This window comes from Sphaerodactylus townsendi, linkage group LG07, assembly GCF_021028975.2.
Source record: "Sphaerodactylus townsendi isolate TG3544 linkage group LG07, MPM_Stown_v2.3, whole genome shotgun sequence".
NCBI classification, from domain to species: Eukaryota; Metazoa; Chordata; class Lepidosauria; order Squamata; family Sphaerodactylidae; genus Sphaerodactylus; species Sphaerodactylus townsendi.
The window spans coordinates 42,788,900-42,860,988 of record NC_059431.1 but is presented as its reverse complement, the minus strand read 5'-3'; the positions used below and the strand labels follow the sequence as shown (position 1 = coordinate 42,860,988).

The 72,089-nt window shown below is 40.9% G+C and overlaps 1 protein-coding gene and 2 long non-coding RNA genes across 6 annotated transcripts in view; 1 reads left to right on the top strand and 2 right to left on the bottom strand.

Moving 5' to 3' along the window:
* The window catches only part of LOC125437291, a 14,815-nt gene extending 10,911 nt beyond the window's left edge, over positions 1 to 3,904 (bottom strand). For both annotated transcript variants that reach the window (XR_007245164.1, XR_007245163.1), the window contains exon 1: positions 3,754 to 3,904. This is a non-coding gene — a long non-coding RNA (uncharacterized LOC125437291). The remainder of the gene's footprint in view (positions 1 to 3,753) is intronic.
* Positions 3,905 to 21,497: 17,593 nt separating this feature from the next.
* LOC125437140 lies at positions 21,498 to 35,638 on the bottom strand. Its single transcript, XR_007245141.1, has 2 exons — positions 35,376 to 35,638; positions 21,498 to 21,908 (listed from the first exon to the last, which is right to left on the bottom strand). It is a non-coding gene; the product is annotated as an uncharacterized LOC125437140 (long non-coding RNA).
* A 301-nt stretch (positions 35,639 to 35,939) lies between these two features.
* Positions 35,940 to 67,666, top strand: TMEM161B (transmembrane protein 161B). 3 transcript variants are annotated; one of them, XM_048503419.1, is made up of 12 exons: positions 35,940 to 36,134; positions 47,969 to 48,072; positions 49,935 to 50,021; positions 52,246 to 52,343; positions 53,474 to 53,630; positions 56,909 to 57,063; positions 57,536 to 57,596; positions 60,753 to 60,893; positions 62,143 to 62,256; positions 64,398 to 64,572; positions 65,400 to 65,496; positions 66,412 to 67,666. In XM_048503419.1, exons 1-12 carry the CDS (start codon positions 36,132 to 36,134, stop codon positions 66,687 to 66,689), a joined length of 1,470 nt encoding a protein of 489 aa, XP_048359376.1. In that variant the 5' UTR covers positions 35,940 to 36,131; the 3' UTR covers positions 66,690 to 67,666. The 3 variants fall into 3 exon arrangements, with proteins under 3 accessions (XP_048359376.1, XP_048359377.1, XP_048359378.1); XM_048503420.1 differs by having other exon boundaries at positions 35,941 to 36,134; positions 56,912 to 57,063; XM_048503421.1 differs by lacking the exons at positions 35,940 to 36,134; positions 47,969 to 48,072; positions 49,935 to 50,021; positions 52,246 to 52,343 and having other exon boundaries at positions 53,506 to 53,630; positions 56,908 to 57,063.
* The last annotated feature ends 4,423 nt before the right edge of the window (positions 67,667 to 72,089 follow it).

The following is a 72,089-nucleotide window of genomic DNA, read 5'->3' as shown; positions in this document are numbered from 1 at the left end:
AATGGAGGCCTTTGTGGCTTCCCAGTTAGCGGTGCGCCCGCCTCCCGCCAGAGCTTGGCCCAGCACGGCATCGCAGGCTCGCTTGGGCCTTTGGACCAGAGCATGAAAGATACCGGATTGGACCTTGCCTAGACTCCATCCTTTCCCCCTTTGGCGTAAATGCGCAGTGCCGGTAGCTGGCCCAGAAAGGTACCAGCCACGACAGGCGGTCCCAAGCCAGTAGCAACAGCTTGAACCCTGCAAAGAGTAAAAACGAGCCCTTCAACCTCCTCACCCCAAACCCAAACAAAGCCCAGGCGAAGATTTACGGGAGTCTGGAGCTACCTTTTTTTAAAGACCTGAGAACCCACCGGGATCTGATTTAGGGTCACTTTGCACCAGAGGGCAGGAGTGTAGCTAATCTTCCTCATGCCCGAAGTGCGGGGGGGAAGGGGTGGGTAGGAAGTTGCGCGGGATGGGATTTGGGCCATTTTATTTCCACCATTTAGAATTAAAACATGAGAACATCAGAAAGGGAGGGAGGGCGGGTGGGAAGGGCAGCTTGGTGAGAAACGTCCCACAAAAGACGAAGAATGAGTTAATTATCTCTCGAAACCAGGAAATTAATCCGTGCGAAGGGGGGGGGGATCTCGCCTCACTCAAGGGACGGGGACGGAGGAGAGTTTGACACGGAAATTAGCAAATTAGGGTGTGGCTGAATGAAAATCCAGGGCATTCCGCGTGCGGGAAACCCGTGTTTACAACACAGCAGCCACAAAATAAACAGAAGCGTCTCTTTCGAGACGAGCATCATATGATGAAGATCTGAATTGTTCGTCCCAGTTTATGTATTTGTGTGTGTGTGTATTTACAATCTACAAAGAAAAGCACTTTAACTCTGAGGTGCTAAGTGAACTTGTAAGAAGGTTATGTATGCCTGGTTATGTATTTGTGATCAGACATGGGGTTATATAGCTAAAGCCACTTATTCAATATTGTCACCAAAAGCTTCTTCGAATTGCTCATCTTCTTACTTTCACCGGATAGTTAAAATCCTTTAAAACGCGTTTTCCATCCACACTGAGGAGGGAGCTACAGAATAAGTGGATTCCCCATTTTCTCCTTCCCAACTAGTATCTCTGTTCGGTAAAGTTATGTTTTAAACGTAAAAGATCCGTTTTTTTCTAAGTCCTCGAACAGCACACTGGAAGAGAAGTGACAGGAAGAACTAAACCAAATATTTAATATCCCCCCCACCCCAAAGTATCCGCTTTAGCCTGCTCTTTTAAAAGGGAAGTGTCTTTCTTCGTTGTTTTACAAGGTCTGATTCCCAAGAAGCATCTGATACTGTCGGTGTCCCAATGGATAGCTGAGCATCGATTACTGTTGTGGTTTTAGTTCATTCATGCACTATACCGGCAAAACTAAGATTTGGCATTTTGCATCCTGATTAGGAAATATGAAAAAAGTACTCTGGCATCTATATACCGTAACCACAGGCTGGCTGGCATGAAATTACCTCTCTCTTTTTTCTCTTAAGTATAGTTTCAAGTGTTTCCACTTAATTTTTTCCAGCAATGGAACACAAGCAGTTTAACTGTAAAGGTAAAGGGAACGAGGTCAGAGCTGTCATCCTAAATATGCTATCAGGTATCACAGAAGTCAGTGAAAGGTATATCTGAATAAGCACATATGGACATAAAATTCCCTAGTATGATCTATATTAAAAGAGTATGGTCTGCTCCTTGTTTAACAGAAGCAAGGAGCGGATTAATAATGCTTAACGACCTCAGGACTTTGGAAGAATAAAGTATTTGCCCTCTTTGGCCACTCTTGTCTTATAGGTGGACATCTGACGTCTGTAGAACACTCAAAATGGCTTGTCAGATTTTGGGATGTTCTCATTACAGATTTACTTATAAATCTCAGTCCAAATCAGGAAAGCTCCATGCTGTCTCTCAAAATTAAAGCAACTGCAGAATTTTGCAGAGCTACCAGGATTTCCTAATGTAGTAAAGGGCAGATTTGCTATGAGGACAAAATGCCTGATATGGACTAATGTCTTCCGGGCGAATTAATGTGTGTGTGTGTGTGGGGGGGGGGGGATCATAAGGAAAAGAGAGAATGTAAGAAGAGAGTGAAGAAAAAATGACACCCTCAAGATGGCTGCCTTTTCAGCCTCTGCTTCTGATTGCATCCTAATTTCTCCATACAAAAAAACTAATTTAAAGACATTGTTCAGAAATGCATTAAGAAATCAAAACGGGGGGGGGGGGAGAGTTGCCTGCCCTAAAAGGTCTGGAGTTATAAATAACATGTATTGACATTGACTATATATTTTCCACAAGTGTACGTGAAAAGATGCAATACTGTAGACATCCCTCATTATGTGAGTCTCTCTCCACGCCTCTGTATGGGGTTGATACGGCAAACAATCAAATGTAGGAGTGTAAGAGATCCGAGCTGTGCAATAGAAGCCCGAATAAAGGAATATATCCGGTGAGATTACATCACCTCTCTCTTTCTAAAAAGGGTAGAAGCTTTAATAGTATCGCTTCCCCCCCCCCATAAATTTGCATAGCTGATCTGAGAAAGTCATCTCACCCTCCTTTAAGCCTACAATTAAGATGCATCTGTAAATATATTTTTGTGAGTGTTGAGGAGAAGGTAGTCCTGAAATACCATTCCTGGAGGAAGAGAAAAACTAAATTCATATTAATACACCCAAACGAGTGAACTTGCTTTTCTAAAAAGGTAGGTAGGAACTGTAAACAGTGTTTTTTTTTTTAAAAAAAACCCTCAATAAAAGAGGGAGGTGAAAAGGTTACTTGGGGGGCTGACACTACGGACGAAAACAAAGCCGACAGTTCAGTCCTAATAGAAAATATAATAAAACCTCCTTTATCTAAAAGCCATCAGGGACAAGCACCCCATACAAGCTAACAAGCAGGAACTGATAAGATAACATTTATATGAGGTCAGAAGTCAAATGCCATTCAAAGCCGTTTAACCTCTTGGGTCATCAATAGCAATGGTTAAAACACAGAGATAGTTATTTATCGGATTTTGTAGCTATCTGATCATTGTCAGGGGCTTAACGGGATGATTCGGCTAATGGGGATTTATACAAGAAGGACTTTGTTGTCGTTAAGGCAACATGCAAACCCCGTGCCTGTCATTTGTGTAAATAAAAAATAAGTGCCGTTCTGTCCGCCGTAAATCTTCACACCTAGGCAAGGCAAGACCAACACCTTGAATAGACCTACATGCCTCATACAGGTCGCTTCAGGAGTTGAAGGATTTTGGAAGAAACAGAGAATCACAGGACGTCTATAGAAGCCCCTCCCCCACTCCCCAATAAAATTAAATCGAATCCTCCTATAAAATGAATTGGCAGCCTTTAAACTAATTCTTGACATCTTTCTAAAATTCGTTTTCATGCTTGTCTGACTCAAGAATATTTAACATTGCTTGTTCCCAATCTTATGGAAAGTCTTTAAATCACACAGCAGGTTTACGTTTGAATGCCTTTATCTAGAGTAGACAAATCACTATTTAAACTAAGATTCTGAAAGTTCCTTTTTTAAAGAAAAAAATGAAGCCAGATTTATCTAGGGAAAGAATCTGGTCGCAAGGCCTTCCTAAGGCCTCGTTCTCCTCTAACCAGGGTTTTCACAAGACACCAGCCAAGAATACTGTGGATTGCAAACGCTTTTAAATATTTATCAGAAGTATTTTATCATCAGATTCAAATGACACCTGAAGTGCACTCACCTTTTATTGACAATCTCTGTTCTGAAAGTCCATTTGCTTCCCGAAAGCCCCCCAAGCAGAACAACAAAGACTACAACCCGTTTTCATTCAGTTAATGTTTAAGGGGGGAGGCAAAAACCCCTCAGCAACCTTAATCAGCATGCTGATTGCATCGTCAACTAACAAATAATTTACTACTCCGAGCATTGCATTCCATTAAAAGCTCATTAAATTTTCTGTTCTCCAATGGGAGCGTTCCCTTTTCAACTGCGTGCTTTTGGCTTGAAATTAACACTTATTCGGTTTTCCCAATATCCCCCCCCCCATCTCCCTAAATCGTAGGTGAATATTTCAAAACCAATTGTCATTAAGAACATAGGGGAACTTCACCTCACCAGTAACCCCCTCATTCTGGATTTCGGGATGGGGGTGGAGGAGTGGATATGAACATAACCAGAATAACTTCTGCTAATACAGTCTTCTAAGGTGAAAACTGTGGCAAATGTCTCTATAAATATTAGGGGTGGGGGAGGACAGGAAGACTCTCCCAGAAACCGTTTCTCCTTTTGGAGGTTCTTCCAAGATGCCTCATTCTGGCAATCTGCTTCCAGACACCATTCTCGGAAAGGCGTTTAACTCAGTACCTTGCTAAATCGAAGTGGGAAATTTAGTTCATATGTCCAGGGAAAGGGCGGGGGGCGAGGGGAATTCTCCCCCAGCCTTGTCTAGTAAACTGCACATAATCATTATATTTAATAAGTAAAAGGCAAGGAAATGTCAGCTCCGAAATTAACATGCATTTGGGCTTGCTAATTGTGCTCGTTGCAAATTTGGGTCATTTTGCATGAGTGAGTCTAATATAAGGCTGAGATTGCCATAGAGTGGGGTGGATTCCTGATTCCCTGTGCTAATCTTGAACTCCCTGATTGTGTCAGGTGCAGTTCTGTCTGCTCCAGCAGCTGGCTCATCCTCATCAATGCAAATAAGGCAACTCCTTACAATCAAAGCCTCGTGAGTCGAAAGCCTGATTGCTGAGGGCAGGCGAAAGCACTCACTCACACACGCACGCACACACACGCACACACACACACTATCAAATCAGGCTAACTGACAAGACAACGGGAATGTCCCGCCCGCTCAAAATTAACCAAAACAAAGGAAGCAGCCGCCCATTTGCTGTTTGTGTGTGTGTGTGTGTGATGTCTGAAAACGCAGAGCTTGATCTTCACTCAAGGGAGGGGGCGGTGGAGAGAGAAGAAGCAAAAAAAATCCTCCTGAACTTTAATCAACTCCACCCTGTTGCAAGCTTAGGGATACCCCTTTAGGAAAAAAAAGGCAAAACAAGCCTCCAACAACTGTAAGCGGAGCCTGGGATTTTCAAGGGGAAAATGCTTCTGGATTTCCAAGGGTCCATGCATCGCAGTGCTCTCTCTCGCTGCACCTGCACTAGTGAGGAAGGAAGTGAAGCAGTGCCTGCTGTTTAACAGGTTGACTTGGCTGCTCCAGTGGCACCTCTGTCAAATGCTGATCCTGCCAGGGCATCTTCCATCTGTGGAGAACCAGGCTGGGTTTGGGCTTCCTTCTCTGCAGCCTGGTTCTCCACAGATGGAAGGTGTCCTGGCAGAACCCATTTGAAGGAAGGAGGGGAAAAAACACCCAGAGGAACAGTGCTTCTGCTGCATTGCCTCTTTCAGTAACTCCCATGGATAGGACACCCCTTGGAGACTGTTTACATGTCAAAGATGATAATTGGGTGTCTCCCTTGTTTAGAAATTGTGCGTGTATTAGGTGCCGTCAAGTTGCTTCTGACTTCTGGAGAACCTGTGAATCAGTGTACGCTACAACTCCTGCAGTGTACAGCCTTGCTCAGGTCTTGCAAGTGGTCTGTGGCTTTCTTTATGGAGGCAATCCATTTCATGATGGTTTTTCCTCTTTTCCTGCTGCCTTCAACTTTCCCTGGCATTATTGTCTTTTCCAGTGAGTCTCCTCTTCTTATGATTTGGCCAAGGTACCATAATCTCAGTTTAGTTTTTTTTTTAACCTCTAGGGTGAGTTCAGACTTGATTTGACCTGGAACTCCTGGAACCCCTAGCTGGCTTTATTGGCAGGATGCTCTCATCAGGAGTTTAACCCCACAAACAACCTCTGGAGATTCCTTGAATGAAGATAATAAAATGGACATTGTCATCCTTTTGCAAATCTAGAAAAATCTTCAGAAAAACTGACATGCTGGCCTAACAGACTCTTTGGACTCGGAACACTTTTCTCTTTTTCACAAACACGCACAAGCATACTCATTTTTTTTTGCCAAAATAGTGTTAATTTCATTTTCAACTTTGTTTCCTTTTCTTTATCTTTAGAAGCTCAAACTTTCCAGGGAAAATAAAGACCATTTATACATGCACTATTTACCCTGTAGTTGTTTGCTTCGCTGTGAGGCTCCCCTATTTTTTTGTGTGTGCACATGGATTTTCCTGCTATAAAGTGTCTCTACTCAAGCTCACCCTTAAAATGACAATTACTTTTGCTTTCTGGTTTCACATCCACCCATACATACATGTGCACAAACACACTATATTTTGATTCATTTTCCTGCTTAATATACCTAATATGTTGAAAGAGTCCCCTTCTGAAAACTCCTTTTAGAGCTTTATAAAGTCAAACTCTTGCTGCTGTATGGAAACCAAGGCAGGGGAATAAAAATTCCCCCTTTTTTGGATTGCCATTTTTGGTCAAGTAATAATTTGCTAGACTTGATCAATTTCAGTCAGTTTCTGGGTCTACAATGCCAGTGATAAACTATAAGGAAAGAAAGAAAGACATTTTTGATCTTTCAAAATGGTAGCCAGAAGAGTAGGAGAAATTGATTGGGCAGGATAAGGCAGAAGGAGCAAGAAAACCCAAAGAAAGCAAAATTCCAATTCCTTTCCTTTTCCCCATGAAGGGAGAGGAAACATTGCACTTTAACAGGTTTCAGAAACCATGGAGATTCTCTGACCTGAGAGCGCAGTGAGTTCCAAAGAGGGGAAAATATGTGCATAACTGAGAATCTGACCCAGAGGGAATTTATGCTCAATGCAACAAAGACCACAAGTGCACACATGGGCAAAGATAGAACAGGCAACAAAGAACATTCATTTTCCCTAGATAGGATTCCAGGTGTTTGCTGGATGTGTGTACATTTAAGCTTTGCATTTACACAAGCTTCAGTGATAGAATGGACCAGCAGGTTAGCTATCCAGTAAGGCTGCTTACATATTTTCAGTTTCTCTACCTATCAAAATTGGCATGGGTTTATTGGAAGCAATTCAACAAATGCAGCCGTTTCTAGTGTGGAGATACCATAATGGGAAATGATTCACTTTTAATCCCCTCCCCCATCATTAAAGTTCCACACCAGGAACAGAAGAATACCTTATTTGTATCTCCTTAGGTAAATGCTGATAATCTATGGGAGAAAAGTATTTCTAGAATCTGAAAGCAAAAGGACATGGCAATTTCACTTAGTATAAATTCCACCACAAAACTGCTATCTAGTGCAAATTACAGAATGCATATTTTATTTGTGACAAAGGATTTACACAGGCTACCATTCTGCTTGCAGACACAGTTGAACATGCTGGCCATGACCTCAGTGTGCTAGTAAGTTTCTGGTGTCAGTTCAACATTAATTTGCTATATGCAGACTTTCTGATTATATATGTCTGTAAGGTCCCTCAAGCACCTTTGGAAGAGAAAGTGGCATACAGATTAAAATACAATTGAAGCAACACAGAGGAAATAGTTTTGAGGACCTTGGAGGAAAAATGGTAAGAGCCACTATTGTCTACTTTTTCTATTCTGAATTACTTTAATGACTATGACGACACTGCAAGAATACAGACCAAAATATATCATTTCTGAGTACATAATAATTCAGATCATACTGTACTCATTGAAATGTTCTCAGGATTTGGAGAGCAGTTAAACATGGTTTGTTCAGAAAGAATTAACTTATGATAAGGAAATATAGATTTTCATGACTACTGCATAACGGAAATATATATGTATTCATTGCAAAAAAAAAAGTCTGTATCTGTATGCTACCTTTGGAAAATCTGGAGGAGAGGGACAAGACTGATTTTGGAGTCAAGGGCTATACCAAACTACAAACTGAGCAGAATTGGGAAGAATCATTAATATGACATTTAGTTTGCAAAACTGCTGCAGAATTATTATAACCACTCATGTACTTTTGGAAAACACTATTAATGGAACTAACACATCAGGATGTGAGACTGCAAATAGGGAAGGAGAGAAATAACCATGTGGCAAATGACCTTAATATTTATTTATTTATTTCATTATTTCACAGCTTATCTTTATTATAGAGATGCAAGGTATAGCATAGGTGAAAACAATGCAATCTAATAGCAATGAAACATACAACAAACAATGCAACAGGACTAAATAAAATCAATGCAAAAAAGTTTCATACATGTCAAACAATGAAGAAAATATAAATATAAATATACAAATATAAATATATAAATATATAAATAAATATACAAATATTAATATACAAATATACATACCACGAACAGATCAAATATATCATACATAGTGGCATAGACTACAGCCCTGTTCTTTTTATCTTCCTAAACCATTCCATTATACCAGGGGTTCCTGACCTTTCTAAGCCCCTGGGCACTTTTGGAATTCTGACACAGGATTGTGAACATAATCATAAAATGGCTACTGTGAGAGGTGAAGTCATACATAAAATGGGAGATGGAGCCACACAAACATCCAGAGGAAGTCCAAATGCAGGAAAGAAGAGTAATTTAACACTACACTGGGAAAGAGGACTGAGAGAGAGAACAAAGCCAATACTAGTGGCAACTACCACCAAAGCAATGTTATTTTGATTTAGACAGCTGATCAGATCTCCAATGGGTCGTCAGAATATGTGCCGAAAAAGAGCTCTGCCCACTTCAACAAACAACTAAACAACCAAACATGGGATCCTTGTTGGAGACTCCTGCATTATATCATAGCCCTGTTACCTTCATAAAAATGTTAACCTGAAAAAAATGCTTTTACATAGTTTGTGGAATGACAAAAGTGTGGAAGCCTTCTGGACCTCCTCAGACAGACCATGACACAAGGTAAGGCCCCCAATAGAGAATGCACATGTATAGGCAGCTGTCAATCGTGCCCATTTGCAGGGTGGCACTTTCAGAAGGTTTTGCTCTGATGATTGAATCTGTCATGGCTGAGCAGAACAGGAGAGGCAGTCCTCCATATACGGAACTCCAAGGCTATGAGGTGATAACCAGTATCTTAATTAAACTTGGTAACTGACAGGCCAATGAAGAGAACTGCATAACTAATATAATAATCACATTCTACCTAACTCTTTATAGTAACCAGGTCATGGCATTCTGTAATAGCTGGAGGTTCCAAGGTGCTGTCAAAGGCAAACCCATGTACTCTGAAGACTATTGTGACAGAGATCCAAATGGCCATATTGGCTGAGGCAAGGTTAAAGGGCAATCTTCCTGGCTAAATGAAGATAAAATAAAGCATTATTTGCAGCTGCATTGGCTTGCTTTTCTATAAATAATCAGTAACCAAGGCTTTGGTCTTTCAGGGGAGAAGGTAATCAGAATAGAACAGTAATAAATAAGACCAGCCTAGGTAGACCATAACTTGAGTGTTAAATTTCAGGTGTAGTGACCTGTTCTGGAAAACCCACAAGAATAGAGCATAGTTTCCCAGTACTTTCCCTGTACCCTGTACTTGGAACAACAGTCAAGGAAACGATTGTCTCAGCCTGGGCAACAGTTCACTTCTATCTCCTTGCTGTCACTTCACTTTCTTGTGGGGGTAGACATGCAACTTGGGAAACCTTCAAAAGGAATACAACTCATCCCTACACACTTTCATATGATGTGGTGTGTGGGCAGCAAAATTAATTTTCATCTAGGACAGAAAAATAACTTGTGCTGGCCTTGAGCTATATTTCTGTCCTAGGCAGAAATTAATTAGAAAGTAACACCTCCTTAAATCCTTCTTTTTATTTGGATGTGTTCAATGATCTTATGTGAAGAATGGAGTTTAGGTTGACCTCGCAAGTATGTTTTAAGTGGCATGAGCTTCAATTTGTCCAGAGTTCTTTTTCAACTTCTCCAGAAGTACAAATAATAGAAACAACCACACCATTAACATGGCTTCCAATATCCGTAAAAGGGACATATGCCCACATATAGCAACTTATACAGTCCTGATTTCTGGTATCCTGATCACACTGTACTTGAATTTTAAGACACTCTGTGGCATGCTAATTACAGTTGTTCTGAACCTAATTAATACTCAGCAACATTTTGGGGGTTTCAAATTCTTCTTCCAAATTTTGCTGGATTGTTTTAAAGTAAAAAAAAAGTTGACCATCTTGTGTGTTAATTAAATTGAATTGTGCTGGGTTTTGCTTCATTCTCATTTTAAAAGTATTTTCAGTGATTGCAATTAGGAAGTTTTAAATAGCTAGGTGAGAATTTTACATAAATTAAATGGATGCAGTAATTTATTAAATTGAGAAATGAAAACATTATAATGTATACGAATCTGAAGTGCTAACCGGTACAAAAACACCTTTTACTAAGTGCTAGGGACACAAAAGCTTTACTTTTTAAAACAGAAAGTTTGTGCATAATAACTAAAGAACTACATTTAAACTGGATAAATCTCTGGTTTCTTTGAATTGTAGGTTCGCTACAATTTGCACTGCCCTTTCATTTTGATAAACTAGAATAAAGCTTAATTATGTGCATTAAGAGCCATGTTATATTATTTTAAAAAGGAGAAATTAGAAGTGGACTGGTAAGTTCTGAGTTGCCTTGGTCATTGTGAAAAAGCACCATTGGTTTGGTAGCAGGAGACATTCATGGCAGATAATGTTGTGGGTCATTTCATTGAGGCCCTACTGCTGTGGTGGCAAACCTTTGGCACTCCAGATGTTATGGACTACAATTCCCATCAGCCCCTGCCATCAGCAGGGAATTGTAGGGAATTGATGGGAATTGTAGTCCATAACTTCTGGAGTGCCAAAGGTTCGCCACCACTGCCCTACTGACTTCAAATGAGGCATCGGGCACTATTGATTCAGTTACAGATTGGTCACCCAGTCAGGAGAAGGAGAGTTTGGATTTATACCCCACTTTTCTCTCCTGTAAAGAGTCTCAAAGTAGCTTACAAAATCCTTACCTTCCTCTCCCCACAACTGATACCTTGCGAGGTAGGAGGGGCTGAAAGAGTTCTGAGAAAACTGACTGGCCCAAGGTCACTCAGCAGGCTTCATGGAGTGCAGTGAGGAAACAAATTGGGTGCACCAGATTAGAGTCCGCTACTCCTGTGGAGGAATGGGGAATCAAACCTGGTTCTCTGGATTAAAGTCCACTTCTTTTAACCACTATACCACACTGACTTACGCAGCTGTACCTTCTCATTTCCAAGCATTTTTCACTGCAGCTGACCCACAAACTCATCCTACTTAAAGGCAACATGAGACAAACTGGTCACTATTTTAGGGCTGATCAGAAATTTTGGGTTTTTTTCAGCTATGCCCTTGCCTGCACCATGAAGTCACTGTGGAATGGTGTTGTCAGTTGAATAGCCTTGGTTCTAAACTGGTTGGCTCACAACTAGTGTGGCAGGTATATGAAAGGTTGTTCAGGATAGACAGGGTTGATTGGCAAACACCCCAAAGTAGTGGTATACCAGGCCTAAATGGCGCCCGGGGGCATGACCGGCTCTGCACGCTCCCCGCACCCCACTTATGGAAGCCAGCAGGGAGGCCAGGGGAACTCGGGGCTCAGGGGTGGGGCACGGATGGGCGCTACGGCAGCAGGCTGGCTCCTGGGCTGGCCTGATGCTGTGGTGCCTGCCTGGACCACCCCGCATTGAGCCCCACCCCCTGGCCTCCCTGCAACTGGCTCTTGCCCTCCCCAGGGCCTGGAGAGGGCAGGAGCCAGCCTGCAGGGAGTCTGGGGGGGCTCAGTGGTGGGTGGTCCAGGTGGGTGCTGCAGTGGCAGGCACGCTTCTGCCTTTCCTGGCCTCCCTGGGGGTGGGGAGCCAGCCTGCAGCAGCAGTGAGCAGCTTGACTAGTGAGCAGCGCCCCAGCACGGGGTAGCTGCTGGGTGCTGGCCAGGTCAGGGAGAGGGAGAGGCCATATTAGATTCTGTAATGTGAAAAAAAAGTGGGTGAAAGACACATTTACCAACAAGGTTGGTTTGTAATTTTTCTAGTACTTTTCATTCTCGCATGCAGTGGCTTTGCCTTTTTTCACTCTGTGGAGGGGTACATGCCTTTTCTGCTTGCTGGTTGCAGCATGTCCACAAAGTAATCCTAGCCCTATCAACATGACAATTTTGTTTTCAGTAGGTCTCATCCTCCTGTTGCAGGTTTTAACTTTAAATCACTGTTTAGCATGTTTTTACACAGTCAGCCTGAGGGGTTGTTTTTACGCTCTTGTATAAATCTGCAAACAGTCTACCTATCTTACAGTTTTCAGCCATCAAGGATCATTTATGAATAATTGGCTTTATGTCCACAATAAATCCCAGAACAAGTAGAACAGAGCTTGCAACAATTATTTTTTGGGATAGAATTGTTGCACATCATGGATTTAAAGTGCATGTATTAGAAGATTTAGCAAAGTCATGTGCTGGTCTATAAATGATAGCATTTATATAAGACAATCACATCCAATAACGGCTGAGTCTCTCAGAATTGAAATTCAGTGAAATCTGCTTTTCCCTTTCCAACAAAACTCTGAGTAAGAAGCAATTAAACTTTTTTAATAAGTCAACTTAGGTAGAATAGGCATGTATGTTAATATGATATAGATCTCTTTGGGGTACACCAGCATTCTGTGAATCTATTGAGTAATCAGATTATTTTAAAATAAAAGTCTTAATACATTTCCTGTTCACTGGCAGAGGCATACAGGGTTTCAACTTGGAACAAACAAACAAACAAACAAACAAAAAACCCTCAATATAATTTTTAGAGACTGAGGGCTGTGTCGCAAAGATCAAATGTTTTAAGGGGGCATTCAGTTATCAAGCACACTGTGATTTAATGGTTACTATGTTGCTTTAATTCATTCAAAGCGATTTTAATCTTCATGTGGCTGTTTGAAGTACCGTATATACTCATGTATAAGTCGAATTTTTCAGCACATTTTTAATGCTGAAAAAGCTCCCCTCGACTTATATGCGGGTCATTAATTTTTTTGTGTGTTTTTACTTTGCCGGCCATCAGGGGGCGCAGTTTTCATGCTAGAGGCACCAAAATTTCAGGGTACCCTCGGAAGACTCTCCTGATGGTACCAGCCAAGTTTGGTAAAGTTTGGTTCAGGGGGTCCAAAGTTATGGACCCCCAAAGGAGGTGCCCCCATTCCCCATTGTTTTCAATGGGAGCTATTAGTAGATGGGGCTACCCTTTTGAGGGTCCATAACCTTGGACCCTCTGAACCAAACTTCACCAAACCTGGCTGGTCTCATCAGGAGAGTCTCTTTATGATACCAGCCAGGTTTGGTGAAGTTTGGGTCAGGGGATCCAAAGTTATTGGCCCCCAAAGGGGATGCCCCATCCCCCATTGTTTACAATGGACGCTAATAGTAGATTTTTCATTTCTGATAATATCCCTCTTAAAATCTAAGATGGATTACATTTGGACATACAGATGATGATGAGGAATCCAGTTTTGAAGGATTTTAACTCTTGGGTTTTAGCTTGGTTGCTGGTTGAGCTAAGGTTTTTGTACTTTTAAAGTTATTGTTGATACCATATTGTTCTTGTTGACCCTCTTTTCCACTTACAGAGCCAGTTTACTGTTTTTCTTTGAAATAAATATTCAAAAACATTTAACCTACTGATGCCTCAATTGATGCTGCATTTCCCACCCTCGACTTATACGCGAGTCAATACGTTTTCCCAGTTTTTTGTGGTAAAATTAGGTGCCTCGACTTATATGCGGGTCGACTTATACACGAGTATATACGGTAATGCATCCTAAAAGGTGCATTTCAGTGCTTGCCACACTCCCACTGTCTCTCTCCTGGGCAGCCCCATCCAAGAGGTCGTGCAGCAAGTCATGGTACTGCACCCATACCAGGCTGCCACCCCAAAAAGGCTTCCTGGTAGAACGGGGAGGCTTGAAAGACAAAAATGCCTCCCTGCCACCAAGAAACCCCCATTGGTTATAACAGACTTGCACCACCCTTTGGTGGTGCTATAAGTCTGAGGCCTTGAAGACTAAATGGAGCTGAAAGATTATGCACAATCTGCTTGTGAAGAACATTGGACAGTGCCAGTTGAGTGAAGTAGATCCCACCTTCACACTGATATGAAATTATACATGAGTTTTATGGTGAGTGAATGACTTATTCATACATGAATGTTATTGTTTGACACAATCACCAAGTGTATGAAATGGGCATAAGAACAACGCAGGACAAAGACCTGTTCTTGGGGAAGCCCATCACCTTGAACTTTAATTCTAAATTATGCACTTTCTGTTCTGAAAGAAAATGAATAATTCTATGAGAAACTTACATTACTTTTAAAAAATACATTACTTTTAAAAAATACAGTGCAGTCCTGAAAGAAGTAGCGCTATTTGAAGATATGGGAATCTTCCCTGCAGAATGGGGAATGCAGAATATGCACATCATTCAAAGGGATGATGCATGGACTCTGGAATGTTGGTTATTGCTCTGTAGAAATTATATAGCACAAACCCCATGCTGTTGTTAAACAGAGTGAAGTAGTGATAGCCTCTGCTTTCCATGGTGTCTTCTTTCCAGGGTGGATGCATGACGTTTTGATGTTATATATTAATGGATTACCAGAAATAGGGGTGCCTCTAGAGAATTTTAGATTACAACTAGGACAAATTTGCACATCCCCCTTTTTCTTTGTTTGAGATATCTATTCTTTATCTAGAAAGGGGGAAGATGTGGCTCATCTGGTCTTGGAGGAAGAGCACCATTTAGACTGCTGTCCTTTTTCTGGAGACCATGAAGTATTTTAAAGAAGTGGGCAGGGCCAGGTAGGGCTTTTTCCCAGCAAAGCTTTTGATTGACTATTGGAGATTTGATTGGCTGTGCAGATTTTTTTTAAAAATGTTGTTTTGACAGCATCTGCCACCACAGCATAAGGATCTGTACTGTGTTGCTGATATTAAGCTGATATTAAGTTGGCAGCCATTTTGTGACTCACTCTGCCTCCTGCAGAAGCCTTTACTTTACTTTTGTTTTATTTTGGGCTTGTATACTACCCTAGCCCAGTCAAAGGCTGAGATCAGGGCGACTTACAAACAACAATATAATCCAATAAAATTCAGCCCAATATCAATTAAAACCCAACAAATAATATTAAATTTTAAAAACTTTGGTGACAGTAAAATTCCAAGTAAGTTTCCAGTGGGAGGGAGATCAAATAATAAGAAACAAACCAGCTAAAAATTCTCCCATCCCCTAGAATCTACCCTATTCAATAAAAAGGGAAGAGGGGGGAAGAGGAGGGAGTTGGGGGGAAGGGGAGGCCAGTCAAGATGGGAGAACTGTAGGTGCCTCAACCATAGGCCTGGCAGAATATCTTTGTCTTACAGGCCCTGAGAAACTGCACTACATCCCACAGGGCTCAGGTGACAAGAGAGCTCCACCAGGCTGGAACAGGGCTAAAAATGCCCTGGCTCTGGTTGAAGCCAGCTGGATGTCCCTTGGACGGGGGACTTTCAAGAGTTTTCTTCCAGAGGAGCATAGCACTCTCTGGGTGTGATATTAGGAGATGTGATCTCATAGATATGAGGACCTCAGATTGCTCAGGGCTTTAAAGGTTAACATCAGAACCTTGAACTTGATCCAGAATTCAACTGTTAACTTGTGTACTTGGTGTAGCACAGGAGAAATGTGCAATTGCATATGAAGACCCTTGCCACTGTGGCTCTCACATGTGGCTCTCACATGTATGGATACAAAACAGCTAAGAGACACTCAGGGGCTTTCCCCACTACAGAAGGGAGCTAAGGTCGACTCGGTTGCCTTCAGTGGAGGGCGATTCCAGGCTGTCCCCACAGCAACTGAGGTCGATTCCGCACTTGCGTTATCAACCTAAGTTCAAGCTGCGTTTGACCTAAGTGCTCCACACAACCACTGGGATCAATGTGGTTTTGTACCAGCTTCGCCCCGTGTAACAGTCAAATTTCCGACTCCAGTTGGGAACTACTACTTTTTCAGGGAACCACGCTCGAACTCAGCTAGATTCCAGTAAAGTGCAGAATCTCTGGTGCCAGGAATCCCCCATTCAGCCAATCACAGTTGAGTGTTTCGGGCATGCATACAGCTGGCCAATCAAGAAACGCCACCTTCATCCCTCCATTCCTGTAGCAGTTTTTTTTATAACGTGTGTGGGGATAGACGGAACATGGCCATAGAACAGTAGCCAATTGAAACAGAGCGGCGAAGAGGCACAGGATGATTCCGCCCTCCAAGCTGGGATCAAGCTGGTTGCAGTGGGGAACAACAATGGCTTCGACCTAGGTCAGTACCCTTCTCAGGGAACTGGGTCGAACCAATTTTACTTACGTGCGGAATCGCCCTGAGTTGGCCCCCTGGAACCAAGCTAAGTGGGCAGGATCATCTTGGTGCCTCTTTCGCTCCTTGATCGTGATTGGAGCTTGTGGGAAATAGGAGCGTTCTTTTTTTTACAGTTTTTACAGTTTACAGTTACATGCGTTTTCTGCCCGCCATGACTCTCCCGTTCTGCGCATGCCACAAAAGCGACTCGTGATTGGTTGAATGGATGAGGTGTCGTTTCAATGCTTCCCCACTTCAAAGCTTCGAAGCGGTATCGACCTTGTTCCGGCAGAAAGGTGTAGTTCATAACTGCGACAAGGATGTTGCAGTTTGGGGGTGGGGGGGAGGCTGAGACAAAACAATGTTGAGCTCGGTGGCAGTGGGGATTCACTGAGGAGAAACTAGGTAGAAACCAGTTCAACTCTGTCAGTGGGGAAAGCCCCTCAGTGTCACAGACCATGTTAATATTCCTTCATTCTGTTCTAGTCCAGGCCAAGAATGTTGGCTTCTTTTTGATCTTTGTAGTTTGCCTTCCCTATCTTGAGACCATAGTGAGGTTTGAAGAAATGTCATCATAGCTGCCATTCACTCATGATTTACAAAATATTGTGAAGGATTGGGGGATTTTGCATTAAAAAAACCCATCTCCCTTAGTTAAATGTACTGGGTTAATTTTGCCAAAATGATGCTGGAAAGTGTTGCCAAGTTACAGCCAACTTATGGTGATCTCAGAGGCTTTTCAAGACAAGAGCTAACAGAGGCGGTTTGCCATTGCCTGCCTTTGCTTAGCAATCCTGACCTTCCTTGGAGCTTCTAGAGTAGTCACTTTATTAGTCTAACATTCTTGAAAACCTGTAATGATACATGTTCAAATGATTGTATATTGTATTATCTTTTAAAAAGGAATCACATTTTTGAATCTTATCCTTTAGAAGGTTACAATTTTAAAATTAAACTAAAATCTGTGAAAATCTATCGGAGTCTTAAAATGACTGAAAAAGCTAAGGGCTTTAATGCAGCTGATTTACATATTAACTTCAGGCATGCCCTCTGTAGTTGCTTCCATCCCACCCTAGGTAATAATTGTATAAAATAATGTGTGTGTATTTACTGTGTATTACACCACAGCATTCTTCACAGGAGAACTGAAGATGCATGATTAATTTCTGCTGACACTCAGCAAGTCTGACCCTTCATGTTCACTTCTGGAGTGGCAGTGCCGGATAAAAATGTGATATATAGGAAAATTAATATAAATTGTTACTAAGAGGAGCTTGGGAGCAACAATGCCATTGAAAATGACATACAAAACCCATCCAGGTCTCCTTGATTTTTCGCAATGCATGGTGGGGACATATAAATTATGTTGGTAAATATTATGCTAACATTTTACTTCTTGCAAAATATCAAAATCCAGATACACAAAGCAAAGAATCAGTATGCATCTCACTCTTGCAGTGACATAATGATTAAGAACAGGTGCATTCTAATCTGGAGGAACTGGGTTTGATTCCCTGCTCTGCCACTTGAGCTGTGGAGGCTTATCTGGGGAATTCAGATTAGCCTGTGCACTCCCACACATGCCAGCTGGGTGACCTTGGGCTAGTCACAGCTTTTCGGAGCTCTCTCAGCCCCACCTACCTCACAGGGTGATTGTTGTGAGGGGGGGAGGGCAAGGAGATTGTAAGTCCCTTTGAGTCTCCTACAGGAGAGAAAAGGGGGATATAAATCCAAACTCTTCTTCTTTTATGCATTGTTTGAACATCTCATTATAGAAATGTGTATCAGGTTGTGCAGTGTCCTCCACATGTAATAACAACAGAAGGAGAAGAGTTTGAATTTATACCCTTCCTTTCCCTCCTGTAAGAAGACTCAAGGCAGCTTCAAATTCTTTTTCCTTCCTCTCCCCACAACAACCTTGTGAGGTAGGTGGCGTTGAAAGAGTCCTGAAGAAATGTGACTAGCCCTAGGTCACCCAGCAGAGATGTAAGAGTGGGGAAACAAATCTAGTTTACCAGATAAGAGTCTGCCTCTCATGTGGAGGAGGTGGGAATCAAACCCAATTCTCCAGATTAGAGTCCACCTGCTCTTAACCACTACACCACACTAGCAGAGACTTTTACAGTACCAACATACATTATGAGACTGCTAACAGTTTAAAACTGGCCTAAAATTAGCATCTTTATACACAGAGAGAGGGTACATCTAGTCCCAATGGAGCTTGAGATCCCACATAAATGCTACAGAACCTTGCAAATAAACAGTAACTAGTCATCTGCATCACCATGATCTTGTGGCTCCCACTTCCTTCAATCCAGGCCTCTCACACAATTCAATTGCTCAGAATTCCCTCTCTTAATCTTGAAAAGATCACCTGCATAGCACAAAAAGTTACAACTTAAACATTAGAACTTTTACATAGGGAAGATATACAATTACATGGGTCACAATGGGAGTAAATATATATTCAAATAATATAATCTGTTCTGTTCCCCAAGTAAAACAATCGAAAAATGCCCTGTTCTTGGGTGGAACAGAGTGGGAGACACACAAGCAAGGTGTATTGCTTGGAAGATTGAGACCCTAACTCCTTCCAGGGTCTGACTAAGATAAGGTACTTGCTTGACTGGTGAACAAACTTGAAGCTGTAGACTTTCTTGTCTCCTTTCAAGAAAGTCCACTTGTCTTGCTTCCTCTTGGTTCTCTCAGTCTTTTATCTGGATTCTAATTTCTGTTGACACCTCCACTTTGTGTTCTCTAGACTATATACGCTTTAGTCTATGCACCATAGATGTAACAGATATTGCAGCCTTCCAACTCCCTAGACACCTTAGACTGACTGAGCTAAGCAGGGCATTGATGGGTAAAAAAGGAAGACTGCCTCTAGGGAGATTTCTTAAAGGGACAGGGTCTAACTACAATTCCCTCCCTTAGAACACTGTACAAGAAACTAAAACCATTATAACTATAGGGATAACTGATGCTTAATAGGAAAATAACAATATCTTCTCTGGGGGCATAACATAATCAAATACTCTAATAATGAGCCCACATGTCCATGTTGGTCTTTGTTCAAACCCATCTTTACGGTTTAACTGTCTTGATTCTGAAGTTCAGTTCTTACTGGTATGTTTGATGACCCCATTTTGGCTTTATGGCGAGCATCAGCTGACATATGGGAGAACTAATTGTGTGGTCTACATGTAAGAACTTCTCTAGAAGCAATGTTTGTAGCATTAATTTCTTAAATGCCCATTGAGATCTTGCAAGATTATGTTCAAGTCTTAGTGGTAATTTTTGGAGTTGTAATGCAGTGTTAATAGTATTGCAGAGCCTTCCACAACTTTGTTTCTGTCAAGTCATAGGTAATAGGAAAGAGAAAAGAAAATGTGAGAGGCTGCTGGGGGAGAGAAAACTTAAGATTGGAGGCCAGAGAGCTAGGTAGGTAAGTTGGTGGATAAGTGACTGGGTGGGAGGAAACAAAGCAGGGAAAGAGGAGAAAGCAAGGATAAAAAATAGAATGGGGAGAGATGCAGTGGGAAAATAAGATGCCCCCCCCCCAAATCTTGGTGGGTCCCCTGCTTATTCTCTATATATTCGTATACTGTTTATTATTTTTTCATAAAATCAGTGTTGGAAGGGGTCATACAGGCCATTTAATCCAACTCCCTGATAAATGCAGGATCAGCCTAACGCATCTCTGACAAGTGTTTGTCCAGCTGCCACTTGAATACTTCCAGTGTGGGGGAACTCAGTATCTCCCTAGGCAGCCCATTCCACCATTGAGCTGCTCTCTGTAAATTTTCCCCTAATATCCAGACAGTACCTTTCTGCCTGTAATTTAAAGCCATAATTGTGAATCCTATCCTCTGTTGCCAACAGGAACAGTTCTCTGTACTTCTTTAAGTGACAGCCCTTCAAATACTTAAAGAAGAAGATGATTTTGGATTTATATCTCACCTTTCTCTCCTGTAAGGAGATTCAAAGTGGCTTACAAGCTCCTTTCCCTTCCTTTCCCCACAACAGACACCTTGGGAGGTAGGTGGGGCTGAGAGAGCTCTGGAGAACTGTGACTAGCCCAAGGTCACCCAGCAGGAATGTAGGAGTGCGGAAACACATCTGGTTCACCAGATAAGCCTCTGCCACTCAGATGGAGGAGTGGGGAATCAAAACCAGTTCTCCAGATTAGAATCCACCTGCTCTTAACCACTACACCCTGCTGGCTCCCAATCATGTTCCCCTTCAACCTCCTTTTGTTTAGGCTCAATATTCCCAAGTGCCTCAGGCTTTCCTTTATTGGCTTGGTCTCCAGAACCCTGACCATCCTTGTGGCTTTCCCAGTGGTGGGATCCAAAAATTTTAGTAACAGGTTCCCATCGTGGTGGGATTCAAACTGTGGCGTAGCACCAATGGGGCTGGGCGGGGCACAACGGGGGCATGGCTGGGCATTCTGGGTGCAGGGCATTCCGGGGGGGGGGGGTTGGCAAGGATGCAGCCGCTGCGCCGGTCCTTGGGTGGGAAATGAATGCACGCAGGCGCAGGCTGCCACGCATGCTGGTGCACCTCCTGCTAGACTGCTTCAAGTTCTGCGTGCTGCTGCTGAGAGGAGGGGCGTAACTAAGGCAAAAATCACATGGCAAAATCACCAATTAGTAACCCCCTCTCGGCACACACAAATAATTAGTAACCTACTCTCGGGAACCTGTGAGAACCTGCTGGATCCCACCTCTGGGCTTTCCTCTGCACCTGCTCCATTCTGTCCAAATCATTTTTAAAGTGAAGCCTCCAGAATTGCACCCAGTGCTCTAGGTGTGGCCTGACCCATGTAGTGTACAGTGGGACTATGACATCTTGTGATGACAAAAACCTGGACTAGATAGACCATTGTCTGATCCAGCCGGGATCTTCTTATGTTTTTATGTACCAGGAAAGCTTTCCCACTAAGGGTTAAGTTGTCAGACATGATTCCTAGCTTACCTTAGGCTCTCTGAGAAGAAGGCACAAAACCATTCTCTTGGAGACTGAGATTAAACCAGTCCTGTACTGCTTATTATGCAATATCATTTAAATGCTAAATATTTTCTATATTTTTATAGGATTGTCATGTTAATTAAGCCAAGTAAGATAGCATGATTTTTTGTCAACAGTCAACCGTCTGAGTTTATTCCAAAATTGAAGAAACTTTTATTTTTGTCACTGTGTATTCTTGGTTTATACGAAAAACAGGCACTCTTTCAGCATCCTTTAGCAAAAGCAGGCATATTGGCTTCATTGATCTCTTTGCAGAACAGCAAACTGATGCTTACTATGCCTTTAGGACACTTCTTATTTCACATAGAGAACAGAGTTTTTCACATTTCTACCTTAGGCCTACTTTTGATTCCCATTAAGGCACACCATGGCATAGCTGAACATTTTTTTTGACCCAGCTTCATCACTGGTGTAATTGCTGAAGTCAACAAATTCACATCAGGAATTATTTCATTTCCTCAGTGTGAGCATCCCTGCGTTTCCATATCCAGCCTGCATCAAGACATTTTCAAGGTTTCCTCTCTATAAAAAAGAATGAACAGGCAGTCATACAAACAGAATTTTCAGAGACACACAGTGAGTAATAAGTAGAAGCAACAAAAATCCTCACTAGCTTTTATTCTATGATCATACACCATCACTTCTAGCAAATGCTACTGAAGCAATGAGATACTTTACTATTGGGTATAAACAACACATAATGAGCATCTCTGGGACACCACACAAATCTCTTCATAATTCACATGTTGGTATACCACTTCAGCTTATTTAACTCTATCATTAGGCAGCAGCTGTCTGCAGCTGGAAAACAGCAACTGCATGTTGCTAGAACACTGACAGAAGTAAAGGGGCCCTACCTGTATACTTTGAAAGAACTGGAGAATAGGAACTAATTTAATTGATAGTGCACACAGATCGATGCTCTGCCATTAGTGTGGAATCAAGGACTGGGATAGGTGAAAGCAAAGAATTGACCCTTGTAGACGTCCACATATTTGAATGATACCTGGAGTCAATAGCTTTATGACTCAGCCTTCTCAATCAAGAAGACAAGACAGAAAAGCAGGAAACTCGTCATCTGACCTTGATCTCCAACTCTAACCTTTGCCTCTGCCTCAGTGTCCAAAGGGCTTTCAAGAAGAGGAAAGTAGCTAGAAGCTCAGCCAGTGACATGTATTCATCTTAGGCATTTCCCCATTTTGGAGCTCAGTATCTTTGCACACATGAATGTTGGCCAAGTATCAAGAATTATAAATATGTTGTAGGATTCCTTCTCCTTAGCATTGTAAATAGTAATGTGAAAGTTATATTTATATCTCATGCATAAACAATTATATGTTCTTAAGGAGCACTGGGTTGTTTTTTTTTGGTAAAGAGATAGAAAGCAGTTAATGTGCTCACATGCTGAGAATACAGATTGTGATTTCCTCAGGAACTCAAGACCCAGAATATGCTGTTGGCATTTTTGTAACCATTTTTGAAGAATATTGCTGTTGGCTTGTGAACTTGCTCTGTATCTTTAAAACATATTGAAGTTATTTTGTCCATTACCCTAGCTCCCCGTGAAGCAATGGATTGATTTTCAAATTCTGTTTCTGACATCTCAGAACTGCAGCGGTCATGTTCCCGTGCACTTACATAAACTCTTTTTCATACTCCCTCTGCAGAAGCAAGCTTATATTTAATCACCTGCTATTATCTATAATGTTAAAGAGTATAAACCTTTATGTGTTATGTGCTATATTTCTAGACTATTTTACTGCCCATCCTAAGACACCAATACTGGTGGTGTATTGGAATCATATGGCTGTCCTGCAAGGGGAAAACCACTGGCAGAGACATCACAGTAAGCCACAGCCAGCATAACTATCACAGCAGAGTCCACAGCAACTCCATCATGCGCTAGTCAGGGGACACAGACAAAGCCAACAGACATAGGACCTGGAACAGTACCTCCTGGTATCAAGCAGGTACCCCCTGTATCCAGAGGAAGGAACAAAGGTAACTAAGATTCACCATCACTAGAAGCGGTATTGGGGCTTCAACAGCAGGAGCTTCTGTTCTGGCAAGACTGCAGCATAGAGAAGCATGGTCAGTGGAAAGGCAGTGATAGCATACCCAAGCATGCCCACCTGCCTGACTAATTTGATTCCCACACAGGGAGAATCCTTCCTGAGGCAGTCCAGTGAGATTCCCAAACACAGCTGAGGTTTTATTGTCAAACATTGTTCCATTCTGCACAGCACAAATAAGATGTCCTGAGGATGGGGGAAAAAGACATCCCATAGACATCCTGTCTTATTTCTGCTCGAGGCATCCTATTTTGAGGACACAAAACTACCAACTTCCCCTCCCCCGCCCCATCTCCTCTTGCTGTGCAGAGCTCAGGGGCTAAGGAGATGTCTTATTTTTCCCACCCAACCATTAAAACTGCCTGGTCAGTTTCATCCACCACTCGTGCCCAACTTTTTGAGGTTCTCTGTGCCTGCAGCTTTTTGCTCAAGGTTTTCCCAGGACATTAGTTCTTCAGACTCTGCTGTTGGGCACATTTTCAGCCCAAAAAGTACACAGTTGTACTCAGCTTGTCCTGCTGATTCTGGCAACATAAGTTTTTTCTTTAACCCCCCCCCCCCCCCCCCCGATGACCTGTCTTTGAAACTACTCCGAAACAATTTCAGAATCTATGTTGATTTTTGTATTGTGTCTGCGTAGCTTTGAAAGACAGCTCATTTAATTTTTTTTCAGTGAGAAAACTATATATTGCTGGAATCAGAAGGACGAGATGAGTACAACCATGTACTTTTGGGGCTGAAAATGTGTCCAGCAGCAGAGCCTGAAGAGCAAACATCCTGGGAAAACCTTAAGCAAAAAGCTGCAAGTACGGAGAATCCTTGCAGGACCACTAAATGTAGGGTGTGAGAGCTTTAAATTTAGGTGGGAGGAAATTATGAGGGAGGGGGGCTCTTTCTTCTCTGATGCCGTTTTTGCCCATGCTGTCCAAACAAAAAAAATGAGGAGGAGGCTTTTTAAAAGATGTCCCCAGGATGTCTTATTTGTGCTGGGCATAATGGACCACTGCTAAGAGGGACAGCTTCCTCTGGCTGATTGGCTGCCCTGTTCACTGCTTTCACTGGCAAACCCCCATGCACCACTACATCCTGGACTCAGGGAGCTCATAACCACTTTCCACTTCCATTCACCCCAGCAATCTTTGTAATCTGTCAATCTATCAACACCGTAATACAAAATGAAGGGCATACAGTACAAAATTGATAACTAAATAAAAATTATCAATAATGAATGTATTTATTTGTATAACAACATGTAATGTTTTATTGGGGTTAAGTACCAGCCATGCATCAACAAGTTGTAATTTAAATTTATTTTTCCATTCTATGTATTTTTATTTCTTATACAAATGCCAGCTTTTGATCTCAAAAGCTGATAATCGACCCCAGTGTTTATTGACCCCCTTTTGACACCTAGGAATTTATTAACCCCTTGAATAGTCCCATTGACCCTCAAGGGTCAACCACTTTGGGGACCCCTGCATTGCTGACTGACTATGGAATGGAATGGAATGGAATGCCATGAAATGTTTACAGTTCTTCAAGTCTCATGCACTGTGTCTGACTGAAAGCTGAAAACACATTTTCCTGTGCTTTTTGTGTCACCTTGGATTTATATGTATGGTTTTGTAATTAATGTATACAGTAAAGTGTATATTCATAAATGAATCATTCTTGTTGCCCTTCTCTGCACTTTTTCTATCTCCTCAATATCCTTTTTGAGATGCGGCGACCAGAACTGGACACAGTACTCCAAGTGCGGTCGCACCACTGCTTTATATAAGGGCATGACAATCTTTGCAGTTTTATTATCAATTCCTTTTCTAATGATCCCCAGCATAGAGTTTGCCTTTTTCACAGCTGCCATGCATTGAGTTGACATTCCCATGGAACTATCAACTAAGACGCCTAAATCCCTTTCCTGGTCTGTGACTGATAGCACTGACCCCTGTAGCGTGTATGTGAAGTTTGGATTTTTTGCCCCTATGTGCATCACTTTACATTTTGCTACATTGAACTGCATTTGCCATTTCTGAGCCCACTCATCTAATTTATCAAGGTCCGCTTGGAGCTCTTCGCAATCCTTTGTGGTTCTCACCACCCTACATAATTTGGTATCATCTGCAAACTTGGCCACCACGCTACCCACCCCTACTTCCAGGTCATTTATGAATAGGTTAAAGAGCACTGGTCCCAAAACGGATCCTTGGGGGACACCACTCCCGACATCTCTCCATTGTAAGAACTTCCCATTTACACCCACTCTTTGTTTCCTGTTTCTCAACCAGTTTTTAATCCATAGGAGGACTTCCCCTCTTATTCCTTCATTGCTGAGTTTTCTCAACAGTCTCTGGTGAGGAACTTTGTCAAAGCCTTTTGGAAATCCAAGTAGACAATGTCCACTGGTTCACCCCTGTCCACATGCCTGTTTACACCCTCAAAGAACTCTAGTAAGTTTGTAAGACAGGATTTGCCTCTGCAAAAGCCATGCTGACTCTTTCTCAGCAGGTCTTGCTTTTCTACATGTTTTATAATTTTATCTTTAATGATAGATTCTACTAATTTACCAGGAACAGATGTCAAACTGACTGGCCTGTAATTTCCCGGGTCCCCCCTAGATCCTTTCTTAAAGATTGGTGTGACATTGGCCATCTTCCAGTCTTCAGGGATGGAGGCAGATTTCAGGGATAAGTTGCATATTAAAGTGAGAAGATCAGCAATTTCATGCTTGAGCTCTTTAAGAACTCTTGGGTGAATGCAATCTGGGCCAGGGGATTTGGTAACATTTAGTTTATCAATGGCTGCCAGAACTTCTTCCTTGTCTACCACTATCTTCACTAGTTCCTGGATTCGCCTCCTAAGAAGCTTGGTTCAGGTGCAGGAATGTTCCTCACCTCCTCTTGGGTGAAGACAGATGCAAAGAATTCATTCAGCTTCTCTGCAATCTCCCTGCCATCTTTTAGCACACCCTTTGTTCCTAACGGGCCTACCGCTTCCCTTGCTGGCTTCCTGCTTTTGATGTACTTGAAGAACTGTTTGTTGCTCTCCATGTGATTGAAGTCTACAAAATTATGCATGGGGTAGAAAATGTTGACAGAGAGACATTTTTCTCTCTTTCTCACAATACTAGAACCAGGGGACATTCATTGAAAATGCTGGGGGGAAGAATTAGGACTAATAAAAGGAAACACTTCTTCACGCAACGTGTGATTGGTGTTTGGAATATGCTGCCACAGGAGGTGGTGATGGCCACTAACCTTTATAGCTTTAAAAGGGGCTTGGACAGATTTATGGAGGAGAAGTCGATTTATGGCTACCAATCTTGATCCTCTTTGATCTGAGATTGCAAATGCCTTAACAGACCAGGTGATCGGGAGCAACAGCCGCAGAAGGCCATTGCGTTCACATCCTACATGTGAGCTCCCAAAGGCACCTGGTGGGCCACTGCGAGTAGCAGAGAGCTGAACTAGATGGACTTTGGTCTGATCCAGCTGGCTTGTTCTTATGTTCTTATGTTCTTATGTATACATTCAACAGGTATAGCTTGTGTCATATTTAATAGCCTACAGTTGCGTTCTTCATTGGTTGTTTTATGACATCCATCAACTCCGCCACCCCCCGATATGCAAAGCTGCATGGTTTATCAGATGTCATCAGCAATGTGGGGGAGTGTTTAACTGAAGAGATTTCCCTTCCCTTTTCCAAGAGCATACTGTGCCCCACTGACACTGAAATACTGGTACTGCTTGACCTGGCAGTCATGTTCAACATGGTCCACTACAATCTTCTGGCTTACTGCCTGGCTGATGCTGGTATACATGGATCAGCCTTACAGTGGCTGATCTCATTTCAGATCTCAGGTCAGAAACAGAGGGCAGCTTAGCAGAGAGGACATGCCCTCACCACCCACCACCCACTGGCATACAAGGGGCAATCTTCTCTCCAGTGTTATTTAACATCTACATGCACCCACTTACCGAGTTGGTCCAGAGTTTTGGGCTGGGTTGTACCCAGTATGTGAATGACACCCAAATATATCTGCTGATGGGCAGCCAACTGGATGCTTTATTTCCCTGCAAGTATTGGCCAGCTGTCTGGGAGCTGTGATGCAATGGTTAAAACAGAGCCAGCTGAAATTAAATCGATCAAGGATGGGGGTCCTGTGGATGGGCCAGGGAGACTCAGGAATGGGATGTCAACTTCCAGCTTTAGACAGGGTGCCACTAACACCTAAGCCAGCCATAAAAAGTTTGGGTGTAAATCTGGATACTTCCCTTTCTATGGAGACCCAGGCCACAAATGTGGCCAAGCTGCCAGTTCTTCACTTTTGCCATATTAGGCAATTGGCACCCTACCTGTCTTGCCCTGACCTAGCCACAGTGATTCATGCAATGATTACCTCCAGGCTAGTGTAACTTGATTTATGCCCATGAGACTGCTCTGAAAACTCCAGCTGGTTCAGACTGTGGCTGTCAAGGTCCTTACTGGGATGCTGTGGAGAGCATAAATCCAACCAGTGCTCTGTCAACTGCACAGGCTCCACGTGGAGTACTGGTCAAGTTCAAGGTTTTGGTGTCAACTTTTGAAGACCTAAATGGTCTGGCACCTTCATATCTGTGGAACCACCTCTCCCAATATACCCCCCAAAGGATGATATGTTCAGCATAAAACAACTTACTGGTGGTCCCCAACCCAAAAAATGTCCAGCTGTCCTCAAACAGAACCAGATTTTTTTCAGCTCTGGCCCTGATCTGGTGCAATACTCATTCAAATGCAACCTGGGCCCTGTGGGACTTACATCAGTTCCACAAGGCCTGTAAAATGGGTTATTCCATCAGGACTATGGTTGAGGGCAGTGATAGTATCTAACTCAGCTGGCTCCTCCCCCCTCCACTGCCCCTTGGTTGGGTTTATATTGTTGTTTATGGTGATGAAATTGGAATTTGGTTTTAATTTTAACTGACTATCTTGTATTGTGATTGTGCATTGAATGATGTCAGCCTAAATGTCTCAGTGGAAAATGGCAGCCTAAAAATCAAATAAATAATCACAATCATAACTGTGCTCCCTTTCATGAGTATTCATAGACGTGTGTGTGTGGACCTGTGTCCACAACCAATTTGGGGAAACTGAGCTCAGTGCTGGGGAAAACCTCTTCTTACTTCCACAGCCTGGCTAACTTGAGAAACTGACACGCTTCCCTATTAGGGGGGCAAAACATGTATTTGGTGATCTTTACCTGGATAGCGTGCAAGCAAATGCAAGGTGCCTTTAATATACTACTAGTAACCACAAAAGCACCAGATCTTTTCCAAAACAAGGTTTACAGTTCATTTAGGTAAAGGAATTGAAAAAATACTCAAGTGTCAGAACAGTGAAATTGTTGTGTTCAGAATGACTTAACATGCGCGTAGATACACACATGCATATGAAAGGAGAGAAAGTAAAAGAGAACCCAGGTTCTGGCTGAGTGAGAATTCTGCAGAGAACAGCCACTAGGAGGACTGAGGGAGAGAGGGATTTAAAGAAAGTAAGAGTTTTTAATAGAAGACTATTGTACAGAGAGAAAGAATTTACCTATCCTCAGTCTGCTGAGCTGAGTAGACTTCACTGTCTATTTCAATGATCCAGAGACAGAGAGCAGGGGCTAAGTAGAGTTTCCAGAGGCCCCATGGAAATAATAAGGTAAAGTGGAAGAAGGATGCTTCCTTTCTGGCGAAGAAATGTCCCAGAGTCCAAAGAAAGAAAAGCAGAATTGGCAGCTTCAGCACCAACAGAGAGGATGAGACCGTACAGTTTTGGCTGGCACAGCAGTCAGGGACTTAGGTATAGATTTTTTATGGAGGGGGGTTCGAGGGCAGGGCCATCACCACCTCCTGTGGCAGAATATTCCAAACAACAATCTTGTTTCCTTTTATTGGTCCTAATTCTTCCCCCCAGCATTTTCAATGAATGCCCCCTGGTTCAAGTATTGTGAGAAAGAGAGAAAATTTTCTCTGTTAACATTTTCTACCCCATGCATAATTTTATAGACTTCAATCATACCCCCGCCCCTCAGACGTCTCCTCTCCAAACTAAAGAGTCCCAAACGCTGCAGCCTCTCCTCATATGGAAGGTGCTCCAGTCCCTTAATCATCCTCGTTGCCCTTGTCCGCACTTTTTCTATCTCTTCGATATCCTTTTTGAGATGTGGCAACCAGAACTGAACACAGTACTCCAAGTGTGGTCGCACCCCTGCTTTATATAAGGGCATGACAATCTTTGCAGTTTTATCAATTCCTTTCCTAATTATCCCCAGCATAGAGTTTGCCTTTTTCACAGCTGCCATGCATTGAGCTGACATTCCCATGGAACTATCAACTAAGACGCCCACAATTCCTCTCCTGGTCTGTGACTGATAGCATTGACTCCTGTATCGCATATGTGAAGTTTGGATTTTTTGCCCCTATGTGCATCACTTTACATTTTGCTACATTGAACTACATTTGCCATTTCTTAGCCCACTCACCTAATTTATAAAGGTTCACATGGAGCCCTTAGCAATCCTTTGTGGTTCTTATCACCCTACATAATTTGGTATCATCCGCAAACTTGGTCACCATGCTACCCACCCCTACTTCCAGGTCATTTATGAATAGGTTAAAGAGCACTGGTCCCAAAACGGATCCTTGGGGGACACCACTCCCGACATCTCTCCATTGTAAGAACTTCCCATTTACACCCACCTTTTGCTTCCTGTTTCTCAACCAGTTTTTAATCCATAGGAGGACTTCCCCTCTTATTCCTTCATTGCTGAGTTTTCTCAACAGTCTCTGGTGAGGAACTTTGTCAAAAGCCTTTTGGAAATCCAAGTAAACAATGTCCACCGGTTCACCCCTGTCCACATGCCTGTTTACACCCTCAAAGAACTCTAGTAAGTTTGTAAGGCAGAACTTGCCTCTGCAAAAGTCATGCTGACTCTTCCTCAGCAGGTCTTGCTTTTCTACATGTTTTACAATTTTATCTTTAATGATAGATTCTACTAATTTACCAGGAACAGATATCAAACTGACTGGCCTGTATTTTCCTGGGTCTCCCATAGATTCTTTCTTAAAGATTGGTGTGACATTGGCCATCTTCCAGTCTTCAGGGATGGAGGCAGATTTCAGGGATAAGTTGCATATTAAAGTGAGAAGATCAGCAATTTCATGCTTGAACTCCTTAAGAACTCTTGGGTGAATGCAATCTGGGCCAGGGGATTTGATATAATTTAGTTTATCAATGGCTGCCAGAACTTCTTCCTTGTCTACCACTATCTTTGCTAGTCTCTTGGATTCGCCTCCTAATAAGCCTGGTTCAGGTGCAGGAATTTTCCTCATCCCCTCTTGGGTGAAAACAGATGCAAAGAATTCATTCAGCTTCTCTGCAATCTCCCTGTCATCCTTTAGCACATTTTTTTTGTTTCTTCGTCAACAGGCCTGCCACTTCTCTAGCTGGCTTCCTACTTTTGATGTACTTGAAGAACTGTTTGTTGCTGGTCTTGATATTTGCAGCCATGCATTCCTCATAATTTTTTTTTTACCTCCCTTACAGCTAACTTGCTTCTATTTTGCCACCATAGAGACTGTGCTCTAAGTCACAGTCATTTAGCATATCCCGGAATGCTCTCTCCTTACTATGACCTGAACATGCATTTTTCCAGTTTATGTGGGGATAGTTGAAATCACCCATTACCACTATGTTTTTGCTTTTGTTAGCCTCTCTAATTTCTTTTTCCATCTCAGAATCCTCCCGTGCGCTTTGGTCAGGGGGACGATAATATATTCCTAATATTAGACTATCCTTCACACCTGGTACTGATATCCACAGTGCTTCTGTAGGAGAATCAGATCCCCCTGCATTGTGTATTTTATGTGACACTATGCTCTCTTTGACATAGAGGGCAACACCACCCCTGATACGCCCTGTCCTATCTTTCCTGTAGAGCCTGTAACCTGGGATAACAACATTCCACTGGTTCTCCTCATTCTACCGTGTCTCTGAAATGCCCACTATATCAATGTCCTCCTTCAAAACCCTGTACTCCAGTTCCCCCATTTTAGGTCGAAGGTTCTACTATTAGCATAGAGACACCTGTACACCCTGTCTGTCCCTAACCTCGGATTTATGTGCTTTGCCCTCTTTGTAGACACTATCACTTATCACATGCCCATTCCATGCTTGTACGTGGTTGATTCAGAAAAACCTCCCTCTCTGTCAGCATTCCCATAGATACTGTATGCCGAACCGAAGTCACCTCAGCTTCTTTTAGCTTTTCCCCAGGAATCAGTTTAAAAACTGTCCTGCCACCTTTTTAATGTTGAGTGCCAGCAGTCTGGTTCCTTTTTGGTTAAGATGAAGCCAGTGGTCCCGTCCCTTTTGTACAGACTTGCCTTGTCCCAAAAGGTTGCCCAGTTCCTAACAAATCTGAAACCCTTTGCCTTACTCAGTCTTCTCATCCATACATTGAGACCCTGTATCTCCTCTTTCCTAACTGGCCCTGCGCATGAAACAGGTAGCAATTCTGAGAAAGCCACCTTGGGGGTCCTGGACTTCAACCTGCTACCTAGAAGCCTAAATTTAGCCTCCAGAACCTCCTGGCTACATTTTGCAATGTTGGTGGTGCCACTGTAGACCACAACTCCTGATTCTACCCCAGCACTGTCTAACAGCCTATCTAGATGATTGTGAAGGTCACAGTAGTTAAGAGCAGTGGACTCTAATATGGAAAACAGGGTTTGATTCCCCACTCCTCCACATGAGTGGCAGACTGCAATCTGGTGAACTGGATTTGTTTCTCCACCCATGCACATGAAGCCGCTGAGTGACCTGTGGTGAGTCACAGTTCTCTCAGAACTCTCTCAGTCCCACCTACCCCACAAGGTGACTGTTGGGGAGAGGGGATGGGGAAGAGTTGTAAGTCACTTTGAAACTCCTCGCAGTAGGGAAAAAGGGGTGTCAGTCAAACTCTTCTTCAGTCTGACAAGCTGATTGGGATTGTGCAGGCACTGAGATGGAATTACAGAGTTGGCAGCCCCACAGCACAGTAGCAAATGCACACTGATCACTGAAGTCATTGGTACTGTACTGGTAATGCAGTCCTTGCTGATCAGCTCCCTGCCTTGTTGGATGGCTGATTGCACAGAATCCATATATCCATACAGTAACAGCCAAGCACAATCTTGTTTACTTGATTTATAGCCAACCTTTCTTACTGAGACTCAGTGTAAGACAATGCAATCAGATACCATGAGACATCCACAAGCAATGCAATAGGACTAGAATCACAAAAATTAGAAACAATGCAGAAAACAATAGTGGGCCAAACATTTGAATCCGAGTTATGATTGGAGCATCTGAAGCTGCTCTGAGATTGGAGAAGTACAGTTAGGGGAAATGTCAGAATTTAGGTCATCATGGGAAAACTGAAATTTTATTTGTGAAAGGTACCACTCTAGGATACCTCCAGGTGATATAATGTGGGAGAGGTGAGCCTGACTAGGATGATTGAATTACCTTAGTGGCACATGATCCATTCTTTCTAACAATGGCCAGAATTAGCGCAGCCAAGGTTAAATGCAAGTTCCCAGAAGTTCCTGAATTGTGTGGCAGATTCTTGAGTAATTTTAAAGGACATGTTATAATCCTGAAAGGCCAGACCTTTAATTATAGCTTGGAAGTTGATGAATTTAAAAGACAAGGAACAAAGTATTTGACCAGAACATATCAGGACTTCAGTACAAACATGACTACTTCCTCTTGAACTGACCTTTGAATTGTAAGTTAATGTCAGACTTTGGCCTCCCTGTAACTTGAGACCATAACAGGCCTGAGAAGCTGGGGGTGCTTTCATGCGTATCTGCTAATCAAGGAGCATTCGGGGGTATCATATTGGACATAAATCCCTGTACCCAGATTAATAAAATTTACTGAAAGATACTGTTTGAGCCTAATCCCGATCTACTCCAAAGGGTTGTTTTGAGGATAAATGGGTTATTTCCTTGTCAACTTCCCTAAAGTTCTAAAAGGAATGCTCGGATGGGAATATAGTAATCAAATATCATTATGGATAAATGGCACCATTTTTCAATTTTCTAACTTTTGTGTACATGTACTATTAAGCCACAGTTGACTCGTGATCATCCTCCAGGGTTTTCAAAGTAAAAAAGGTTCCGAGGCCGTTTGCCATTGCAATCAAGATCAAATTAATTCATGCCATAGTATTCCCTATCATTATGTATGGGTGTGAAAATTGGGACAATGAAGAAAGCTGACAGAAAGAAGAACATTTTAAATTTATATTCCCCCTTTCCCTTACTCTCCCCACAACAGACACCTTGTGAGGTAGGTGGGGCTGAGAGAGTTCTGAACAAACTGTGACTAGTCCAAGGTCACCCAGAAGGAATGTAGGAGTGAGGAAACAAATCTGGTTCACCAGATTGGTGTCTGCTGCTCATGTGGAGGAGTGGGGAATCAAACCCAGTTCTCCAAATTAGAGGCCATTTATTCTTTATCACTACACCACATTGACTCTCAATTGAGTCATTTGAAATGTAGTGTTGGAGGAGTGTTATGGATGCCATGGACTGCCAAAACAACAAATCAGTGAATTCTAGATCAAATCAAGCCTGAACTCTCCCTAGAAGCTGAAATATCTAAACTGAGGCTATCAAACTTTGGTCACATTGTGAAAAGATAAAAGTTATTGGAAAAGACAATAATCCTAAGAAAGACAGCATGAAAAAAGATAAGACTCCACATGAAATAGGTTGACTCTGTAAAGGAAGCCATGGCTCTTAGTTTGCAAGACCTGAGCAAGGCCATTAATATTAGGATATTTTGGAGGACACTGATTCACTGAGTCGCCATAGGCTGAGAGAGTTCTGAGAGAACAGAGAAATGTCTCAAATCCAAAACATCTCAAGTGTTCAGGGTGGTAACTTACCAAACACAAAAGAAAATCAACACCCTAACTTGGCTAATGTCAGTCTAATGTACTTACAATTTCTTTTAGTTTACAAAATGCAAAAATATTTATTCCTTTCCTGCAGTGAAAGCTTGTGACTTGACCATGGGCATATTATGATAGCAGTTTGAATAAAATGATATGGACACAACAGTCTGAACGCAATAATTATGACTGTTAGAATTCCAATTTCTAAGACTGTTAGAGACTACTATTATGTTTTGTATGAAGTATCTTGTGAAAATGAGAGCATAAATGCTAAGATACACCCTTTCCAGAATTAAGAGCATTTAAATTCCTTTTGCTTCAACAATCTGCTCAATTTAAATGACTTGCTCCCTTTTTAATAGTGTTGCCCAAATTATCATGCTCCAAAGTAATGGGTAGTTATTGTGATACAAAAGTACTTATTTGTTCTGTTTTCAGCGTGATTCTTAGACCAGTAATCCAGAAGGGAGACCCAGTTTCAAATCCCCGTGTTGTTCACTGGGTGACAATGGCCCAGTCACTTGTCAATCTCTTCCACCCCACGGGTTTGAGGTGAGGATAAAATCGAAGAAGAAACTACCTATACCACCTGGAAAGGCAGGATAAGAAAACAAGCGCTTTTTGGTTGAAACACATCATTTAGCAATCACGAGGGCACGTGAGATAATTTACTGGCGGAATCAACTGAGTGTGGAAAGCCTGGAAGATTATCTTGAGGCCTTTGTGCAGGTGTGAGATGCGTATAGAAGAACCACCGATATATTTCTCCTTCTCTGCGCACAGGAAAATCCTGCTCTGATGTTCTCCGAAACACAATCGGGAGGGCGCGAACCAGCCACGCCCCCACCGTTTTCGGATTCGCGCGAGATTCTACAAGCTCGCGCGTACAGACACACAAACACACATGCTTCCCTCCTGCTTTTTCTCCCCTCACAGCACGAGACTTACTGGCCACAACTTCCGGGTTCAGTAGATTGGCTGACACGCGCGCGCACGCCTGACATTGAACGCAAATTCAGCAAGCCGCTAGTTGTAGATCGATTGGCTCATGCGTAAATGATCCTCTCCTTTAATGTGTCTCTATTTGATTTTTAAAATTTCTTGTCCTGTTAATTTCTATGCATCATCGTGAGAGTCATCCCTGAGAGCCATCTGTCCTTATTTCAGCCCCGCCTGTTCTTGGGGGACCACAAGGGCATCTCTGAACTGACCCCCCCGTGTCACGTGACGACGCCCGCACTGTTGGTGTCGCCCGCGCGCAGAGCGCCTCAAATCTCGGGCTGTCCCAAGCGTGCCTGTTCGAGGTTAGGTTTAAAGAATGGCTTCTTGCAAGAAAGTCCATCTCCCTTTTCCGTCGGAAACGCAACGTGTTGAAGTGGTAACGGCTTTCTAGTGGGAAGAGGGTGCTCGTTCAACACGAGATGGACATGTAATTTTTTTTTCTTTCAGGCACATCTCAGGAAACCCTGGCGGGTCCTTGCCTGGTGGGGTCCTGGTATGACCTCTGCAGGCTCGGGAGGCGTGAGCCCGGGCAGGAGAAACCGGTGCCGCTTGAGGATGAAGTCTCCTGTCTAACCCCCTCCGCCCTCCGAACTTCCTGTGCGGCTTGGCTCGCGCGGGAAAGATTTATGTTTTGGGTGGGGGGAGAGCCCGCGAGGAGGAGGAGGAGGCGGTGGTGGTGGTGGAGGTAGCGGTTGGTGCAGCATGGTGAGTGCTGAAGTTAATAACCGGGAGGCGGGGGAGAGGAGGCAGCAGTTTCAAGAACTTAAAAGGTTTCGGGAGGGGGATTGGAAAGAGTGCTGCTTAAAACTTGGACCTCATCTTGTTGCTCTTAAAGGTGGTAATTGTAAAATGGGGAACGCCTCTACTGGATTATAGTGTCCAATTAGTGACTAATTGTGAAAAAGTTCTATGCACAGCGGTATAAAGCTAGATTCTGTTTTCTTTTTTTAAGTTGGGAGAAATATGAAGCAACCCTTCCATAACTGCTGTTGTACAATTTGCCAACCTAAATGTGTGTTGTATAAACAGCCTGTTCCTCTTCCGAAATACTAGAACTTGAGGGTCGAGTCATTAAAATGTGGCAGTAAAAAGTTCAATTCCTTGCTAATGAATGTAGTGGTGTAGATAGCTTTAGATGTTTTTGGAGGATAACTGTATGATGACTAAAGGGAACCTGCACATTCTGGACCAGCAAATTTCTGAATACCAGTGCCAGGAGATAAAATCAGGGAAGTCTCAGCCTCTCTGCCCTTTTTTTGTCCTTGAGAATAACTGATTGGTCACTAGATTTGAGTTCAACAGCACCTTACACACCAACAGGATTTTGGGGTATGAGAATTCAACAGTTAAAACTGCTGTGTTAGGGAGGATTTTGGACTAGGTGGACCACTGATCTGATCTAATAATGGTCTTTTTATGCACTTCTGTTGTTTTAGGCCACCCACATTCATTATGGAATCTTCCTGCTTCTGTTCATATCATGGGATTAAGGAATTTGTAAATATCATTTTTGGGCAGCAAGGTTTCTTGTAAACACAGCAATTTGAAGTAGAAAGCTTTCTAAAGCTATTGACTTGTTAATATGTTTTGGTTTTTATCTTTTTTTTCTCTTACATGCAGGGCTTTTCTTTGTAAATAGGGAAAGCAAGTTATCTGTTATTCCAGCAGAAAAGCTCTACAGGAGTCTCCAAGGGTTCTTTCAGACTTTCAGTACATTATCATTGTAATCCTAAAGAGTCACACCCTGGACTTCAATGCACTTGAAGGGTGTAACTAATATTACACTGCTATCTTCTGTTTCTTTTCTCATTCATATGTTAATAGAATCTCTACATCTGTGGTGAGCATATTGATTGGTGTAGGTGATGCTTAGTTTCAGTCTTACCCAACCATAGCTGGCAGAATATTTATGAACTTAATAGTTATACTTAGTGCTAATAATCTTCACTAGAAATTCAAGGAGAGATTGATTTGCTAAACAGCATGGAATGCGTAGTGGGTACATGTTGAATAGGAAACAAGAGCCTTTAGTTATTTTAATAATATATTTCTAAAAAGTGTAATAACAATATAGTATAGTCTAAAAGATGCATATCTAACATCCAAAACCTATTAAGCACACAATAGAAGACATATGAACTTGATGTTACAATCAGTGCAGTTACAATCAGTGATGTACTAAAGGATAGTACATTCTGTTCAATGTGTATGTATATTTTAATGTTTATTGTTATGTATGTTTGGTATACATTTTAACCCACCCAGAGCCCTTGGGAGATGAGGCAGGATATAAATCCAACAAATAAAAATAAATTAAAAATAATGTCAAGGCCAGTTAAGTTTATGCAGAAGCATGAGTATGTCTACATTGGTGATATTCAGACTCTGATAATTTGGGGATTGTTGCATAGACATTTCAGGAGCAAGAATGGTCTGTCATTCCAGGGATTGCCACTGTTGGAAGCAAAATTCTGGTTTAGATGTACTCTGGGTATGATGTACTCTGTGTTTTGTACCAGTATTTGACAGTGGTAGGCATGTTGTTACTTTGGTTTTTGTTCTATATGGGAGGGAAGTCTTATGTTAAATTTACCCATACAGCTATATTAACACAAGCAAATTGCTTATGACTTTTGATGGTGTGACCATTTGGGTGATTGTCTAATGACGGGACTCCAGAATAGACCAGGTATATGTTTGCCACAGAGCATATAATGTTTCTTTAATGTCTTGGAGCTGCTGCAGTGGGTTCTTCTCTATATATCTTTACTGTAGTAGAGCTGGATGCCCTAGCTCCTGACATGCTAGCATTGCTCTCAGAGCTAAAGCAATACTAGTATAGAAAGAAGCTGTGTCATGGCCATCTCTCTAATGACCTGGTGCATCTGGACCTTTGAAGAACCTTTGGAATTCTTACCACACTCAATGTATAGGCTAACATTTCTACTACAGGTATCATAAATGTTGCATGAACGTTGGGGTTACTTTGTTGCTGATATGAACCTCTTAACCAATGCGATTTGAGAAACTAGGTCATTAAGCAGCATTCTTGTGAATTATTTTTTCTACATCCTTCCCTCTACTTATTTGTGGGAATGTGGGAAAGAGCCTAGCACAACAGGAGATCAGTGAGCCCTATCTGGACCTGTTCGGTATCTCATCTTAATCCAAATTGTGAGTCTCTTATCCAGAATCAAGGGTTCCAATCCCAGATTTCAAGTCTAGCATCACTTTTAGTTGTTTCTAATATTTCAGCCTAGGCAGTGTAAGTTAATTATGGGTTTCATTTGGACAAATAAGCTGATAATTCCTTTAGGTTTGGGCTTAGATCCTCGGGTAAATCACTGCTGACAGAAGAAATTATCCTTGAAATGTATTCCTTGCCCCAGCCCCCAGAATAGTATGATGGTGGAGTTGGATATCTTCAGAAGAAGCAGGGAATGGGCAAATTTCACAGTTTCACCTAGGGGAATTTTTCTGTTCATTTCTGCTGTTTGTATACAGACTGTATAAATTCTTGCATCTTTATGTGTATATATGCTGTGCATTTAACTGAACTTCTACCAAACGTTGAATGAATTTCATAGGATACACATATCATGACACAATATGTACAGTAGAGATATCTGCAACTGCAAGTCTTGCTTTCATTCACTGTTGCATGTAGAGTCTGCATAATAGGGGGAGAAGGATTTGTGTGAGCTAATGTCTTCCTTCGGCATGCCCAAGATGATGGCACACACAGTGGAGTTGTTACAGTTTTTTCTCATGCTGTATTACCAAGTGATTTTGGACAAGAGTTTCCAAAATGTGCTAACTTGGTACAGAATTCTGTAGCACTCTGTTCTTGGTACAGAATTCTTGATATGGTTATCTGTGGCACTTTGTTTTTATGAACATGTAATGATAACCTTGTTTTTTGTGTTTCATGTCCTTCATACTTACACCTTGTGTTTACACAGGAACAATGACTTTTTAAGTTTATTTCTAATGATTTGTTCACTGCAAGTCAGTATTAGGTTCAAGTTCTAAAATCTTTTTTTAAAAAAAACTGGAAGTGCTTGTAGAATCTCACCATACTACTGGCAGAGATTCCCATGGAGACCTCTGACTGGCCTTCTGGTAGTGTAGGAGTATCCAATATTAGTGGTTTTGAAAAGAAGCAAAGTACAACTTCTTGTTGTGGGTTTTCCGGGCTGCGTGGCCGTGGTCTGGTAGATCTTGTTCCTAATGTTTTACCTGCATCTGTGGCTGGCATCTTCAGAGGTGTATCACAGAGAGAAGTATGTTACACACTGTGTCTAGTGAGAAGAGAATGTTTAGTGGGGTATATATTGTCCTTGACCCAGAGTGGGGGAACCAATCAGTAAGTTGGTAAGATCTACCAGACCATGGCCACACAGCCCGGAAAACCCACCACAACCGGTTGAATCCGGCCGTGAAAGCCTTTGACAATACATCAATCAATAAGTGTTTGGGTGGAACTTTCTATGCAAAGGTGTGGTTGAGTGCATTGTATTGCAGGTGGGGTTATCAGTCCATTTACATTTGTTGTCGCATTTGCATTCCTTGCAGCAGCAGCAGTATTGGTGAATGCAAATTCAAAGTACAACTTGTTGGTAAGACTTGGTGCTTACTAGCATCTTAGAACATATGGGTTGAAAATGACAACACTATTAGTATAGTTTCAGATTGACTTGGTGCTTACTAGCATCCTAGAACATATGGGTTGAAAATGACAATGCTATTAGTATAGTTTCAGATTGCTTGGTGCTTACTTGCATCTTAGAACAGATGGGTTGAAAATAACAACACTATTAGTATAGTTTCAGATTGACTTGGTGCTTACTAGCATCTTAGAACAGATGGGTTGAAAATGACAACACTATTAGTATAGTTTCAGATTGTTTTCAGCAAAATAATTTCTCAAGTTTGGAAGGAAGCAAACTGGTTGCCAGCCTCTTCCCTGTTGGTATACTATGACCACATGTTTGGGGAAGGGGTTCTTATGGAACTTGAAATGTCTCAGGAACCCCACGTGATCCTGCTTTCTCCTTTATGTCTGGGGCCCCTCCCCTGGGACAGAAGTTGGGTCTTCACTCACCCACTCATTATCCTTAACTCCGTGATTGATCAGGTATCGTGATCACTGTTACCATTCCAGTGACAAAAGAGATTAAAATGGAAGTGCCCAGGGTATCCTAACACAACTATTTTTGTTCCCCTGGCAATGTTTTCATTATTATGAGGGTAGTGTTTCGTAAATGAGTGGATGGAGTTCTAACTTGATTGAGTTGGACAGCAAGAGGTTGGCAAAAGTAAAGCAGTGAAGTTTAGCACAGCCAAATGGTTGAAAGAGAAACAGACAAGGCAAAACAAATTCTGAACTGAACTTACTTTCTTAAAATAGAACTTGCATGTCCTGTGTTCCTGCTTTCAGATCTGCTTAGCATGGCTCACTCAGTTCTGTGCATGAGGCCACATTCCATTGAATGCAGTTGCTGTCACTGAACAAATCTTGGAAATGCACAGCTGAGCTTTGTAATTTGACTCATTAAAGATTTTGGCAAAATGTCTGCCTCATGTCAGGCTTGGGCCGGGGGGCTTTGCCAGGGCTTTTGACCTGTTTCTGCAAATGTCAGTGGGCCAATCCCGAGGCTTTGATGTTATCTGAGCTAATCTGGATAGGAAGAGAAGGATCATCCATTATTTTATTATTTGCTTCATTTATAGCCTTCCTTTCTCATCGAGAATGAATATGAAGCAAATATCAGAGTACTTCAGTTAACAGTGCATTAGGATTTAGGGTTATCCAAGTAGACAACAATGAAAACTAAGAGGGACAAGGAAGTTACTTGAAGAATAACCAACATACCATAATTCAGAAAGTGGGTATTGAGGGTAGAAGGTAGAAGTTAAAGGAAGGTGATATATACAAAAACATCGCAACAGATCCCACTCTTGACCCTTACAAAGTGACCTCATATCTTGTTCAATTATGCTGCATTGCAAAGAGTGCCAAGGCAATGTCAGCTGCCATTTTAAACTTCTTTGCTACTAAAGGGGGCAAATATATCCCAGCAGCATTAAAGTTATTTAATGCAGAAATAATACAGCAACTGCTATACGGGATCCCTTTGTGGATCAGTGACTGGGCTCCTCTAGAAAAAAATCCAGTCGAGTTTTTTTTATCAAAAATCCAGTCGAGTTTTCTTTATCTTTGGAGTCCCGCGTTGCGTGACATGCGCAACTTTATGTCTAGAAGCTGACTAGCATCTACTAGTTATAAGAGCCTGGCTCCTCACTTTCAAATTCCTGACCAGACTCTGTTTTTCCACCAATGCAAATAGTTATCTTTATTTGGCCCTTCCTGAGATCCAACGCTCTGACTGACTGATCCACATTGAGAGCAAACTGATTACCCCTTGGCCTTTCCTGAGATGCCTTGCTCATGTTAGCCCTCCAACAAAATATTGCAAGCTATAAAATCCTGTCTCTTTAGTCAAGAACTCCAACTCTTGGTTCAAAGAGCCAGGGTCTTCTACTCACCTATATACTTTGGTATTATCCCTACTAAAGTGCATATGGCCTTCTATTTAAAGGTTCTATTCCATCCCAAACAAAGGTGGGCCCTCGCTAGAGGTGCAACTCTTTTTTCTCAGCCTTTTTTCAAGAGCATTTTTCAAGGGCCCCCGTACAAGACTGGGTTTTCTCTCATTGCACCAATACTCTTGAGACGATGCTGCACATTTTATTTGATTGTCCCAAATATGCTGATTTTATTTCTGATTTTCATTGTATTATTCTGCTTCTGCTAAAGTACTCTCCTCCTAATCTTTGGGCTTGTTTTTTGTTAAATAACAGCTTGTTTTTGTTAAATAATAGCTCAATTATATTGGAGACGGTTGCAAATTTCTTGGGAAAGGTTCTGGTGTGCTGATCCTCCCCTGTATTTCAGATTTTTGCACTGTTTGTTTTTGATTCTGTATTTTATTAATGCCTATTCAAGGTTTATTATTATGATGATGTGTTTATAATCTCTTTTTACAAATGTCAGCTTGAACATTTCTGTTTTGCCCATTCTGTGGAATGATAGAAGCATGAGGGCCTTCCTGATCCCCTTAGGCATGTGATTCCACAAAAAGGGCATCACTACAGGGAACACACATCAATAGTCAGTTGCCGGTTTTGCTTATTTGCAGGGTGAAGCCTTCAAAAGTTTTTGCTCACATGGGCAAAACTGTTGTAGAGCATAGAAGGTCCTGCAGATTTGGGGGTCCAAGACCATTAAGGACTTTATAAATGATAACCAGAACCTTAATTGTACTCAGACTGATTGGTAACCAATGAAGTATCTGCAGAATGGGTGTGATATACTTGTTCCACCTAATACTGGTAGTAGCTGAGATGCAGCATTTTATACCAACTTGAGTTTCCAAGTTGTCTTTGAGGACAAATCTGTGCAGAGTATAGTGCAGTAGTCTAGTCTTGAGTTCACTGTTACATTGATCTTGTTTTAGTGGATACATGGGGGAGGATCTTTTCAATGGCAGCATCACCTATCTGGGAGAACCTCCCCAGGGAGGTGCACCTGGTCCTTCACTTTTGATCTTTAGGAGATGGTTGGTTAAGCGTATTAGTAGTCCTGAGTTGTGATTTTAAATCTTAGATTCTTTTGTATTATTAATGTATTTTGTTTCATGTGTTTTTATTAATTAATTAATTTTATTTATTCTTTAGACTTATTGGCCGCCCTCCCCTGGAGGGCTCAGGGCGGCGAACAACATAAGATATAATAATTAAATACAGTAAAACATTATTTAAAAACATAATAGTACATATTTAGTTTAAAACCAAATAACTCAGATGGTGTGCAGCAAATTACAATAGTCAAGCCTGGAGGTGACCGTTGAATGGATGACTGTAGCTAAGTCTGTTCAGGAGAGGTACCAGGCCAATTGCCTTGCCTGCTGCAGATGATGGAACGCTACCTGGGCTGTTTCAGCAACCAGGACCTCGAGCGATAGTGCTGGGTCCAGGATAACTCCCAGGCTTTTGACGGATGAGGCCAAGTGCAATGTCTCGCCATCTAGCATAGGCAGGCAAAAGTCCACCAGTCGCTCCTGCGCCCCAGCCACAGCACCTCCATCTTCGTAGGATTTAACTTCAGCCGGCTCGCTCTCAACCAACCAGCAACAGCTTCCAAACATCACTGGAGAGCTCCAGGGGCCGAAGAATGACTGCCCTTCATCTTGAACATGAGCTGGGTGTCATCTGCATATTGGTGACACCGCAGCCCAAAACTCTGGACCAGACTTGCCAGGGGGTCCATGTAGATGTTAAAAAGCATCAGGGAGAGGATCGCCCCCTGCGGCAGCCCACATACAATGGGGCAGTGCCTGGAGTTATCTCCCTTCAATGCCACCTGCTGTCCCCAGTCTCAGAGAAAAGAGGCCAGCCAGCATAAGGCTGACCCGCGAACCCCGATATTGGCGAGGTGGTGGACCAAAAGATCATGATCTACTACATCGAATGCTGTGGTGAAATCTAACAACATCAGCAGCACCAAACTGCCTCTGTCCAAGTGGAGCTGGAGTTCGTCCACAACAGCGACCAGTACCGTCTCAGTCCCATGACTAGCATGGAAACCGGGGCTGAAGGGATCCAATGCATTTGTTTTTTCCAGGAATCGCATAATGAAGAAAGGCTGCTTATAAATGTTTTAAAATATACAAGGCCAGATCAGCTGAGTCAAGGCAGGGGGACATCTGGGCTAAATGAAGCTGGAAGCAGCCTTAGTCACATGATCACTGGCTCTGATTCAAAGGCAAGCAGGAGGCCATAAAATCTAGTAAGCTTGGTAAATGAATAATAAGGCATAGAAAGCGTGAATCCAATGAAAGATTGGAAAGCCATAATTCATCATGGGACCCACAAATCCACGGGTTCATTATACCTCTGACCATAGCTGACAATATATTGGATCACAATTAGCAGCCTATAACTATTGTGAATATAGCAGCTACCTAATTAGTCAACATCACTAAGGAAATTAAAAGAATGACAAATTTCCCTTGATATTGTTGATCTTTTGGGGGTCCTATGATTCTGAGTGCCATTTTTCAAGAAATGAAAAAGAATTGAAAGATTGATTAGCTTATCCCTGAAAGGGTAGAAATTGAAAAGTAAACTGTATGTATGATGCTATGGAAATTGCACGTGCAATTCTCACTTGTGGTCCTAAAGGTTTGCTAATTCTGTAAGACAAGAGAAAGCTGACTTGCATGTGTCGAGTAATTGTCCATCATCTGCAGCTCATCAGGATTGATTAGTGACTGCATGCAGGGTTCTGTCCCTCCTTTGCCTCAAAGATGAAATACAGTGGCTTCTCTAAGCTGAAAGAAAGAAAGCAGTGGTTTCAGACAGAGAGGTCCAGATAATATAACTTATTTTCCTTTCTATTCCTTAGCACCGTGGTGGCAAACCTTTGGCACTCCAGATGTTATGGACTACAATTTCCATCAGCCCCAATTGGCCATGCTGGAAGGGGCTGATGGGAATTGTAGTCCATAACATCTGGAGTGCCAAAGGTTCGCCACCACTGCCTTAGCTCAAAGCCCACAATGGCAGCTGTGTTAGAACTGTGTACGTCTACAGCTCTTTTACTGTATTTAGAAACATACCATTTTTACTTATAATTTTGGAACCAAATAATAACTTTCAGGGAATGAACTGTACAATCTGTGTCTGGATTGCTTGGAAAAGAGTAGAATTCAAATGTCTAGAAAGGCATTTCCTCAGAATGTACCTGTAAGGATGAGCCACATGTTTGAAAGTGATTTTTATTAGGTCAAGGGGAGAGATTCCTACAGGTTTTGCATATGCATATGTGGGGAAAAGACACCCAGTTTACCTTTCTTCTGAAACCAATAGCTCCAGATAATCAGAAATTGGGGCATGTATTATGAAACCATTTCTAAAGTATTTGAATTGGATCCAAGATGAATTTGCGCTCCTGTTTTGTCCTCTGCCAAATGGTCAGTTGGGGGAACTTCTTTGAATATTCCTCATAGGCTTAGAACAAACTGGAAATAATACTATTGCCAAGTTTAGGAACAGGCTAGTGTGAGTTTCTAGTGGAAGTTCTTTTAAATACGACTTGAAACAGTTATTTTCATTCTTTTTTTCTTTAACTGGTGTGAGTAGTTTCCTCAGTACATGTCTCACCCAGTTTTAGAGATATTGATCTCCCTAACATATTTCCTGTATCTACCACACAAAGCTACAGTATCACACTTTGGTCACGTCATGAGATGGCAAGAGTCACTGAAAAAGACAATAATGCTAGGAAAAGTTGAAGGCAGAAGGAAAAAAGGAAGACCTGGCATGAGATAGATTGATTCTATAAAGGAAGCCACAGCCCTCAGTTTGCGAGATCCGAGCACGGCTATTAACAGTAGAATTTTGGAGGACATGGATTCATAGGCTCACCATTAATTGAGAGCAACTTGACGGTACCTAACAAGCGCGTGCACGCATATACACCACAAATAGTGGCAGAGGAAACTGTCTCACACAATGTGAAGTGGCTCTGAGCAGGAGCACTCCGGAAACACTGTTAAGTGTTTGTAGTATTGTTCAAACATGTACTGATTTTTTAAAAGTTGACTAAACTTGGTGCTGCTCTGACCTGGATCACCCAGGCCCAGGTCTCAAAAGCTAAATAGGGTTGGCCATGGTTAGTATTTGGATTGGAGCCTACCAAGGAAGTTCAGGGTCATGATGCAGATTCTGGCTGTGGCAGACCACCTTTGAATGTCTCTTGCTTTGAAAACCTTGTGGGGTTGTCATAAGTTGACTACAACTTGATGGCACTTTCCACCACTAAACTAGTGTTAAATTTCCTCAGGATTATAACATTAATCTTCTTGAGATTCAGTTGACATCTAAATCATTTCTGTGTATTTTGACCAATAGTCTAAGCTAAAAAAAAGATAAAGTTTCCCTTTCAGTCGTGTCCGACCCTGGGGTACCACTGCAAGCAGTGATTTCATAGGCAAGCCTCTTTTGTGGGGCAGTTTGCCATTGCTTTCCCTGACTATTCTTTACCCCCTGGCTATGAGCTAGGTACTCATTTACCAACCAAGAAATGGATGGATGGCTGAGTTGACCATAAGCCAGCTGCCAGGATATCTGACCCGCAGGGGGCTCGAACTCCTGACCGTGTGAGTGGCAGTGCAAGCTCTTAACCACTACGTAACGCGGCTCCTCAGTCTAAGTTAAACAGGAGTTCTAATTTTGTTGTTGTTATAACCCTCTTTGTGGGGATTGAAACCTGTGACTTTCCAACCTGTGGGGATTGAAACCTCTGACTTTCCAACAGTGAATGATTGTGGCTGTTTCATTCTTCATTCATTGATGAGAAGCGATATGTGATGCTTCCCACGTATTTTACTGTAAGTGCTTAAGAGATATGGGACATATGCATTGTCTTGGTGGTGGCTAGTTGTGTATTCTGCAACTTCTATAAAGTGTTTGCTTCTGAGATTGAACTGTTTCTGAAATCTTGTCTTAGTTTTGACATTTGACTTTCTGCCATCTTGTCTTCATTTTATTATTCCAGCTCTTAGATTACTGCTGTTACCTGTTTTGGTCATTGTGTGCTGTGTATTACATTTTTTGATACACTACCACTAGGCTATTGATTTGTGACTCTAGTATTCCCAATGCCACTTGGGCATTCATGTGCTGATGCTGTCTTTGTTAAGCTTTTCATAACAAGAAAAGACGTGTGGGGTAATTGAAGTACATGGCTCACAGCCCAGTTAAAATTATGTTGTTATTTAGAATGCCCACACAGAAAAGCAAAGTAAAAAGTAGGGAACTTCTTCATTTAACACCAGCAGCCTGACTATATTGGTATTTGTCATAATGAGCATTTAAAACGTGTATCCAACACAGTGGGCATCTTCTGGGGAGTCATGGTCAATCATTACTTCCCAGCATATGTTCCCAGAATGTTTAGCAGCACGTATGTCTGTGTCACATACAGAATTTGCTACATCATATTCTGGTTGGTGTAACTCGTTATGTGAAGCTTCAGATGAAATGGCTCTCAGATGGTGGGATTTTTTTTAAAGTTAAAAAAGATAGTCGAAATAAACCTGAGCACCATTCTAACTTCCTTCAAAGGACTGGCTAGTAAGTCCAAGGTTATCTGGTGAGTCATTGCCTTGGGAAGGCTTTGAACATCAGCTTTTCAGATAAAATTCAGTGCTTTTTCCATTGTGGTACTCTGAATATCAAGTATATTAGGTAACAGCAAAACTTATTTTTAGAACTGTATTCAAAGATAAGTGTGTGTGTTGGTATTTGTAGAGAGCTTCATTTTTATGCAAGGATTGAGATTAATGGTTAGGTTCAAATCGCTGGGCAAAATAAAGTGTAGCACATCTTCATTCTTAGAGCTCCTGTGGAAAGTTAGTTTCAAAAAAGGAAAGTTTGCTCCTGCTAACATACATTGGCTTATTCTTCCACAGGGTGTGATAGGTGTGCAGCTGGTGGTTACCATGGTGATGGCTAGTATTATACAGAAGATCATACCTCACTACTCTCTTGCACGGTGGCTCCTCTGTAGTGGCAGGTAAGATAAGTAGAGCTAATCATATATCTGGCAAATTGGGCTGTAGCTGAAAGGGTGTGCCATTGTAAATCTGATCGTCTGTAAGGTGCTATACAGTTTCTTGTTATAATTGTCCTGTTGCTCAGTAGGTTTCATTTTCAAACAAGCTGTAGCAATACACAGATATGGAAAGTTTGATTCTCAATAGAATGCTTGCTTTCAGTTTTTTAGGATCTGGTCCAGAGATTACCGCTGCATTGTAACTTTAGATTATATAGAGAAATACATGGTATGTGTCCTGATTATGAACTTCCTACTCAATAAATGCAGTGTTCTTTTTGAAGAAATGAACACTTCTCTTTAAATTGTTCATAGAATATTTTCTGCGTGTCTGTAATTAAAAGGTGTACTTACTGTAGATGGAAATCAGAAATGAAATTAAAAGAAGAGCCAGATCATAAAGAAAACATACTGTTATTAGTGTCAACCACACTATTTGTGGCAAATCAGCCTTTTAAAGTTGATATTCAGTATCAGTTAAATTACAGTTGTTCCTGAGTTACTTTTAAGTGCATGCTCACCATAAAAAGTTCAGGATTATTATAAATTGCCATTTTGTTCTATTGAGTATCTTGATCACACACACGAAGAAGAGTGAAGCCCTAGCAGCATAATATTCCAGTGTGGAAACTGTCCTGTTGATATTAATGCACTGAATCTCTTGAGATAAAGAATCAATATTTATGAAAGTATTCTAATTTTAATCAGATTAAAGATGTTCATTAAATAATCACAGCTAGGTATGGCTGTGAAATGTGTTCAACTCAGGTACTCAGTTGTTGTTGTTTTTTTACTAACTAATGATTTTCCCATTCATCTTGAGGTATTTTTGTCCCAGTAGGAGTCAAACTGATGTGTGATTTGAGATGTCTGAGCAGGGTGGTGAGGTGGGAAATACAAGAGTGGGTTCTGAGAATCTGGTACTCATCAACTGCTGCTTGTCAAACGAGACAGTTGTTGAAATATTTCACTAGAGATCATTGGTAGAAGCAGGATGTAGTCAGAAGAGACACTGCTGAAGTGGCCCTTGCTGTTTGTTAAAACAGCAGCATCCTTGTCTGTCCTTTATAGGCTCCCAAGGGATTTTAGAATTGGTCATGGGTATCCTAGGGGAACATTGTGGAAGTGCTGTTGCTAGTTTAGCTGCAGTAGTTGAAACCTCATGCATTACCAGCAGCTAGTTGTATTTATGCTCTGTGCTGAAAGACCCATTTTCATTGCAAAAAATGAACTGCAAATCAATATGACACACACTTCTTATGTAGCACATTGGTCTTGCATGTTTTATTCTGAACTGCTTGGGTTTCTGAGAATGTGACCTTTATGCTGGCAGCAATAGCTGTGTGATAGAAGAGAAATGTAGCAAACTGTTCAGTAGGCGAACTGGTCCTTTGTCAATACTGTAACTGCATCTAAAAAAGGATAGATGGAAATAAAGGCCTTCTCTCATTCACCCAAAACATAAATCATTGGAGTATTTTTTTAGTCCCTACATGTATTTTAAGATTATTTTTTAACCTACTTGCATGACTCACAGGACCTTTTTAAACTGGAATGTTAGATGCTCCTTATGTGAAATACTTTTAATCAGTTACCACTTTTAAAATATGCATTTATGAAAGTAATTCTGGTGTTGAAACTTGTTTCCTCCATATTGAGCTATGAACTTGATGGCGATTTCTGTGTGGGGAAATGTGTAGCAGTACATCTGCTTGAAATCAGGCATTTTGCTGAGGAACAGTTAAAACAGACACTTTGAGATACAGATTGATGAATAACATGTGCTTCTGCTGGTGCCTGTTTGTTCGACGTCTTTCTTCCAGTCTGCGATGGTATCAGCATCCCACGGAAGAAGAGTTACGCATTCTTGCGGGAAAACAACAAAAGGGCAGCAAAGGCAGGAAAGACAGGTAAATGAAACTTCCCTTAGTATAAAATGAGAATGATTATCTACTCTCCTAAAGGATATTTCAAAATGAACAGAAAATCTGTTTCTATTATGGGAAGCTGTTCATCATGTATTTGTCTGCATCTCAGCATATTCATGTATATATGAATCCCAATGTATGAGAGGTAAAAGGCAGGAAGGGTCGCCTCCCCAAGTGTTTGCCTTGTTCCTTTTGCTATTCTTGTAAAATGGTGTGCTGTAAACACTTGCTGGCCTAATTGCATAAAAATAAAAGGAAGAACCAAAATGTTTAAATGTGCTGTTCTATGGCCTAAAGACCTGGTAGTCAGTGGGGGAGTACCAGTGTGTTCTCAGAGATCCACTGAACTATGATATAAGGAAGGACTGAGAGATGAAGGGACTGGTAACTGAAGAATTAGCTTCAGTCAGTTTTAGGTCGCTGGTTCAAGGTAGCCGGTTCAGTTAGTTTCAGGTAGCTGGCTCAAGGTTGACTCAGTCTTCCATCCTTCCAAGGTCAGTAAAATGAGTACTCTGCTTGCTGGCAGTAAAGTGTAAATGACTGGAGAAGGCAATGACAAACCACTCCATAAACATAGTCTGCCTAGTAAAAGTTGTGATGTGACATCACCCCATGGGTCAGTAATGACTCGATACTTGCACCTTTATCTTTGCTATTAGAGAGTTCCCACACGGTAATCATCCATGTTTGAATTTTTGGGCTCGGAAACATGTTCTCCTTCTAGAAAGGAGCCTCAACTGATCAGAAGACTGTAGCAAATGTCAGATACTCAGGTGTCTTCTTCCCTCTGATTTGCTTAGCTATGATTGTAGAGTTCTAAATCTCCTCTAGATCAAAAAGGCAAAAGAAACAAACATGGCATGGATTTTCCTTGGCATGGAATTTTCTGTAACTCAGAGCTCTAGTTATTCCCTCAGTGAAAGATTACATTAATATCAGTAGCACTCTTTGTTCTTTAAAACTTTGTTAAATCCAAAGTTCACTAGCTCTTAAAAATACAATTTTATTACTCAGCCAGCTTTCTGGCCAACAATGTTCAAAACAGTTAATATCAGTTATGTGACAATGCCATAAAATAGTAGACACGTGTTCTCCCATGACACTCATGGAAGAAGGGGAGGTGTGTGGGGAAGGGCAGAGTGTAAAGGATTTCTCAATCCTTTGATCCCCTTCCTTTCCATCTTTATCTTTATTAACCTTTAATAGGCATAGAACCCTTCCTTTCCACTTAAGCATTACAAGGAGGTATTTGAATTAACTCTCACTTCACTCCTCAGGTGCTTGTTGTGTAGGTAGATTTGTACAAGGACAACATGCCCTTTGAGCCAAATTATCTCTGTTCCCTTCATGTAAGGTAGGAGAGATGTTCCCTCAGTCACAGAAAGATGGATTCCGCATGGGCCAAAAAAGTGGTGTGAAAATGGTGTAAAAAGGTTTAAAATGGTGTAAAAGGGCTTACACTGTTTTCACACGGCTGTTTTTGGCCCATGCAGAATCCGCCAAAGCCAGGTTGTATACTGTGAGGAAGCCTAATTCCATGCTTTACCTGCTCTTTTGCTAGCCCTGGTAGGGAGGAATTCATGACTCCTTGTGCTTGTTTCAGCAGCCTATGCAATTAATTCCCTTGTCTCTGCTTAATTCTAGGACTCGCAAGCTGTCTTATACTATGTGGGATGTTTCTCAGTAGTAGAGGAAACCATTACAGCTTTACTTTTAGTCTTCTCCTTCCCACTGTATTTCTAGCCATTAGATGAATACCACCTCTTCATGACTGTCTTCCGCTTATCTTCTCATGATGTCTTCTCCGTATCCACAGATTCTGCATGTGGGTTTAAATAGAGCTGTTTAATAGCTTTAATAAAGGTAAAGGTGCAAATACTGGGTCGTTACTGACCCATGTAGTGACATCATATCACAACATTTATTGGGCAGACTTTGTTTATGAGGTGATTTGTCATTGCCTTCCCCAGTCATCTATACTTTACCCCCACCAAGCTAAGTTTACCAACCTCAGAAGAATGGAGGGCTGAGTCAGCCTTGAGTCAGTTACCTGAAATTGACTTCTGTCGGGATTGAGCTCAGGTTGTGAGCAGAGCTTTGACTGCAGTTTATTATCCTATAGCTTTAATATATAGTCTCAATAGACAACTATCAATGTGAATGATAAGGCAATATGAAACTGATTTTGTTATATGTACCTTTACAGGAAATATAATGGTCATATCGAAAACAAGCCACTAACCATTCCTAAAGACATCGATCTTCATCTGGAAACCAAATCTGTTACTGAAATGGACACTTTAGGTAAGAGGCTGTGACCACATTAAGTGGGAGGTGGAGGCGAGAGAGATAGAAGATGAGAAGGGTTGAAGGAATGTATGTTATGTCTGTTCTTGCAGATTGAGCTGGATCTTTGAGGCTCAGTTGTAGTATGATGGTGGAAGCCCGTTGTGTAGAAAACTGAATTGCCTGTGGGTTCAGAACCCCTTCCTTTCCCCCTGGTTTGAGGGAAGGATTAGGAAATATCTGGTTGAGACTTACTGTGGGATCTGTAATCCTGTCTTTTATGGATTATCTCCGGAAGGCAACTTGAGTGCTTTATCTGGCTGTTCAGTCTTCTTGGATATTTAAGAATGGATTTTGATTAACCCAAAGGCACCAGTCACACAGGCTATACTTTATTGTTTGGGTTCTCATTGAGTCACGAACTGAAGAGTTTCAAAATTTCCTTGTTTCTGATTGTGAGTTAGTGTGCAGGAAGGAGAAATCCATTTGAAGGGTTCGAATGTCATCTGGATACCTTCTGAGGATAGTCACGATAGTTTGCAGTAGAGTGGCTAGAGCTGAGTCCAGTAGCACCTTGGAGATTAAAAAGATTTAGGGGTATAAACTTTTGAGTTAAAGCTCCCTTTCTCAGATCCTAATATCTGGGTCACTGAAGCTGAGTTTCAGAGGTAACACAGTTCATGATAATGTTGCGATTAAATTGTTTTTAGTAATTGCAATTGTATTTTGGTAGGGGAGTTTAGCTTAGTAATAGTGCACGTATTTGGCATGCCTAGGTTCACATCTGAAACCTTGAGAGCCGCTTCCACTCAGAGTGACATCAAGGATCAGACTTGCTTTAGAGCCAATTCAGGTATTCATCTGCATTCATTTGCTTGATGTGGATGCAGCATTCTCTTTTCCAAAGTCAGGATAATTCAGGCTGTGTCCTGCATTTACTGTCACCACAGATTCTGGTTATTTTGTCGCATTTCATTTACGAAATTGGCTATCTGGTAGTTTAAACTAAAAATATTGACAACTTGAGCTTCTCTGTGTGTGTTTATGTTTATACATCTTGAGTCTACGTATCTAAAAACTTCCTCTGCCAATGCTTAAAAATCACTTTATATGCATCTTTGTCACTGGATGACCCTTTTGCCTTTCAGCCTTGCATTACTTTCCTGAATATCAGTGGTTGGTGGATTTCACAGTTGCAGCTACAGTGGTATATTTGGTAACTGAAGCTTACTATAGCTGGATGAAGCCATTGCAAGAAATGAATATTAGCATCGTCTGGTGTCTGCTTGTTCTGGCTTTTGCAATGTATCCTTTTATGGCTAACTGTTCTGTTAAAAACCATATAAAATATTTTAATGGTTCATGAAATTCATAGGAATTAATTTGTTTTTTAATTGAGAGTTGGAAGCATTACTGGAGGGTTCATCTAAAACGTTCTTCATTTATTAAATTATAATGTATTATTCCAAACAGGAATCCTTTTCTAGAAGCATAGGTAGTATCCACAGCACTGCAGAGTAACACTGAGCAGGCTTTGTTTGCTTCCTGGACTCAACAATAATATCAAAGACGTCACTCCGTAGTGTTGATGCTATCTGTCCGATCACTTCTATTACTTGTGTCCTGCAGGCATTCAAGAGTACTATATGCCAATCTAAGACTTGGTCTGTATTATTGCTGAAACCTATAAGATCCTTGAGGAGCCGCATGGCATAGTGGTTAAGTGCTTGCACTGCCACTCACATGGTCAGGAGTTCAAGCCCCCTGTGGTCAGATATCCTGGCAGCTGGCTCATGGTCAACTCAGCCATCCATCCATTCCTTGGTCGGTAAATGAGTACCTAGCACATAGCTAGGGGGTAAAGAATAGCCGGGGAAAGCAATGGCAAACTATCCCACAAAAACGGCTTGCCTATGAAATCACTGCTTGCAGTGGTACCCCAGGGTCGGACACGACTGAAGGGGAAACTTTCCTTTATAAAATCCTTGAGCAGAGCTGTTCCCTCCCACTTCTTCCTGGTTTTTTTTTTTTGGGGGGGGACCAAGAGACCTTCATAGACAGCATGAGGGCAAAGTGGGTGTACAATGGGGGGATTGGCACTCCTCCTCCTTCCCCCCTCCCCGTCCAATCTTCTGAAACAGACAGCAAGGTAAAAGCCTCTCCCCCCTCCCAGTTTTCCTATAGATCATATTTTAGGACATTCATGTACTTTAAAGCAGTACCCGTCTTCCTACTGAATTCCTTGGTCTCCCTTTTTCATTATAGCTGTGATTTGTGATGAGGAAATACCCTCAGTTTTGATTGTTCCCCCAGCTAGTATTGATAGTCATTGCTACTCAGGGACTGACAAATACTCCTTATGATAACAGGCATGCACTTGATTGCTGACATAAACATATTTATAGTCTTACAAATCAAGATCACCCCAGAGTTTTTGCAAGGTGCTGATACTTGTTTTGAACCTTCTTATTATTAAAACAAGTTAAGTAAATGATGACATGATACACTGTGCTGCTCTTCCTGTTTATAAACTCGGTGTCTGTCATGGGCATAGTTTTGAAACGTAGCCCTGTACCTTATTTATTAGTATTTGCATGGTGAGTGTTATAAGGTGCCAAATCGTAATGCTAGAACAGAGCTTTAAAGTAGCATTTTAAAATTTTTCATTAGAATCTAAATATAAATGTATACTAAATAATTGGGCTGCAGTAAAATTAGGGTTTCTGTCTAGAACGGCAAGTTTTGCACAGCATGCAACAAAAGTCAGTTATGAATGGCATATACTGAAATGAGCATATACTGAAATGAGCACTTGTGTGCAGACAGCCATTGTAGTAGAATACCACCAGCAGCAGTCTCTATATATAGCATTTTCCCTGTCCTTTGTAAGAAGATCTCAGCATGTGCTACCCTTTGCTTATCTGCAGTCTTTGCTGTACAGGCAGACCCTGTGAAATCTTACTGCAGAATATTGGCTAGCAAATTGGGGGGGAGGGGGCAGGGATTCAAATTGCTGATTGCTATCTCTATCAGTTTTTGTTTAAATGATTTTAAAGCATGCTTTGTTGAAGCTTTGAATATGCATGTGCTTAAAACAAGGACTTTGCCACCTTTGAAATAATGGAACAAGGCACTGAAGTACATATATATCCAATATTGCACTAGCAAGTATCTTATTTTTTTTGCAAGCCGTAAATGTTCTTCAGTATTCAGAATCAGAAACAAAGATGGAAAGAGAAAATTAGGAATGACCACCCAGGATGCCATCATGTTACTCTTAGAGGGAAGGACTGAGCTTAAAAATGGGTGATGGGACAGCAGTATGTGCACCAATCCCCCCCCCCACACACACACACACACACTTTAGACCCTTACACTGTCAGTTCAGCACTTCAGTTTTTGCTCTGGCCGTAAATTGTAAAAATGCAAAGAACAAACAAAGGTTTTCTAATGGATGGGATTTCCATCCCCAAAGAAGCTCTTCCTGGCCCTTTCTACTAGGTCCTAGTCAATCCCGACTTTTGTAACTGCTGCCAGTGATAAATATGTTTAGTGACATGTTGTCAGGAAAGATGAGGCTGAGATGATCTAGAGGTAGTGTACCAGTGAAGTCCCAGATGAAAGGCATTTCACAGTTTGGTTCCAAAAGGGTTTGGTGGGCCGGGGGAATATCTGCATATGAATTCAGACTGCCTGAATTGACAATGCAGTGATTGTGGTGCAATTCTTAAATGTGCTTGTTGGAATTATGAGTTTATATTAACACTTCCTGATAGTACGATATCTATAGAAACCAGTAGTATTCTGTAGCATTGCATTAATTTTCCAAAAATAAAGCTAAAGGCCCTGTTAAATTGTCTTGGAAAATTTATTCTGGTGTAATGAGATCAGGAAAATAGTTTGTGTCATCATGGCCTCAAATGACCTTTATGTACTCAATCTCTGCAAATGAAGCTATTAAATTCTTTAGGTTCTGATAAGAAATATTGACGTTTTTAATTAGCTAATGGAATATCAAATGTGAATTTAATTAAAGTTGAAACTGTGGAAATGTACAGTTTATCTGGTTCTTACTGAATTGCTTATATTGCATATAAAAAGGTTTAATTGTCTTAAAAATGAAACGGAAAGATCTGTGATGAGCATCGATCCACATTGCAGCCAATCTCAAGCAAGTACTTCACAATTGGGGGTTTCGTTAACATTAGTTCCAACTAATGGCTGAAATCCATTCTCTCAGCTTGTGGCATTTTTGTTAACTGAGTGTAGCAAGGTGTTTGAGAAATACAGCTGCTTTAAGAGTAGTTTGCCATGTGTCACGGCTGAATAGAGGGAGTATGCCTACTGTTTAAGAAACCTGAGCTGAAGGTTCTTTTCAGTGCTGAAACCAGTTGTCTAACTCTTTGGATCCAGTCCAGTGTTGTAGTATTTATATATACAAATGTATTGAACAAATTGGTTCATCTGTGGTCTCTGAAGTTCTGCACTGGACTCCCTGAACGTGAGTTTTTCCTGCAGTGCCAGAATGTCTAAGGTTCATTCTTAAGACTGTACAAAAGGTGCTTTCCTTGACTCTTCTCATGTAGCAAAATATTGTTCTCATTGACCACACACTACTTCAGAGTAGAAGATGCAGGAGAAAGATCACTCTGTGTAACCTTCGGCTTCTTTTTCTTTGTCAAAGCAATGGCAATTCTAATAGTAACGGAAAACTATTTAGAATTTGGACTTGAATCAGGTAAGACTTTCTTTGGAACAATATCCTGATTAACTTAACAGTATATATATGGACAGTAGCTTCATTTTTTATGCTTCTGCTGTTATTATCTATTACTATTATTGTTGCTTACTTTGAGCTTTTAACTCGTTTTAGTTTCTCAGTACTTTTTCAGTCATTCTGGTTGACTGAAGCCCCTCTCCTATGGATTGCCTATTCTCTGGTTGTATTCCAGCACTATTAAAATCAACAAGAATTTCCTTCCCGCACTCCCTTTACATACATATTGCATCCTTTAAGAACTAACATAGCTACTTCATGCTTACAGACTATAAAAAAATAATATTGTGAGACTTGAACTTGTTAAGAATTGCACTGTGTCATTTTCATTACCAAATGGAACAAGTTAGGCATTTGAAAATTATTTCTGAAATTTTATGAGTGCTAACATCTAGAAAGTTTGTGCTTATCTTGCGCTAATTTTTTCCACCAGGCTTCTCAAATTTTTCAGAAAGTGCTGTGCAGTTTTTTGAAAAACAGGGATTAGAATCACGGTGAGTATAACGTGCCAATTGCTAGACAAAAATGTGTGAGACTTAGTTTATATCTTAACATCAGTGTTCTCTGATGCCAAGATCTGCAAGCACAGCGAGTTTTTTATTTTTATTTATTTAAATTATGTATACTTTCCCCTTTGATGTGAAATTGCCTTGAAGATGTCAGTATTTCCACTGCAATAGTTCTTGCTACAAAACCAAACAACTTCTAAAACAGCTGGAAATGCCTTTTGGAAGTAGGGTAGGGAATCAGGAGCTGCTATTCTTGGCTACTGTAGAGCTCTCAGTATTTATCCATGAGGGGCACTGTGCTGGAATCCTAGATAGCTGTCAAGGCACTTCCTGGTGACTTCTCTCTGTTTTGATTTTATGGTAATTATTAAGAAGTTTTACTAGCTAAACATTTCTAAATGTACGTTCCTAGTTTGGAATTACATGACACATTCTTAGTATAGGGGGAAATGACCAGATGGGTTCCCTGTACCTGTAAAAGTTATGCAGAACAGGGATTTTCAGCATGAGCAACTTGGTTTGCAGGGTTCCCTAGCTATTCATCTATTATAAGTTGCAGAAAGCCAGTCCTCCTCCTGACTCAATGCAACTTGCAGTTCATTTCTTCCCTGGTTCATAGCAGCTAGGTAGTCAGTAGTGGTTTAATGAGCAACTTGTGTGTCTGTCAGAATTGCTCTGGTCTCCACTCTGCGCAGCACTGATGTATCAAAGGAGGCTACAGTACCTTCCCCGCACACATTCTTGCACATGCCCATTGTAATTGCCTTGTGAATCCCCTTGCTGTACTGTGGGACAGCTCAGCTGTGCCTCTGTTGGACAGGAAGCAAGAAAACTAGGAAGCCTGTAAAATTCCTTGCTGTAGTGTTACCCTTAAACAAAATGTAATCCAGCAGTACTCTTACAAACACATCAAAAACAAAATCATTAAAAACAAAACAGGCAACAAAAACATACAAATATAGTTGGTATACTATACATTTATTACAATTCTTGCAGGTATCACAGATTATTCCAGTAAAACAGTATACATGGACCAGACTAGTTTTGACCAAGAAGAGCTTCCTCAGTAGTCACATTTTACTAGTACATACTCACTAGATGGAAAATAAGATGTTGTGAGGAGCAGCAATGGCGTAGTGGTTAAGAGCAGGTGTACTCTAATCTGGAGGAACCAGGTTTGATTCCCTGCTCTGCCACTTGAGCTGTGGAGGCTTATCAGGGGAATTCAGATTAGCCTGTGCACTCCCAACACACGCCAGCTGGGTGACCTTGGGCTAGTCACAGTTCTTCTGAGCTCTCTCAGCACCCACTTACCTCACACAGTGTTTGTTGTGAGGGGGGAAGGGAAAGGAGGTTGTAAACCCCTTTGAGTCTCCTACAGGAGAGGAAGGGGGGATATAAATCCAACTCTTCTTCTTCATATGGTGGCCTGAAATATTGATATGAAAATGGAGCCAATTAATAAACATAATATTTGAGAAAATATGCTGAATAATAAGATGAATAAAACATTAAACTGGACTTACATTCCCAAATGTACATTCAAGTGAAAATATCTCGGAATTTTACATCTGGCTCAAGTTCTTAACAGCCATCTCCAAGGCCCAAGGGAATGTAAAGGTGTGCTCATTCTGTAAAAATATTTATAAGCCTGAGGGTAAAACCATGATACAAAAAAAAAATTAAGGTAACTAAAATAAACCAGCCAATAAATAGGTAAACTAACTAACCCAAACACAGCAATTCCTTCACTCCCATTTGTATGTGTGAGTTGTAGTAGCAATTTGATAAAGAAAAGCCCTGAACAGATTGAAAAGGCTAAATATACCTTTTATAGAGACGATTCAAACTAGGAAAATTGAGAGCTACCTTGAAAGGAAGGGGGAAGAGGGGGAGTGATAATAGTATGGAGGGGTGGTGGAGTAAGGGAAAGGCCAGATAGCTATCTTGACTAGAATGAATAGTAGCCAAAATATATTTGTGAAATACCTGAGAGGGGAATTCAACACCAGTTATAAAAATGTACAAGATTTATAATTTGTAGACACACAACCAATCCACTACTACACTGAATCCCTGGGGTGTCAAAGTGCTGAGCATAAAAATCCAGCAAATTTCCCTTTTCTCAAGCAGTCTGGGTAACTAGAGCGGATGCTTGCAGCTGTTCAATAATCTAGACGCATAATTCACTATCCGAATGAGCCACTGTAAAAAGTGCTGAACCAGTGTTGCTTTCGTTTTCTTCATCCTGATGCAGCTCCTTTGCTCGCAAATATGTGTTTTTTTAACAGGTCTAGTTGTCATTTCCATGTGCATAAGATTACATGGGCATAATCTACATACACCCAACCCCTTGTAGCCACAGCCATGACAGCCATCAATGCAGAAAATGCTCTAACACCAGATGAATTCAGGAATGTACTTTGCTTTAACAGTAAAGGAACATACAGAGCAATGCCCACATGGGAGGTTTCTTTTAAGTTTTTTTGCCTATTGATAAATGTGCTTGGGATGTTCTCATGATGAACTTCTCACTAACAAATCAAAATAGAGAAGATCAGCACCATGGCTAAAATTCAGTTTTTGGTTGGGGTTGCCCCTTTTGCGCTGTTGTCAGGAAGCAAGAAAGCCAAGCAGTAGTTGGCTATCAATTCTAGTCAGAATTTATGGTCGATGAACTTTGCTTATTTATTTTATTTAGGACATTTTTGTTCTGCCTTTCCATCCAGTCAGGGTCCACAATAAAAAAACCCACACAATTAAAATACTGTTAAATGTATAAATATCAATAAATATATAACATTCCATTTAAAAACAAAGAACACTAGCAGGGCTGTGGCCAGATGAAACAAACTAATAATTTTTATTTTATATTAACTACCACTTCTGTTTTTGCGATTTAGTAAACTAGGTTTCTTTTCCATATCTGTTGTGTTTGGTCAACAGATGGCGCATGTGTTTGAGTAGACTAGTTAATATTCTGATTTTCAAGTATAATTCAGTCATAGCCTTCTTCCTCAAGAGTTTAAGGGAAATGTGGCTTTTTCCTCTCCCTTTGTTGTGTGAGTGGAAAGAGCAGAACATGTACCACATCCTTGACAGTTCTGGAAAACTAATTTTCATGTGTGTACTTCTTTTTAGGGGGCCTGTTTCTAAACTAACATTCAAACTGTTTCTGGCTGTTCTGTGTTCTCTTATTGGTGCTTTTTTGACATTCCCTGGATTGCGACTGGCTCAGATGCATCTGGATGCCTTGAGTTTAGCACCAGAAAAAATCACTCAGTAAGTTGCACCATATATAGATTAACATAAATTACATTCTGATCTTCCAATAGTAATCTTTGTTATATAGAACTTCTTCCTTTATCAGACAAACTGCTGATCATGTTTCAGGGCACTTTATATAAAACGTAACACAATCAAAGTACAGTAAAGCCATAATTTAAAATCCATGGCTCATTCCGCACATGCAGAATAATGCACTTTCAAACCACTTTCACAACTGTTTGCAAGTGGATTTTGCCATTCCGCACAGCTTCAAAGAGCACTGAAAGCAGTTTGAAAGTGCATTATTCTGCATGTGCGGAATGAGCCCATGTTAAAAGCATTTTAGGAGGAGGAAATGAGAGGGTAGAGAAACTGAAGATCACCAGGAGATAAAATGGTCCTTGGATCCATATAAGGGGTGAGGGATGAATAGAAGTGAGTATCTGTTTGAGACACCTGCTACAGTAAAACTCCTATTGGTGCATGGCCATTGGTGAAACTTCAGTAGGTGGCATATGAGTACCAATAGCCACCAGGTTCCATGAATAAGTTGCAACTCTTCTGAAAATCAAAATGAGGATGTACATACATCAATTCCCTGCGGTAACCCAGGCAAGCAGCATGGTGGTATGGATTCAAAGGTCTGGCATGTTATGAAAATAATCTTTAAACAACTCAGTAATCGGATATGTTTATATAAAGGGCATGATCAAAAATTATCTCCAACATTGATCTGTGGTCCATTTTTCCTCTACTCCAACTGCCTTGCATCTCATAGAATGGTAGAGCTCAGCTCATGAAAACATCCTGACTCATTGGATTACAAACTCCTCTTACAAAGGAGACTTTCCACATTAGATTATCTAGGTTAACGGTTCAGGAATCCTGAATTTTGCATTTCTACACAACATTCTGAAGGATCTCCTAGATCATGAACCAGCTCAAAGGGGAATGTTGTAGAAGCTCACTGAGTTTTGGAAGATTACGTGAATGGGAGCAATTTAAGATGTGCATGTGCGTATTTAAATTTCTCACTGAAGAACTGTTCTTTGCTCCAAGCAAAGTAGGAACCCTCAAGGCAAAGGTTCCTTGAAGACAGTTTAAAAACTGCTGCAATGGCAGTTAACTTTTTTTTAGAATGCATCGTCTTTGTCACAAAATAGTTTGTGCCTGTCTACTTTATTTTCAATATATACCTGTCCAGAAACTTGGCTAATATGTTTTCTGTGAGAGTAACAATTTTTCTTTCATTCTTAACTTTCAGAACTTTGCTGCATATAAATTTCCTGTCACCCCTGCTTATGGTCTTATTGTGGGTTAAACCCATAACGAAGGACTATATAATGAATCCACCACTGGGAAAAGAAACTGTGCCTTTGTAAGATGCTTTTGAAAATTTGCTATATGTGTTTACTGTGAGAGTCTTAAAAAACAATCTTGATAGCTTCTAGTTGGATGAGAGTAACAATAAGACATCAACCATTCCCATAGTTCTATACTTTATACTTGACCTGCACACCTTTTTTAGGGATCTAAGGAATCACCTCACATATATATTGTGGAAGCTGGTCATTGATCTCATTTTCACAGTAGAGCTCCTGTCAGTGATAACTTGTGGAAGAGGTTGGGTTTTTTATACATTGTATGTTTTGTGGATGTTATTTGGAAAATCCTAGAAGGTAGAAAGACTCAGCCATCATCTACTGGTTTCTTACTTGGTTTTCTAGGTCTTGAGGAGCTACAGAGGTCTGAACATGTAGCACCATGTGCATATATGTTTGTTGTATTTTGAAGAGGAGAATGGTTGAAGGCAAATCCTGGGGAACTGTATTGTAGAGTGCCTCAGATGTTGTAAATGGATGGAATGAAAGACCTAATTCTTTATAAATGTAGGGGTTTATCCCTAGTTTGTTTTGTTAGGCTGTATTTTGTGTGTGTGTCCATGTGTGGATACCTGCTAAGTTATACTAATTAAGTTCTTTTGTAATTGATATCAGTTAAAGGCCACTTAAAAAGTATCTACCATGGTTTTCTAGTATAGGAAGATGGCAGTCATCCATCTACTGTGGTCTTGGTTGTGTGGGCAGAGGCTAGTATCTTCCGCCCTCCCCCAAACTTTTTTCTTCCTTGGCCTCTGGAAGGCAGATATCTTTACATTCCCTATTCCCAGTGGGTGGCCCTTGTCAAATGTGAAAGGCTTAGACTATTGATCTTGTGTTATTACACTGTCCTTACTATACCGATGTACGTTCTCAATATATCATTCTGATTTTAATGAAGATCAGAGCAATTCTATACTCACTTCCTTTCAGACTCATCTAAAGAAATAACTTATAGTGTAACAAAATTACAAAAGTAAATGGTTAAGGCTTCAAATAACTGACGCTCCTAGCGTGAAATGTGTGTGAGAATTTTGAAATACTGGGTTACAATTGGCATTTATAAGTCTTTCTGTTGATCTTGGTGTAGTATGTGATAGTTTTTATTGTTTTTGCTAATACTTTTCAAGGTGATAATGTATCAAAATTAACTAAACTATTTAATTTGTACAGTCTTTGACTTGCTCTTTTAACAGTGGAAGGAGCATTTAATGAAATTACATGGAATAATTTTAGCATGAGTACAGAATAGTTTGAAAGGTCTCTTGTAATGGCTTGACATTTAATGGAGTTGCAGTTGAACAGTAGTATTGAAGTTGACGCAGTTAAGAGGCTGTATGCCCCATCTAGTATATTACATCATTTTAGAACAGTATGAACACTCTCCTGCTCTATCTCCTTGCTTGCTGGCACATAGTGGGTGTATCTTTCATATTTTCCTAAATCTAGGCAAAAAAATAACTGAAGTGCAAATTCTTAATTCATTCAAAGGTAAAGGTAGTTCCCCTCGTCAAGCACCAGGTCATTACTGACCGATGGAATGACACCACATCGCAATGGTAACTAGGCAGACTTTGTTTATGGGGTGTTTTGCCATTGCCTTCCCCAGTTGTCTACATTTTACCTCCAGCAAACTTGGTTCTTATTTTACTGACCTTGGAAGAATAGAAGACTGAGTCAACCTCGAGCCAGCTACTTGAACCCGACTTCCATTTATTTACTTGATCTGATCGTACCCAGTACTTTGGAGGCTCAGAAAGTTAGATTGTTCACTAAGGCCCCTTCTGCACACACAAAATAATGCATTTTCAAACCACTTTCACAACTGTTTGCAAGTGGATTTTGCTATTCCGCACAGCTTCAAAGAGCACTGGAAGCAGTTTGAAAGTGCATTATTCTGCATGTGCAGAATGAGCCCCAATAAAAAGGAAGTTTTCTAGTATATCATCATCACTTTCCAATGAATGTTTAAACTTAATGCATAGACTATATTGTTAATAGACACTCATATTACTCGTATGCCTGAAGGATATAATCCATTTCAGTAGTCCCAGCAAATTTATATATAGAGAAACTAAATTCTTGATTAGTACAGTGAGAATGACATAGGAAATAATTGTTTATCTGTTTTAATTTGCAGAATGTCAGAAGCTACCTTTGATACTGTAAGGTTGTGGATTATAATTCTCTTGTGTGCATTACGGTTAGCCATGATGCGTAGTCATCTTCAAGCCTATCTTAATTTAGCACAGAAATGTGTGGATAAAATGAAAAAGGAAGTTGGCAGAATTAGTACAGTTGAACTGCAGAAGATGGTAAGTATTTCAAAACAATAATGAATGTGATATCAAAATACAACTAGGCAGAAGTGCTTGCAGCTGTTGCTCTGAAGTAGTGAACATTTTGATTATTCAAATTGTACAATTGTCTAGGGACAATCTTGCAGTTTCAGTGAAAAAAAACACTGTTTCAGCTCAGCCCTGATTTCTCCATTTGGATTTATTCTCAAAACAACAAAGATGGTGATTACAAATGTGGTTTTGGGGATGACCACACAATGCGCTCAGATGTATGTTAGTGGCTGAACAATCTACAGTTGTAATCTCTGGTGAGAGCAGATGCATTAGCTACTGCTGCCACACTTATCTCAGCAGTTACCTGGCACTGCTTAAAAGTAGAGAAGCAATGACATGGTGAGTGGGCAGTGCTGCTTTAGCTGGCTTGGTTGAAAGGCCGGAAGACAGAAAGAAAAAGCTGCTAGCAGTGGTTCTGTGGTTCTCCTGCCGGAAAACTTAATTTAGCATTATGTCAACAGGGGGTAGGTAAATGTCATTTGCCATTCACCTGCTTTCCAGGAAGTAATTGCTACTTGATTGAGGAAAATATATGTGCAAATGTGTTCCTGATGCTAACCATATATTTACCTTGAAGAATTAGGAGAACATGTGAGTGAAACAGTCTCAATGGCTTTTACAGTGGAAACTCTCACTCTTGTGGCTAATATTTCTATAGCATCTGGTATTTTAAGCTATGTTGTTTTATTGTCAGCTGTGCTTCACTGCTGCCTGTGATAACTTCTGTGATGTTGCTCACACTGTACTGCTCTGTATAGCAATTCGTCTAAGTTTTTTGTTGCTTTTAGGTGGCCAGAGTGTTCTATTACCTTTGCGTCATCGCCCTTCAATATGTGGCCCCTTTGGTTATGCTGCTTCATATGACACTGCTGTTGAAAACTTTAGGTAGGAAACTGTTTACTCATGTAAATGACTGCTCTAAACATTATACATTTTCGTTCAGTGTTCCGGAAAGAGATGACAGACTTTGGTGCCATGACTAGTCCCTTTCTTCTGTCTTTCTGCCTAGCTGTTTCCTTCCTGATCCTAGAACTGCTGGCTGACAAGATGAGCTCACATAACACCACCAGTAATTCAGCAAATTCTTGCTCACACCTGCATATAAGCAACTGAACATTTGAGTGTCTCAGTGAGCTTATTTAAAACTGGACATATGATAATTGTGGGAAGACTGGACATGTACTTGAACGTGAGGTCCAGAATCTGCTTTTTAGGTTTTACCTTTTTTTTCTTTTTTATAAGTAACTGGATAGAAGTATGATGCGTTGACTCCACAAATACTTCTGTTCCTATGAGCATACTAACCCTCCCTTACATCTGGAACTCTCCCCCTGAAAAGACTCACAGTTTATTCAGTGTTCTTCAGTATCATGCAAATACTGTAAAATGACGATAACTTGGCCACAAGATGAGATGAAAGATGGGTTAAGATACTGAATATTACTTGTCAAACATATGCAGAGGAAATGACATAAATAAATCCTTTTATATTTTAATTTCTCCCCCAACCCCCAAAACATGTATGTGTGTTCTTTTTTTCTGAACGGGTACATCCTATTTTTCATCTTTTTTCTTTAAATTGAGCTTTATATCAAACAATAGCAAAAAAATGCCAAGATGATTTGTGTCCCTAGAGCTTACATATCCTGCCATATGGGAAATGCACAACTCCTTTTTATTCTTTCGGTATTTGAGAAGCCATACTGCTACTCACAAACAAAAATGCTCTGCTTACAAGCATGTATGTAGAAATGATCAAGGAAAGAGACTAAATATTAACATTTTTGTTTGTTTATATAGGAAACTATTCCTGGGGCATTTATCCGGATTCTTCTTCAAATTCTCTCATGGACAACAGCCCACTGAGAGATTCAGTAAACTCTGAACCTTCACCTGATGATGGAAAGATGCAGCTAACTGTACTAGAGCTAACAATGGCACTGGGTAGCCTGAAAAACATTTTCACTCCGCTCTTGTTCCGAGGACTCCTGTCCTTTCTCACCTGGTGGATCGCTGCTTGTCTTTTTTCCACGAGCCTTTTTGGGCTGTTCTATCATCAGTACCTGACAACAGCATGACCCAACGAAGATTTAAAGACAAACATTTGGATGTCTGCATGCCCCAAAAGAGGCAAAAGAAAATGTGAGGAAATAACAACAAAGAGAAAAACATATCAGTTTTTTTTAATTTAAATGCTTCCTTGGAGTTCTCAGACAAATGTTGTTGGCAAATGTTGGCAATCACAAGGGAGTTTTATAACTGGTTACCTTAATTGGTAGGTAACTGCTGAATTATTCATATTGGTTGGTGTTGGTGAGTTGCTTTGAAATACATCCAAGGACTTTTGTTTTCATTAGCTCCATGTTGCCCTGAAAACACTTGTGTATTCAGTCAGTGATTGGCTGACCTTAGTGGTATTGAGGTACTAGGGTGGTAATAATGGCAACAGCTTAGGAAATGGACTTGCGACTGAGCCATACAAAGAAGTGGGGAAAATCATCCTGTTGGGAGGAAAACTATGGCTGACTGTTCTCCTTAGGAGCAAATGTATCCAACAGGACAAAAAAAAATACTGTATATTACAGTAAAGAAAGCTATATGGAATAGAGATTATTGTAAATTAAAATGCCTGGACTCGGCAAGTATTCATGCCAAAGGACTTATTTACATGTTACAGTTAAGGGTGTCCAAGTGCAATATTGTGTCACTTGATTTGGATGAATGTTCAGGGGTGTGTAGTTACTGTAGATTTTAAGAGCTTTCTCCCTGTTTGAGCACATATACTTGAAATAAACCCTTCATCTGGTAGGGTATCATAAAATAGTAGGGTCTGAAAATTGTACAATAACTTATTGGTCTGTCCTTCACTCCTGCACATTCATGCATTAAAGTATACAATATGTTGTTGCTTCCTTTTCCTGAGGCATTATACCCTGTAATGTAATGTGTCTGGAAGTCCTGAGAGAACAATTTTCATATTGTAAGGATAATATTATAAAATCTATTGTTTCTGTCTTAACAGTCTTTTTAAAGATAATAAATGGCCATATGAATATTTTGGATGTTCAGTATTGGTGCTAATATTTATCCACAAAATCCATTTGAGTTCTGTTGATCAGTATCGGACAAATTCCAGTGCCTTTCAGCACAATGATTTGGATCACCTGGCACTGATCAAAATCTTTTAAGACTGACTTTACTGTATGTTTTAAAATATAATCATATAATATAAGGGGATTGAAGAAAGTTGAAATTTCTTTAAGAGATTTCTGAATGTATGCTGCCCAGTGGCAGGATCATCAAGCTTTCGATGAAGAGATATAAAAATGAATGAGGGCTATCTGTCTTGATTTTTTTTTTCAGAGATACTATAGTATCCTAAACTTTAATTGGCTGTCATTGTACAGATTGGCTTTTAACAACATAGGTGCAGTAGTGCCTTTATGTTCTGTCTTACCTGGTTCTTGGAGTCTCCATTATAAAGGACACTGCTAGATATTGGAGGTTGGAATGATAGTTGTCAAAGTTGCCTTATGATGTCCATCTTTTTGCTACGGTACGTCCAACAACAGTGGTGTGTGCTGCCAGAGCAGTGCCAGCGAAGACTACTGCACAAGTATAGTAAGCAGTCATCTCACAACAGAGTCAAACATGAGGTCTGTTTTCTATACTGGCTGCTTCTTCAGTACACTGTCCCTGTTGGAGAATTCTTAAGGGAAATCACTTGAACAAAAATTGGAATTCTTTGGATTTGGATTTTAAGAAGGGTTTCTGTACCGGTATTCCAAATTATTTGGGTCTCTAATACAGTTCTGGAATTTGGACTTTGTTTTGTTTTTTTTGGGAGGGGGGTATTTTTGAAATTTTGAAAAATTCAAGTCTGATATTTCTTATGGGGGACATTTTTACATGGGGTTGGAGGGACTGCTTTTCAAGCAAATGGCAGTAAAATTACAGGGAATCTTGTCCTGGCTGTCCGCTGAAGATCGACGCTCTCAAGTTTCAATCAAATTAGATCAGGGGGTACAATTTGATGGATGCCTGAACAAGGTGCCCCGTATTTGTTTTCTAAGGGGAAAAGGGCTGTGCTTTCTCCAGGAAAGAAGAAGCTAGAAGCCAAACACACAAGAGCAACCACTGGCTAAAAGCCTCCAAATACAAGCAGAACCATCAGGCCCAATGGAACCCACGCCAAACCACAGAATATAAGCCGAACCAACTTAAATAAGAGACATCATTGAAAGCCCAACCAAACCTGTAAAACTGAAGAAAAAACATTACTGAGAACCTTTAAATTCTGGCTTTGAATATTCCCAACTAGTTCTGGAATGTTTCAAACTCAATTATCAGTATTCTGAAAAATTCTAATAGTGAACTGCACATATCTGAAAATACCAATGAGGTATTATTGGTTATTTATCAAATGTGCACATCCCAAAAGATCATTTTCAAACTGCATGAATGGAAACAGTATGGCAAATGATCTTCAGTGTAAGAAAAGGAAACATGGTAAAGAAAGTGGTAAAGAAAAAAATCCATGCTTTGCTTATATGCAAAGTAGTCCAATCAGGCATTTCTACACTTTATTGTCAGATCAAACCTATATGATTTGTTTGGCTGAAAGGGATTGCCCCAAGGTCACTTATGGCAAAATGGAGATTCAGGCCTGGGCCTCCCAGATCCTACTGTGATACCCAGCATTACATTTTAGTAGCTGGTGTGAAAAAAGTGAATTCAAAGCTACAGCCTACTGGGAAAGGGATTGATAATAACATTGCTAGCTTCATAAACTTTTATATCTTAGTGCAGATATCTTTTGGAATGCTATGTACAGTTCTGATCACCTCAACTCATAAAGAATGTTAGAAATATGAAGCAGGTGGCAGAGACTTGCAACCATAATGCCGAAGCACCTGTCTATCAGGAAATGCTTGTATATGATATTAAAAAAATGGCTAGAGAACTTCCTTTGTCTTCCGTAATGCTAGAAATCAAGATAACTCAGGCTCATTCCGCACACGCAAAATAATGCACTTTTAAGCTGCTTTCACAACTGTTTTTGCCATTCCGCACAGCTTCAAAGAGCCCTGAAAGCAGCTTGAAAGTGCATTATTCTGCGTGTGCGGAATGAGCCTCAGTTAAATTAGACAAATTTAGGACTGTGTTTCGCAAGATATGTATTATGCAGTTCATTTCAAAAGATAGAGCTTGGGTGTCTTCAGTGGGAACTGAAGAAATTTAAGTTAGTTTCATCAGGTGCTTCTACAATTACTGAAAAGGGAATGATTCCACCTTCATGCCATGATTGTCTTCACAGCAGCATCTGGTTAGCCTCTGTCAAGAACAGCTTCCAGGCTTATTTGATTCAGCCAGGCTGCTTTTATGTTTTGTGATCTGAAGGGCCCCCCTCCCCCAGCCCTTATTTTTAGTATATCAGCCTGGCTCCTTCATATATGTACACACATAGCACATTCAGGAACCCCAGAAGTTGTCTGTGGAATAAAGTCAACTACCTACACTATGCCAAACTTATTCCTGGCAGTAGACAGCAAAAGGTGTTTTGTGTCTTGTCTAAATTGTCACTTCTGCTTCTGGTGCTTTTGCCTATCAATCAGAGAAAACTGTTCTGAGGACTTCAAATATCTCCGAAGCTTTATATTAATTGGACAACTGCATTCTTTTGCCCTTGAAGTTGTTAGCGTTGGTTGTCAACTGATGGATCAAACGCAATTGGATTGGTTTCCCTTCTTCAGTAGAATATGGTTTAGGGAATTGGTTTGCCTCTTTTTTTGTAGAGGGTGGGTTACAATATTGATATAACTACAATCACAGGTATATTACTATAACAGCTTTAGAGGGCTTTAACAAAGCCCTTTTAACTAACAATTACTGGGTGTGATGAGATCTGTGCCTTTAAGAAGGAGGTGATGAGCAGAATTAAAAACCACGAAAAGCAGAAGCCTGTTGAGACTTCAGCAGGCAGCTGCAGGACAGGCAGTGAATGGCTCCTCATGTGAAACAGAGAAATGCGAGGAGATTACACTGCAACCCCTGTGCGCAGCTAAGAGCCCCAAGGTAAGCATTCCATGTTTAATTGGCCAATCTCGTGTTTCATCACATCACAGTTAGCTTTGGAAATAACCAAACACACAAAGCCAAATTATGTGTATTTTCATAACAAATTATAGAGAAAATAGGTTTTATAAGTAGAATTTGCAAATGCAATTGCAGATTCAACTGCAAATGAACCCTGGACACATGCAAATGCACCTCACTCTCCTTCTCTATTGTGAGGTAGACAAAACATATACCCCACCACACAATCACTCCACACTGTGCCATGGAAACATATATTACACTATGACATACATCTGAAGATGCCAGCTATAGATGTGGGCAAAACATTAGGAACAAAAACTGCCAGATCACAGCCCCAGAAAACCCACAACAGCCAGAAAACAGTTTTTTGAAAAGCATTTTATTCACAACTTTGGTGAAATCAAAACCTACAGAAAATATGCCCTTAAGCATTGCGCATCCTTGACATCTTTAAAATGTTTAGATAAGGAAATCAACTTTTAAGTATAAGCATTGTTGCAGTAGATATTTTCATTTGTATAATCTTAACCATATAAAAGCATATGAAAGTCAGGGTACCTTTGTTTCTCTGACTGCTCTGGAACAGCCACATGATGGACCATAGTTTTATGCTAAATGAAGAAAAGTTGCTATTGAATCTTGGAATGTGCATGAAAATAATCATTTGTGATCATTTGTGAGAATGTTGGTTTGTATCAATACAAATCTTGTATTCCTCCCCCCACCCCTTAAAAAAGGAAATCCACTCTTAATAGAAGATCCTTGACAACTGAGTAAGGCATAGCCCAAACTACCTTATGTAGAAACTTGTGGGGGGGGGGGGCAGGGAGATAGATCTTTCCCTTTGCGTTAAAGGCAGTTCTATGTCAAACTAAACTGAACATCCAATAATGACATATGAAATCCATATGGACATTTCTTACATTTTTGTATATAAATGAGCTAGGGTAATGGTGGTTAAAATTCATGTTTAATTTCAATACAACAATTGAGAATTTCAAATTAACGCAAGATAGGCCAACTAAAGAACAAAGTAATGCTAATGTCCAATCAAAATACCAGCCTGTGTTAAATAACTGGGGGTTAAGTGTGTCATGGGCCCAGTTCGCCATGGACTGATTCATTTACAAACTTATTCCATTTAGAGATACCTTGTTAGGGCATATTTCTGATATGGTGGCTGATGAAAGGATTCTGGTTGCATTTGGAGGATGAATTAGGGCTGTTGAGAATCTCAGCATGAATAGACACTTGTAATTTGTGCTGCAGCAGCCATTGGACATGCCAGTTCATTAAATTGGTGTCTTTGTTCATGTGTAGGTTGTTAACCAGATACCACCTCCAGCATTCCTAAATGTTTTTGATTGGGGCTTATCCCG

Excerpts from the sequence above, each read along its gene's own strand:
- TMEM161B (XM_048503419.1), top strand. Across the intron at positions 50,022-52,245 it reads AGCAAAGGCAGGAAAGACAG|GAAATATAATGGTCATATCG; the intron begins GTAAATGAAACT and ends GTACCTTTACAG. Across the intron at positions 60,894-62,142 it reads GCACCAGAAAAAATCACTCA|AACTTTGCTGCATATAAATT; the intron begins GTAAGTTGCACC and ends CTTAACTTTCAG.